This window comes from Puntigrus tetrazona, chromosome 9 (genome assembly GCF_018831695.1).
Source record: "Puntigrus tetrazona isolate hp1 chromosome 9, ASM1883169v1, whole genome shotgun sequence".
Taxonomy (NCBI): Eukaryota; Metazoa; Chordata; class Actinopteri; order Cypriniformes; family Cyprinidae; genus Puntigrus; species Puntigrus tetrazona.
In genome coordinates, this window is record NC_056707.1 from 5,050,876 (window position 1) to 5,118,076 (window position 67,201).

Genomic DNA, 67,201 nt, shown 5'->3' on the forward strand with positions numbered 1-67,201 from the left:
TATTACACAATGCTTCTTCTGCATGACAAACTTTGCTGTGGTGCCTCAGACAGAGACCTGGGACGGAGCTCTGGAATACTGCAGGACACATTATAATGAACTGGCAAGTCTGAGCACAATGGAAAGGATGAACTCAGCTTTAATGGAAATCTCACAGGCTGAAACCGAAAATGTGTGGATTGGTCTGCGATATCTAGTAGGGGACTGGTTCTGGGTCAATGGAGATGATGTTGACTACACAACTTGGTATCAGAACGAACAGCCCCAGTGTCCCGCCAGAGACCTTCGCTGTGGAGCCCTGGGAAAGCAAACAATGATTTGGACAAACAGAAACTGTCAGGAGAAGCTCAGCTTTTTTTGTCAGTAATAGGTATGTCACTTAAACGGCATTTTCAAGATCCCAGATCATAATTATCAATACATATTTTATCATTATAACATTTGAGCCACCGACATCTTTTTATGTTTTTGAATATTTTTGACTTTTATATGTTATTACAACCTTCAACAATAGCACAGCTATATTTCTAATCTTGTGTGTAAACCTTTTTCTCATTCTTTTATTGTTTCTCTTTTACATTTGCCATGCAAGCTGGGTGACCAGCAGAGTGGACTGGTTCACGAAAGCATTTCCTTCTACTCTGCACTCACTGGAAAGAAGCATTGGTCTGGGTTTACTGCATAAAGCAGATTGTCTGACTGCATACAACCTAATACAAAGAAGAAAACTGTGCCAATGTTAGGATAAAGGTACTATAAGTTTTTTTCCCCCCTGTTAGTGGTAGTTGAGTTTATAGGAGCTGGATACTTTATGTCAAATTATGTTAAATAGGTCATTTAAATGCAACCCCCAGATGCATTGATTATTATTATTAAAACAAAGTACAATTTTCGAATAATTTTTATTGCTACTTTTGAATAAAATGTAATTATGCATCTTTTTACCTCACACAGTGATGTTTTTGAGAGTGTTTCTGTCCACTGTACTATTTTGTGTTGCAATTTATAACGTATAATGTATAAATGTAATATGCCAATGGCCTTTTCTGGTGTCATTTTTAAGTAGTGTCTGTTGTGAAAATGTTCTTTACAAGACCTTTGGATATTTAAAGAGCATTCTGATGCTAAATCCTAGTTGTACTGGATCCCCAAAGCATGAATGTTTCGAAGAAGAATCTCACAAATGTTATATTCCTTCACTGTGTATCAAATGGACATTAGAAAACTATATAGCCTAATGTCTAAATTCTATATTGTTGGTTTAAGAACCCAGAGCTACTGGACGCTAAATGTGTTTAAATGTGTTGTTTAAAATGTGTTTGTAACATGTTTGAGCCCTGTTTATTTTTAGCCCACAAAAACCTGGTACATCTGAACAAATCTCAGCTTAATTCATTTCGTTAATATCGTGTAATTGGTCACTGTTTAGCACAATGCACAACCCATGTTATTTAAGGAAATGTATAAAGAAATCACTAAAACGTATGACAACTTTTCTGAACACATTTAACTTTTATTTAACAGGAAAAAATAGTCCTTAAGGTTTTGGGTTGGCTCTTGCTCCGCTGTACCCTAATGTTAAATGAAATCAAAGTTAACGCCGCACAGCGCACACAACAAAACTGAAAACCATTTTATCTCAAGAGTCCGGGGAAGATAAATATGTGTATAAGTGTAACCACATTACATTTGAACCTCCAGCAGGGGACAGAACTGCACCAGGTTAGAATGCCAACTCTGGGAACAATTACATGAGTGAACATGTAGAAATATAGGGTTTATGAATGTGGTCAGTTAACAGCTTAATCCAGTGGTTTTCAAACACGGCCCTGGACTAACCCATATTTTGGATTTCTCTCTCATCTGACAGTGGTGTGTCTAAAATTGAGTGCTGTTTAAGTAGGTACTACATTTGAATTTTTAATTGTGACTGTTAAAAATGCATTTTGGGTACAGTGAATGAAATTTGGACTATATCATGCTATGTCATGTATAATGTCATTACATCAGTTGTGTGATATCACTGCGCAACTTACTGTAATACTAACATCAAGCTGTTAACCTAATTTCCATTTATAGAAAATAGTCCTTTCTTTACAATATACACTAATGCCAAGATCTCTGGAAAGAAGTGTGGTAAAGACTTATTTATGTTCCACTTGGTGACACGACGAGAGCAGGTGGCAATGCGTTTAATTGGGAGAAAGGAAAAAGAAAGGGGAAAGGAGAAAGATTCAGTTTAAACGATATCTACAGTTTTTGTCAATCGATTTGACACATTTCTCCAAACTCAGGTCACAGTGAGTTGAACAGAGTGCATGTTTCCATTCATTTCATGCAAATTACAAATAATGCAAATACTTTTCACAAAACAAGGTGCACAAATGTTCTCACAATTGTTAATACAACCAGTACTTTAAAAATTCAGAAAAAAGGGTTTTACACAAATCAAATTTTGGTTCATCTAACATTAGAGCACATTTGACATGCTAGAGATTTAGCTGGCATCTGCACATGGCACTGTGGATTATATTTATCGACAGTGGTTTCTGGAAGTATTCCTGAACCCATTTAGTAATATCAATGACAGAAACATGTTGATGAGTGACCTCGAATCCAGGTCTTTGCTTTTGTCCCTTACACACAGAGATGTCTTCAATTTCTCTATCTTTTGATGATGCTCTGCACTGTAGATGATGAGATTTGCAAAGCCTTTGCAATTTGACGTTGAAGGAACGTTGTTTTTGACGTATTCACAATCTTTTTTTTCGCACTCTTTCACAGATTGGAGAGCCTCTCTATATGACATCCCTTTTATAGCTAATCATATTATAGACCTGGACCAGTATTCACAAAAAAATTATCTTACCACTAAGAGTTATGTCCTGAATAGCAGTAAAAGATTTTTCCTATCCTCAAGTTCGCTAAGACATACTTTTACTAATGAAGACAGACGTCTTAAGCTAAGAGTGAGGGCGAGGTTGACTTTGTTGCTATGGATGATGTCAGCATGCTTATTAACTATGCACACCGTGGTTGGCTGAGAGGAAAGGAGGATCTTTTAGAGGTTTATATTGCAATGTTAAGTTGCCATATTCATATAAAGGTTTAAAATAAAATGGTTTATTGCTACATTCAATAAAGATCAGGCAGGGTCAAAACCAAGGAATCTAAGACTCGGGAAACACAAGGAAACTCGGGAAACAACAATAGTACAATCGAACAATGCAACCTGCAGGTGAGGGGCCTGCTACAGCATTTATAGTGCCACAAACAGGAAGTAGCAGCAGAGGGAGTGATCACAGATCATCCAGTGGTAAGGGCTCCCCCCTATATGTATATATATATGTATGTATATATATATGTATATATACAATGGGTAATGGAAAGTATTCAGACCCCCTTAAATTTTTCACTCTTTGTTATATTGCATACAATAATAATAATAATAATAATAATAAGCCACACACCTGTCTATATAAGACCTTACAGCTCACAGTGCTTGTCAGATCAAATGAGAATCATGAGATCAAAGGAATCTTAAGGTTCCTAAGAGCACAGTGGCCTCCATAATCCTTAAATGGAAGACGTCTGGGATGACCAGTACCCTTCCTGAGCTTGCCGGCCAGCCCACATGGAGTTTGCTAAATAAACACCTGAAGGACTCCGAGATGGTGAGAAATACAGGCACTGCTCATCACCTGTCCAATACAATCCCAACAGTGAAGCATGGTGGTGGCAGCATCATGCTGTGGGGGTGTTTTTCAGCTGCAGGAACCGGACGACTGGTTGCAATCGAGGGAAAGATGAATGCGACCAAGTACAGGATGTCCTGGACAAAAACTTTCTCCAGAGGGCTCCGGACCTAAGACTGGGCCAAAGGTTCACCTTCGAACAAGATAATGACCCTAAGCACGCAGCTAAAATAACGAAGGAGGGCTTCACAACAACTCCGTGACTGTTTTTGAATGGCCCAGCCAGAGCCCTGACTTAAACCCAATGGATCATCTCTGGAGAGACCTGAAAATGTCTGTCCACCAACGTTGTTAGGACCATGTGATTATTTAGGTTTATTATTCTTTTTTTAATAAATCTGCAAAAAATACGACAATTCTGTTAATATGGGATGCTGTGTGTACATTAATGAGGTCAAATGTTTGTAACATGTTTATTTTCCAAGGCAGACTGCCAGCTACAGTCGTTTTAGAATAGTTGCGAGTTCGTCTTAGTGACTTAGCGAAGTCACTCTTCACTACTCCTAATGTTTCACAGATATAGAAGCTAAACACTTCGTGAAATATTAGAGCAAAAATCTAGGAGTCCCAGATTTAGGACTGACATGCCCACTATTAATTTTTTTTTTTCCTAAATCAGCAAGTTACAGGAGTTACGTTTAGCATTAAAATGTTTTGTGAATATAGACCCTGATGTCAATTAGCTTAATTAGTTGCTAGATGTTTTCCCAGCTGAATCTTATCAATGTTTCTTGCTTTTTCAGCCCTTTGTTGCCCACATGCCATATATATGTTTCAGACATCTATCAATTAGTGATTAAAAATTAGTGATTAAAAAAGAGATATTTACTTTGCCTGAGTTTCCTTTTTTTGAGAGTGATAGTTGAGTGAACTTGGTGGCAACGGTAAATTACTGAAAAAAGTGAAAGACCAACACGGTTTCACAACCAATACGTATGTTTTTGATGAGGTGGCTAATTAATGCTAATTCATACAAATTCGTATGAAAAATCTCACAACTTTGTACAATTTGTCTAAAATTGGCAGGTTTAGGGCAACTGGGCAACTACAAATTTGTATGAATCTGCCATAAAATATGTACTAATTGCCATGAGGTCGGGCTTGAAAGACTGAGTTAAGCTGCTACAGAGAATACAATTTTGTCTGGAATGCAATGTGCATACCCAAAGCTTGACAAGATGACAAGACAAAGGTAAATGATATCCAATATCTAATCAGAGAAACAGGAAGAGAACTGAGCAAGATGCTATGCACCGCCCCGCCGGCTGATAAAGAACTGACGTAGGAATGGCTGTTAACCGCATTCAGAAACCACTGCAACCCGGCACCAAACAATAAATTAGAACGTCGTGGAAAAGTTCATTTGTTTCAGTAATTCAACTTAAATTATGAAACTTGTGTATTAAGTAAATTCAGTGCACACAGACTGAAGTAGTTCTTTCAATTGTGATGATTTTGGCTCACATTTAACCAAGACCTAATTCATTATCTTTAAAGGAGACGCCTAATAGACAATAGCAGACAACCTAAATAACACGTCAGCAGAGCTCATTGGCATTTAAAGGGGCAGTCGTGGCCTAATGGTTAGAGAGTCAGACTTCTCAGGTCCAGCAGGGACTGCAGGTGGGGGGAGTGAATGTCCAGATTTTTAAACAGAAATATGTGCAGAAGTATAAACCTTTTGGAAAGTTATTGCCCCAGTGACAGCTTTTGAACCTTTTATTTCTAAGAGAGCAGTAAAGCCTGATTGATGGCTATATTCTGTAATGCTTTCAGTTTGTATGTGTCATGCTGCTTGCTTCAGTCAATAGATTCCTTTACATGCAGCCAAATACGTTAGTAATCAGATTGATGGCTCTATCGGATGAAAAAGCCTTCATGCAACATTTTAATTGATCTGACTGAGCTCAGTTCAAATTTTCTTAAAACTGGAAAGTGTTGTGAATGTGCAATGACACAGAAATAATTTAATGACACATAAAACGAGCTGTTGTTTTGTAAAATGAAGTGTCATAAATGATTGTCATGCAATTCTAAAATTTGCCTTCCTCTCATCGCCTGTGAATTGGAGCAGAACAATGTCACTTTATACACTCATCCACAGACGGCTTGTTTTGGCTGCGGGAATGGGTGGTTTTACTATTTGATAAATATAAGTAGCACTGCACAAAGCTTCATATGCTCAGGCCTCCTAATTGGGATTCAAGAATGGTATGTGTATGCATTTTACGTGAAATGTTGTTCTAAATGTTAGGTTTGGTGGGAGGTTTGGGGTCCAAAAATCCAAAACGCTTATTGACAAATGCACTGATACGAATATCTTAATTATATAAAAGATTTTAAGTTTTTAAACTAAAAATACGTAGCGATTTGAAAGATTTAAATTTTGAAATACGTCTAAATTGTACGTTTTAGCGTCACCAAAAACGTACAGTTTACCAATATGCAACATACCTAACCAATATATGCTGTTTTGTTTAGTTTTTTCAACAGGGATGTGCACACTGCACACTTATGCAGAGTTTCCTGCTGTTTCAGCCTGATCTCATGTTTATACGTAGCTATGAATACGTATATGCTGTGTTTTTGTTAAACAGACAGATCAAAATACGATATTGAACTTGCACATCGACCCGAGCAGTACTCATGTAAAATACACTGCCACATACTGGTCTGGCATGTATACTACATTGTTTAGTGTGGACAGAGAATGAATATTTCCACAGCAATTTTAATGCTGTTTTGGGCTACATAGAAAGAGCGTTGGTGTTTGGAGTACTGATGAGTATTTTTGTAACTTTGGTTAATATTTGGTTTTTATGTCAGCTGTGATGTATGTATGTTAGGCTCATTATTGCAAATACACATTTACATTCATTCACAGTTCACTTAAAAAAGCAAATATGCACCTAATCTTCTAAAACTAAATAAGGAATACATGCAAAATGCTGGCATGGTAAATAATTGATATGTAGGAGCATTTTCTAAAATATACAATATGAAGTTATTCTTTTTTAAGTTTAAGTATCTTCTTTTTTGCACAGGTTCATAAATCATGCAAAATGCAGCTATGTGTTAATTCCTTTCTATTTTCTGCCTACGAATGCAAAGTGACTTTTACAGTCATTGTCACAATATCTTTTAAATATTATACAGCTTTTGAGTGCAATAGTGTCACTGCTCCATTTTAACTTAAAGGGTTAGTTGACCCCAAAATGAAAATTCAGTCCTTAATTACTCACCCTCGTTTCGTTCCAAACCCGTAAGACCTTCGTTCATCTTCACAACACAATTAAGATATTTTTGATGAAATCAGAAAACCATCTGACCCTCCATAGACAGCAATACAACTGAAATGTTTCCACACCAAGAACCATAGCAAGGACACGGATAAAACAGACATCATTTGTTTAACTTCGGCGTTGTGACTAAACCATTCTTCTCCCCTCATTTTCCACCATTTTAGAGAGTATCACAATGGGTACTGACTTGTAGTTCCACATTCGAAAAATAATAAGAAAAATGTCTTTTGCATTGATGTTCTGGTGGTTTTACAGCTCTAGACAGTGTGTGGAATCTTTTTATTTTGTTCGCCAAAGTTAGCAGACAAACAAATATTTTTTTTGTATCAGATCATAATTAATCCTGGGACCACTGCTTGAAACCAGTTGGGCAGTGCATGCAAAAATCTTTAATACCACATTTACCTGCCCACAGATTCTTACCTATGACGTTTATTTTGACAGGTTAAATGCACCTGATTTGTTTGTCTGTAAAGGTGTGCTGTGATTGGTCACACCAACACATTTAGTTGTCATTGTCTGTACGTCAGTTTTTTATGTTAGTTGCGAGAGAGTCAATGTCATCAAGCACAATTCTGTCCTCAGCTTCAGATGATCTTTGAGAAATCACAGAACGTCTTTAGTGGATAAAGATGAAGATGAAGACGACACTCGCTCTGCTCTTAGTCATGGAGCTCTATGGACTCTCCTCCGGTCTCATTAAACGACATTTCTTCGTGAAAGACAAGATGACATGGGATTCTGCGAGCAAGTACTGCAAAACTTACTTTCAAGACCTCTCCACTTTCACCGATGAGAACGAGGAACAGCAGTTTTTGGAAGATGCAGCTCATCAACCTTCTGACGCCTGGGTTGGACTCTACAGAGAATCAGGAGTTTGGACTTGGTCGGGAGGTGTGAATGCGACGTATATTAACTGGGATACAAGTAATGAACAACCTGAAAATGGTGACTGTGCTTTTCTACACAAAGGCCATAAGAAACTACATGACATAGACTGCGATGATAAATACTCCTTTTTCTGTATGAACATATCAGATTTTGTTCTTGTGCTGCAGAATGAGACCTGGGAAGAAGCTCTGGAATACTGCCGAAAACAATATAATGATCTGGCAAGTCTGAGTTCACTTAACATGATGGATTCTGCTTCAGGGAAAAGCACACTGGCTGAAACCGAATATGTGTGGACTGGTCTGCGTTTTCTAGCAGGAGACTGGTTCTGGGTCAATGGAGATGATCTTGACTACACAGCCTGGTATCAGAACGAACAGCCCCAGTGTCCTGCAGGAGACCTTCGCTGTGGAGCCCTGGACAAGAAAACAAAGCTTTGGACAAACAGAAACTGTGAGGAGAAGCTCAGCTTCTTTTGTTCTACACCGGCTGTAAAAGGTACACCACCGGTTTTCCTTGTCACAAATTATTACAGTGGACTGTGGATGTTTATTTCATTTTTTTTTCTTTTGATATTAAACATTTTACCATATTTCATTGCGAATGCATACTATAATCATGCATATTTCTGCATGTTTGTGTATTTTGTTAGCAGGAATACTTTTAGCAAAGTTATAATTCTGCCTACATATCTTTTAATCTTTTGCAGTTCAACAGCAACAAGCACAAAAACAAGAAGAAGAAAGCATTTGGTAGATGTCCCCCACCACATAATGTGTGTAAATCCAGCGGATCTGTTTCCAAAACACACATTTTAAATACAATTTGAACAGTTTAAAAAGTTTCATTTTGCTTATATATTCAGTTCCTGAAAATGATCAAATTTAATACAATTAGAAAATGTACAAAAATATATTTGTTAAATGTAGTTTTATTTATCGTGTTCCGGCATTTGTTTTATTTTTGAAATGTGTTTTTGTAATAATCTTATATACAATACTATATTTGGTAATTATATTTATATTAAAAACTTCAAATACCATAAAATTATTAAAAACAATACAATATGGAATACAGAATATTAACAAAAGAATGTTTTCAAAAAAGGGAAAAAAATATTGTGTCCTGTATTTTGTTTTAATTACTAGAATATAACAAGTGAGATTTCAATATTTTGACCATTGAACTTTGATATTCCCGATAAAGAATCAAGAATCAAGAATAATCAGTTGAAGTGTAATGTGTCAGAACTCATAAAGTATTATAGTGACAACACTATATCCCTCGTTTTCGTCAACGCAGAAGTAAGCCTATGGGTGAAGCTTCCAGTTCGTTAGACACTATAGCATAATTAAAAGGATGCACTACAAACAGGTGTGTTCATAATGAAAGATAATACATTAAAATAACATGATAAGACACACCAAATTTTAACATCAAGCAGAAAAATCAACTGAAAATATCTGGACGTGGAAGCTATACCCATAGGATTTACAAATGGCGGGGCCATTATTTGCATCATACTCCCTGTACATAATTTTTCTGGCATCTGCAGCAGTTCATGCTACAGATAAACGCATGATCGCTATGAAAGGAACTCCAGCCAAAAGCCTTACAAAAATGCATCAGTTTGCTACAGGAGGACTTTATTCACACCTTAGAGCCATGTGATGCTTTTTTTTTTCTATTCTTACTGAATCTCTTTTGGACTGCTGAAGGAAAACACCTGCCCACTGAAAGAAGAAAGTCTTATATACATAGTATTCCGTGAGGGTGAGTAAATTATTGGTCTGATTTAAATTGGGTGAACTAACTCTTTAAGGAGACCCACTATCAGTGTGAGGCAGCTTGACTCAAGAATGGGCCACCTGCTTAGGGACCCCAATCACTTTAGAAAACTGGGACCATTTGTTGTGAAGGACTTCCAGGGAGTGATGGATTCTTCAGATTCTGCTGATAGTCGGCAAGAAGTGTCCACTTATCTACTGAGGTAGATAAGCTTTACCTCCTCGGGGTCCCCAGAGCAAAGTTGGTCCTGCTCTCCCTAGTGGCAGGTGAAGAAATGATATATCCTTGTGGGAGGTTCTCTTAAAGGTAACTTCTAGCACTTAGAGATACCATAACAGACTCTTGAGTCCTGCCCTTGGGTTGGGCTCCATCGCTCGCACTGCAAGGAAGGAAGGTTGAAAAGGGTGTGAATTTCCTAGCTTTTGGTGTGAGGCTCGTGTAGTAGCCTTAAGGAACTTTGTCGCTGACAGTCTGGCAGTTTGGGGGGTTTCGTACTTAGACATGATGTGTCTCTGTGGCAGTATATTACCCCTAAGCATGGCACAGTGGGTACTTGTTTCCCATTTGAACGGGAACACTGTCCCAATCAAACAGGTTTTGAATTCAATCATGGTCTCCTGAGAAGGGGAACGAGACACTGCCTCTCATTTCCACACTTCAGGCTGCCTGGTCACGTCTCCTTCAGACAAAAAAGCTATGAGGAGAACTAATGCTGACACTCTTATACTTACAGTCACACCAGTAGTGACATCCCCGGCTGCTGTTAGCCACAGAACCTGATTTTGCTGAGTTCGACGTGTTCCTAGGTCAACAGTTTCATTGACGCTGAAGCAACATTGTGATTAACCAATCAGATGTGAAGAACCAGTTTATAGTTTAGGCTTACAATCAGTGTTTGGTGTACATCAATGTCATTCATCTATGAGTAAATCTGGGTCACTCATGGGTAAGGTTAGGTTTAGGTGTAGAGATATGGTCAAGGCTAAATTTTTGGATTAAAATGTTCCAGGATCAACAAAATATTCTGACCTAGGAACACACCAAACTCAGCAAAATCTGGACATGCGTTGGTAGCCAAAGAAATTGTCATGTTTTACGTTGTGTTTCAGACAACTACATGCTTGAGGCATACCCCAAAGTGTCTTCTAGGGAACGCAGGTTATTATCTCTTTATTCAGCCGGGTAATGTGCTATCAGACACAATTATGAGCAAATATACAATTATTATTAAGGAATGTAAAATAGGCCGCTACCTTCACCATTATACTATTTCAGAGTGTATACTCTACACTGCATACTGACAAGATATCCAGATATTTTCAAGCAGAGTAATTGAAATCTGAATTATAAGTTATCTATGATATTCAGACAAGGGGTTTTTTGAATTTTAATTGATCAGATGATCTGGCTGAAGAGAGAAGAGTTTTAGGGCATAATGACCCATATTTTAATGTGCAGTTTCAGAAGCCTTGGCAAACAGAGCATGTGTCATATGGGATACTTTTTCTATATTTGTGATCATTCGTATTCAGTCCATGGCAAGCCAGCCGTAAGGTTTGGGACAACGGCAAGTTAAGTAAATTATGAATTTCTAATTTTTACTAATTATTTGCTTTGTCAACCTTGGCTCAAACGCATCTTTTCTGCACAGTCACGGGTTCATTTGAGTGATTTCACACGTTGCTTCTCTTTCTGTGTCACACACAAATACTGCGTTTGAAAGGCAAATGTACATGAGAACTATTTACATCTCCACAGCTGACCTTCCTTTGGGACTCTCTCTCTCTCTCTCTCTCTCTCTCTCCTGAAAGGCAAAGTCAGCTCATGTGTTTTGATGCAGAGACATGCTCCACCTTGCCTCAGGACAGCTGTTCAGACAGACAGGAAAAAAAAAATAAATAAAAATAAATAGAAAGAACAAATGAAAGAAACCCCAGCAGAGCATGTCATTGTAGGCCAGGGGACATTTTATGTATGACCAAAACCATCAGCTGAAAATGAGAGCAAATTCGTTCATTTCTCTTGGACACATCTAGACAGCCGAATGTAAAAACTCGAGTGTGAATTGAAATTGTTACAAAAATGAAAGCAGTTTTCCAGAGTTAAATGATCTGTAACCCTAACCCTTTGAAACAGTGTTACGACGATTCATTTTGTGTCTTGAAAATTTCAACTCTACAACAGTATGACATCATTCAAGCTCCCATTAATGGCGGTGTAGAAACTGGGTTACTGAGATCCCCAGCCACGAATACAGGGAATGTTTGCGACCATTATGAAACTTTGAGTATGCTTACAGTATGGTGACATAACTAGCACAGACACGTGTCCTTCACGCTTCATTACCGTGGATAAACAGCAGACATGACTCAGAGTCAATGGGAGCTCATCAAACGAGAGCGCAAAGCATCTGAACTCCGTGAAACTGTGTGCCCTCTCTCGCTGACCTGTATGCGTCCGGCATTATTCAAGACAAGAGCCTTCGATGCAAAACTGAGCGCTTTTGAAATAACAGTACTGAATAAATACATGTATTTCTCTAATATCATGAAGTGATGCTCACATTTCTTGAATATCCACTGTTAAAAGACTGAGCTCAGTGCCAGTACAGACTCAGGGGTCCTGCCAAGGGTGACGCCTGCCTCCAGTAAGAACAGCATCCCCCTTAAACACACACAAAATAGAAATGCTGCTAGGAGTTTTGGTCACTTCGACAGTTTGGGAGCAGTTCCTTCCCCCCAGCTCCACTTTAACCTGGCCTATGACCCTCGGTAGCGCTTTACACCAAATTAAGTTCCAACCACTGCAGACTATCACACAGAAAAAATAAAAAAAACAACAACAGCAAAAAAACCATACAAGTAGAAACCTCAATACATTTGCAGTTATGGGTGAATGCAGATAATTGTAATTATAAAATGAATAAATATCGGACTCGTTAACTCATTTGTCATCAGGCCATACATTTATTTTACTTGGAAAAGTGCACAAGAATGCCTTATAACCGCTCGCATTTGCTAAAAACACACAGTGAAAAATTATTCTGGACCGATATTTTGGCAACTGTTCTTACTTCATATGCACAAAATGATATCCAAAAGGTTTATTGAACCTTTTCAAATAGGCCTAGCTTACTAATTATTTGAGGATAAAATATAATATGCGCTAATAGTAAGATTTTACAAGTAATTGTTTGCACAGAAAGCCAACAACAACAAAAAAGTCACGTCTCCACGTTTATTTATTCATTGTCATGTCTGTATAGCGACTGAGAGGTGCTTGGTTCAACATACAAGTACTGTTGACCAGTTCAGTACAATTAAGCACACATCTTTTTCAAAAGAGTATGGTGAATTCATTATTACCATTTCAAAGTGTTTTGCTCATCACGCATTATAGGTTTACAGGTAATAGTCACTTCACCGCTTGACCCAGACTTGACCCCCTTCACTGTATATGTGTGTGTATAAATATGATTGTATTTGTGCATTTATGTGTGTCAGCATAAAGGGCAAAGCTAGCATTTTAAGTGTATGTGACCTCAGGGGGTGTTCATGTATGCAGGGTTCACTGCAGTATATTGCGGGCCAGAGCAGGAGACATTCACGGCTAACGGCACACTGACATTTAAACACACACATATATGTGTGTTTGTGTGTGTGTGTGTGTGTGTGTGTGGGCAGATGATGTAGGTTTTGTTGTCTGCTTGCAGAATTGTTTCACAATTTCTGATCTCTGACCTAGATCTTATAATTAGGTAAACTGTGTACTTAATTTAAACACTAAATAGCATATAATGCATTTTTTCACCCAAAAGAGGCAAAACAAAAGTCACACACACACACACACACACACACACACACACACACACACACACACACACACTCCTAATCACTTTCAGTGTTTATTAACAGTTTAGTAACAGTTCATTGCAGCAGTTCAATTTAAAAAAATGCTTACCCTTAGGAAATACAAGATATAGATGAGTTGGTTTCTTCATTTGCTATTACATCAGTTTTGTGCTGTTTAGACACTCGTTCTGACGGCACCCATTCACTGCAGAGGATCTATTGGTGACCAGGCGAAGCACTGCTACATTTATCCACATCCATTATAACCAACAAGCAAATTCATATCTCAGATGGCCTGAGGTTGATAGAATTTTCTGCTAATTTTAGTTTTCGGGTGGACTATTGCTTTAAAGGATAAACAATATAACTACAGAGGCGGAAAATATATCTGCACAGCGTAAAATAAAAGATTAAACGCACACACACACCGCGTATCATTCTCTCTCCATGTCTATTACTGTCTTCATTTCTCAGTAATTGGGATCATATACAGCAGGCAGCATCATAAAAACAGACTCTCATCTGCAAACAGCACACATATGGCAACACAGGCCAAACAAGCACAAGTATTTCTGACATAATTAGGGCTGTTTGTGGCAGAGGTGGAGTCAGCGGGGATTCGGGAAAAGAGCCATCTACACCAGCAAAACATTCACGTTTACACAAATAAATTCTATATTTTAGGTCAAAACATTAGCCTGCATGCTCTTTGAACACTGTGAGTGATTGGAAACAGAAGAGAAATGTCTCTGTCTCCATCAGTCTGTGTGTGTGTGTGAGAGCACAGGTTTATTTATGAGTGGATGTGCGCAAGGGCTAATATATTCATGGCTGAGTGTGTGTGAGTAAAGAGAGAGGGAATGCGTGTGTGTCGGTTTATTCATGGTTGTGGTCTCTGTCGCACACGCGGGCCTGAGTCACAGCAGTCAGACCCACATCTAACAGCCCACTGAGCAGATAAGTTTAAGCGCAAAGACGCACACTCGCGATGACGCACGCGCAGACAGACGCGGACGCGAATAAGCCGGCGCACGGATTCGTGCGCACACGTGAACTTTTCCCCGTAAATAAAGAAAAACAGGGGAGCGAATGGCGTGGCAGAAATAGAACAGCGAGGCTCTCACTCGCGCATGCCACATCTCGCATGAGTTCCAGGCAGAGCCCTCGGGTTTTAGATAAGGCCCCGAGGTAAAACGCTCGCTCCCACCGCAGTCTGCTGGATAGAGCAGCTCACTGCCTCCTGAATCCACCCTCATGTTCACTCTCTCCCGATGATGCACCTGCGGAACACAGATCAACCCACTCAAGGTCATTCCGTGCCGCTGACGGAATTATCCCTTTATCTCCAAATGAGAATCAGTCCTGCAGTGATTTAGTTCATCTAGGATGCATGGCGCACCTTAGATCGTACGCTGGCGCATGTTCTGTAGAGATCATAATATTTTGGTATTTTTTTGCAACTAAATTACGGTGGAAAGAGGAGAGAGGCGTACATATGCATAACATTTTCCAGGCAAAACATTAATAATAATAATAAATTATATTATATTATATACTGAAGTGGTCTCTGACATTACAGGCCTGTCAGTCAACTGTTTTCATATTTAGTTAACTACTTTTTAGTATTTTTATACATACATGCCTGTATTCTATGATTAAATAACAAATTAGATCAATAAGGTTGTTACAGGGAAGCTTTGTTGCGAGTATTACATTAATTGCTTTCTAAAGGACGTTAGTAGATTTTGATTTATACATATTTATAGTGCACGGTATATATTGATCAGATGTGATTGTTCAAATAGGTATTTAAATCTGATTTAACCCATTAAAATACTTTTAGCTTCCTAAAATAATTTTTACTCTAATACTACGTTTGACTTTAATAATCAGTTAATTTAGGTGTTGCTATTTAAGGTTACCAGTGTATAAAAATCATATTTTTGCAAATGCTTCTGCAGAGCTTCCTCAACATGTTGGCATGTGCTAATAGCTACGCTTTCTCCATTCCCAAAAATGTGCACAGAACTGAAAAGTGTTAAACAAAACTCGTTCTGAACGCCAATTAACACAAAAACAAGTCTGCGGAGAAAACGGTTTATATTCTGTTGAAAGAGGACATATGTTTTGTTACGCTCGGATCGTTGTCTGTATTTATTTATAGCTTTGGAGGAGATGTTATCATAGCAGCAACGTTCACCCAAACCGCGAGCGCGTCGCTACGTCAGTCGGCGCGTCTTCTCTCTCTGCGCGCAACAGTCACCGCTCCGCCTCGCGCTCCGGCGCGCGTGCCAAAGCCAATAGTTTCTCTGACAACTCTGGCACAGACAGTGCTATTCTGCCAGAGGTCACGAGAAGGAGGTACGGCACATTTCTGTGTTGGTGGGGAGTGGGCGCATATGCGTATACATTAAAGGAAAGAGAGTTTTTTTTTCCCCCTTGCCATACTTTCCAGTTCGCGTGTCACCATTTCCTCCAAAAACGAGCCGGATTTTTTAGCGCGAGCTTCCCGGGTGCTCCACAGCAAGCGAGTAATTGGCGCGGTCGTGGGCATCGTCATGATCGTGGCGCTGGTCATCGCAATTCCGCTTCTGATCCAGACCTCCGCGGTTGCAGCGCACTACGAAATGATGGGCACTTGTCGGATGATCTGTGATCCGTACAACCCCAAGCCGAGCGCCACGGCGCTGGAGGTGATGCAGGATCTCAGCGCCATCCCACCGTCTTTCGCTCAAGGGACTAGAGGGGATCCGGGCCGCCCGGGCAAACCGGGACCCAGGGGTCCACCTGGAGAACCGGGTCCACCTGGTCCAAGGGGACCACCTGGAGACTCCGGAAAACCTGGATTTACGGGCATCGCATCAGGAACGGCGAGGACCGAGACCGGAGACGTCGGTCCGGCGTTGGGGAACATCAAGATCGCGTTTTATGTGGGTCTCAAGAACCCCCACGAAGGCTACGAGGTGCTCCGGTTTGACGATGTTGTGACAAATGTGGGAAACCACTACGATCCCACGACTGGCAAGTTTACGTGTCAGGTGTCGGGGATTTACTACTTCACTTACCATGTGCTGATGCGCGGAGGGGACGGAACGAGCATGTGGGCAGACCTCTGTAAAAACGGACAGGTATTTCTACTACGTTCACGGGAGCGAAACGGCAAACACATGATGCGAATTGAGGCTAATTGAGGCTTGAGTCACCCAAAGGGGGTCGAGAGGAAAAAAAAAGTGCAGTCTCAAAGAACACTTTAAATAGTAGGCAATAGCAACAGCGTTCCGCACTAAAGTTAGACAGCGCGCTTTGGGGTTTTGGTAAATAACAGCAAACTATATATCACCTGTAGGCATATTTCATCGTTTTATTCTAGATTTCCACGCCAGGTTTGGCGTTAAGGTGCCGAACGCGCAGTAGGTTGCGCGCGACGTCGTCCAGAACGTTCCAAGCAACAATTAGAAAAAGTCGACGCCCGTTGAAGTCGATTAATTTCCACACGTATTAAACAAAATTCCAAATTAGCTCATTACTTTGACACAATCTAAACGTGCCGACTCCCAAATAATTGCGCATGGTGTAGCATTCAGGCGCATCCAGCGAGATCCACGACTGACGCGTTCGGAGAGCCCTACGGACGCGACCGGATTCAGACGCGTACTGTTATTTTATACAGGCTGTCAAAAGCTGAAAAGTTGTCTAAGCAGGGAAAAAGGTTTTCTTGGTTGAAGGGAGAAAACTCTGAATGTCACTGATTCCCAGGGGATAGACTGCAGAAGGGTACATGATGCTAAATATTTCATCGCGCAGTAAAGCACGATCTGGGTGCTGCAGACGGGGGTGAATGCACGTGCGATGCCTTGAAATAAGTACAGGTCACAGTGGCGATATTAATGAATATGGTAATATTAACCAAAAACTACAGGCGGTTAAAAGTGTGGTCTCTCCTCATTCGCAAATATTAAAACACAAACTTTTTTAAACCAGTTACGATCCCTTAACTTTAAGAGACGTTTTATGAGATATTCTTGGTTCGTTTGCGCAGGTTCGGGCGAGCGCCATCGCGCAGGACGCGGATCAGAACTACGACTACGCCAGCAACAGCGCCGTGCTGCACCTGGACTCCGGCGACGAGATCTACGTCAAACTCGACGGCGGAAAGGCGCACGGAGGAAACAACAACAAATACAGTACATTTTCTGGTTTCATTCTGTATCCGGACTGAGCTGCCCCCCCTGCTTCGCCTCGAGCTGACTGTTAATGAATCTCCTCTCTCCGCGCGGCGCACTCTCTCGGCACTCCATTGTCATTCCTGTCTGTAGCGTCGTTGGGGATATAAGGGTCATCCGATCTCAGCGCCAGTGTGAGAATGTGTTGTCTGAATTTGTCCCTTTCTGTTTAACGATGTCTTGTGTTTGGCTATTATACCCAAATAAACGGAATGCGTCCGTTGCGCGCAGGATGGGGACGAGGACGCAGTACTCAAACGATTATTTATTCTGTAATTGTTCTCTAGGTGATTTTTGCTCAAATGAAATTATCCTCCTACATTTATGAGCCCCTAGCGTGAAACAGTTTCTGGTGTTGGACAGATTGGCTTCGTGTAGATAATTTGGTTTAAATCTGGATGAGAAAAGTTTGGAATAGTTCACCCCCCCAAAAAAGTTTGCCCACTCGTGTTGTTCCAAACATGCACGACTTTCTTCTGTGTGACCCGAAACGACTTACTTTGTGAAATTTCATCCCATCACAATAATAGTAAATGGGGTTTAAAGTTGTTTGCACCCGCAGCAAAATATGTGTTTGTGATCTACAACAGAAAGAAGAAAGTCAAAAGATTTGGAACGACCCGAGGATGAGTCGATGCTAAACGGATGTTTATATATATATATATATATATATATATGGATATATATATATATATATATATATATATATATATATATATATATATATATATATATATATATATATATATATATTTGTTTGAAACATCCCTTTAAACTGCAAATTTAAGCTCAACTGCAAATGTTTGTTTTTTAAGCCTACGGCTGAACATTACGGCGTTACAGTGTGTTTTCAGTTTGTATATAAATAACAAGCCTGTGTGTGTTTTAATGAACTCTGGGACTTGACATTTGACCTCAGTCAGGTCCTCCGGCGACAACACACCTGATACAACGAGCATGCCAAACATCACAACAGAGAGAGAGAGAGAGAGAGAGAGAGAGAGAGAGAGAGAGAGAGAGAGAGAGAGAGAATGATGTCTATAGTGCAATCAACCAAATAAAGCCCAATGGCCGAAATTCCAACAACCGGAAAAACCGGCGTGCTTTTCGATTGGTAATTGGTGCCTGTGCATTCAGATCTTTTACGTTGTGATTCAAACAGATAGAAGGTTAATAAACATCCTCAAACAACAAGAAAGTGTCTGTTAATCCATTCGGTGCGTGGTTTATGCGTAACGAGCCTTCGTAACTTCACTGCGGATCCAACACGAGTAATACGCAACATAAACATGTCTTCCGGTTTATAAATAGTCACAGGTTTGCATATCAGACTAATCTTTCATACATGTTTACCCAACACCCACTTACAGCAATTAAACGCCCTGCTGCTCGTCTTTCCAGGACTCTACTAATCCGGTCTGATTTGTTTGCCTAGTCCGATTTGTGGAAAACACATCTTTGCCTGCCAGCCCCTCTAAACCCGAAAGATTTGCGGGCTTTGACAAAAGAGCCGAATTTTATGATCGTTCACACAACCCATGAATTCAAATGAATCCTGGAGAACACCTGAATTATTCCGGATTATTTATTTGAAGTATTTGACCGACCGCCCATCTGCGTCGCACATGTCACGTGGCACCGGGTGACAGCTCGGAGAGAGAAGCTGCCGAAGAACATGGGCCTTGATAAGCTTTTATTAGTCCACGTGTGTGTGTGTGTGTGTGTGTGTGTGAGTGCGATCTGATCCTCGTGATCGTGTGAGGAGGCACAGCTGGTAGTTACAGAGTGAAAAACTAAGCCAGGGGGCTCACATCACTTTTCTCTCTCCTTCTCACTCTCCTCCTTGCTCATTTCTCTCAGCTCCTCTGTTGCTCTTTAAAATATAACAGAACACACACACACACACACCGGAGCAGCTGGCTAACAGACATGTCACACTGTTTTGCATTGGAAGGCTTTAAGGGAGTCGGGAGCAAACACACACACACACTCCAGTAATTACATGACATCATTCAAAGCATCTCCGTCGCAGCAACTTTATTTCATCATTAGACCACATGGAGAAGCACTCTGCTCACACTATGTGCAGCTACATCTAACTTAGGCACTCAGTCTCCAACACAATCACACATCCCTGATAAACATCGCCGGAAGTCGCTTGGAAGAGCCCGGACGTTTAGCCCTCGTGCTCTTTTGAGATACACGTTACTGCTTTTATTGATGATTCGGAGATGAATAGCGTAATGAAATAATACGAAACCTCCTTGCTTTTCCTACATTTACTTATTTTTATTAAAAGCCAGCAGACATATCGTTGATGCATCATCACTCTGTTGCATTATAAAGAGTATAAACGGTCCTCAGATATGTTATTAGCATCCCGACCCGAACAACAACCAGCTATCAGACATTGCAATAAAAGAAATCCGTAATAACAAGTGGTAAGATTGTATATAAAGTGTGCACGCAATTCAAATCCGTTGCATTTATTTATTGTATTTATTCATAATTTTTCTTGGAGGCTAAGTGAAGCTGAAATTTTCTCAGTGTTAACCTGAGCTATTAAAATGCCTTTGGGGTTTGACATTTTACATTGATAATATATATATATATATATATATATAGTATACAATTTATAACTATTCATAAGGAATCATTATTAGTTCTTGCATAACCATTATGCCAGTCTAATCCCATTTAGAAACTATAAGTACAATTTTCTTTCAAAAATCAATATTCCATCAGTCCTAGACACAATTATATTACAGTATAAATCTATCTTCACCAAAATACTACTTCCAGAGAAATAGTACTTCAAAATATTACTGTAAAAACATAGCACAAAAAAAAAAAAAAAAAAATAAAAAATAATATATATATATATATATATATATATATATATAGACGCTTCCTCTGCTGTATGTCAAGATCCTTGTGGTCCCCTAAGGTGAAGAGATTTGCAATGCAGTGTAACACGCACACACATGCTGTCCATCATTCATTATACCTCTCTCTCTAATGCGCAGCACGCCTCAGCCAATCGGAGGTTAAAGGGCAAGCAGTCGTTCTAACGCATGTTAAAGAGAGACACCAACAGACACACACCTCTTCAGCTCACGACGCGCAGCACAGAATAGAGGGAACTTGATACATTTTACCTGAGCGTACAACTGAAATCTACTGGCTTTCATGCATACGCAGTATATGTGCATTTGTCAACTCGTTCGGTTGATGTTAAAAGAATTCACACATTAGCTGTGGGTGTTGTCATAATGACTTTGGCTGTTCAGCAGCTATAATAAAAAAGAAGAAAAATCACAACTGTGCATATTCCTCCTTTCCGTTAAAACCTCAAGCAATATATGGACGTCCGCATTTGTTTGAAAAAATGCCAAAAATTGATTTGACTTAGAAAGTTGTTTGAGCTTTGTCATATCAATTCAGCTTGTAATGAAACTAATTTGACAGCAGGCACTCAAAAAACCATAAAGCAGACAGGATTTATCTGAAAACCTTATAGCACTGATCAGATCACCAACAAATTTGGATCAAATCTTCAGATAATTCTGAACGATGATATTCATAGTATTTTTCATAACGCTGTTTAACAGCACTTTACATCAGGTCTCTTCAAATGTTATAAACGTAATAATAAAATAACAAATTGTTATGTCCATTTTATCCACTGTACTGTGTTCATGTTAAAAAGCTGCTATTAAAGGAAAATCCGAATGCTGTCATGCTTTATTCACCCTCAAGTACTTCCAAATCTCTATAAATGTCTTTGTTCTGCCGAACACAAAGGCAGAAAATGTGAAGTACTTGAAGGTGAATAAATGAATAAACGCTGGGCTCATGTTAGTAATAAATGTACTAGCTTCTGCATTTTCCATACGTGAAGTGCTCTATGTATGTGTGCGTTAATATGTAAATAAAAGCCTAAATTAAACGTCTTCATCGTCCTCAAAGTGATCACGTTGACCGTGCACATTTTTTGGGATCTTGCAGGTTTTGGCTTATCGAAAAGATATCTTGCAACTAAAGTTTTATGGGTCAAGGATAAAGCTTGTGTGCTGTACGCAAGTATGTTTTATCACTGTTCGGGGCCGTTCAGGCTTTGGACTCATCCATCCATTCTAATGGGACTTTTTAGAGATTTTAAACGAGCTGATGAGGTCTGCGGTGTTGACTAATTATGTGGTGCGTAAAAAGTAAACGGTTCCGAGGCCTTTTATCTGCTAAGAGATGACAGCTGTCAGTCAGCAGGACCAACGTCTCCGGCCTCATCTGCAGAACTGTCAACAAGCACAACGGACACAAAAGCCCAGAGTACGTAAGAGACTTTCTGCCATTTAAGCTTATCTGAAACTCAGCGCGCGATGTGTGTGTCGGAGAGAGTGTTTCTTCACTTCCCGCTGACATTTACCTTCTTAAATGGTCTCATGTAATTTTTATGAGCAGTTGCCGCCCGGTGTTTGAGCTCTCTTCAGCTCTGTGTGTGAATGGCTATGTTTCAGCGTGCGGTTGTTTGTAAGCATCTGATTAAGTGGACGTGAGCGTGTGCCGAACGAGCGGGAATGAGAGCTTCGTGTGAACAAGAGTGTCACGTTTGTAATGTTTGGAACAAAACAGTAGTACGCTACATAGGAAAATAAAGATTTACTATTTACGTACACTGTAAGAAAAACTCTGAAAACGGTTGATGGTAAATCCCTGGAAAATGTAGAGGGAAACACCGTAAATCCAGAATTCCCTGCAATGCATTTCAAACTTTGTTTAAATTAAATTAAATTAGTTTTTTTTTTCTTCTTTGAAACAACTACGTTTCTTCTTGGTTTTTTCTTGTCAGTTATGTTTATTAGGTTTGCTTGTTGATCCTGGAACGGCGTTCCGGTCAACCAATCAGATTTGAAGGATCATTTTTCTAATCATTAGGCTTGTGATCTTTTATACCCTTGTTAATAAGCTATAATTTCCCACTGTTTTGAGGAATACCTTATGGTTTAGGGGTAGGAATTGGGATATGTCTATATTTTTGGACAGTAATGTTTTTTTTTATCCAGGATTATGTCTTAGTTGCCAAATCACGGTCACCTTCAGTCCCCATGATGGTGTTTAGTGTTAGTTTGAATGATACTGAGCACCTTCTATGTATGTTAGTGTCCAAAAGCTGCTTGCGATGGGCTTTGGCTTATTATGGGACTTTCTCATCACCTCCTGCATTTGGTGGTTATCAGCGTATTTCAAAGGTACAAAACATTCTGCATGATTCTGGTGTATGCATCACAAAACCAGCTACATACGGATGAAGTAAACTTGCTGGATAGCTCACCTGGTACATCACTGCACTTGCGGTGTACAGTGATCAGGTATGAGTCACAATAAAAGTGCTCAAAGATTTGCAGAAACAAGGTAAAATGGCACGATTGCTACGGCAAATGCTCTTTTATCTCATATTTCCTTTTTCGGTTTCGTTTGGGAGTTAGTGTAAGTGGTAGGACAGACCATGTAGGTTTGGAAAAATGTGTTTAATTACTTACTTTACCAAAAATATATATATACTTTTAATTTTCGTATATATATTTGTTTGCTTAAATTGCATCGCTATAAAGTGTAGTTGAAACTAATGCTCTACAAAAACCAAATCAACTATTTTAAATGTTAAAATATCTTGAAAATACCACTCAATAATTTTATTTCAGCTCTTTTTCCCCTTGATGTTTATTATATACAGGTGCATACAGGTATGCCTGATATACTGAAAATGCAAACAGTTCTTGTCTCGTGACAATGTATTAACATTTACATGAATAATATAAATGATCCCGTATTTTCAATTCAGTATGGTGACATTCGGGAAAAGTTGTTTGCATCACAGGACATTAGTCTTGGTTGTTTAACATTTTTTTTATTGTAAAAAAAAGGTAATGAAATATGAAATGTTTCGCTACTACCATGTTACCTCATCTACATTTCTTTCGTGATTAAAACTGCCACTTAATTTTGCGTTTGTGATGTGTTTAACATTTAGCAAAAGTCTAAATTAGATAATGTGCTTGCACTTTCTGAAGATTAGGTTTATTAGTCAATGTTTTAGTTTTAGTCAACTTTTAGTGTGTAAGTAATACAGAAAACCCCTATATTGTAACAGTTGGAGGACCACTAATCTGAATGATTGCAAGTTATCTAACTCATTAAATGAATAACGAGGGGACGATCTCTATGGTAATTGCATCCTCTGGACCGAAAAAATCCAGCTTTTTTCCTCCCCTGTCACTCCCCCTGTATTTAATACCACACATCTTGTGCTTTGTTCTGTTATAATCATACATCATGTGATTTGTGTGCGTTTTTTTCTCTCTGCTGTCCAGCGCGCGGCGCTTCAGCCCGAGGCGGCTCATCATGGCGACTGAATTATGGCTGATAATGCTGAAATAAATCTGAGATGCTGAGGCGCCCATCTTCTGTCCTTTTCAGCCTCGATCTTCGCGGCTGCGGTCTGCCTGTCACATCTCTATTCATGAGGCTTTTACATAATGAGCTGTTATGGAGTTCTGGGTGATCTGTCATCAAGAGCAGCGACCCCCAGGGCTCTCACTGGACTCCTAACTTCACACTTCACGCGGTGAGTAAGTGTGTGTGTGTGTGTGTGTGTGTGTGTGTGTGTGTAACCTCAGGAATTTCCCATCATCCTTAAACATCATCACTGAAGCCCAGGCCATCCTCAAGCCAACTCTCATGCTCTCTCTCTTTTCAAATCTTCCTCCCTTGCTAGCTGCTTCTGTCAGAAATGTAGTTTAAATACATTTCCAGACTTTAAAGGCCAACTGCAACTGATGTTTATTACCAAAATCTGTTACAGGAGTCATTTTAGCTCTCGGTTTTTAATCCCGGCCTCGTGTTTCGTGACACGCCGTCTCTTTTTAAAGTACCTCCAAAAATGCTAAATCTAAACTAGACAAGAGAGCGTCTAGCTGGAATATTCCTTATTCATGTTTGACGTGTTAACACGGATACAGAGCTGGATAGAAACAGGGAATTAATTAAATGCATATTAAATGCTAATATTATGAGGAGGAATTGACTTGAGGCCAGATCTGAGGGAAGTTCGAAATGAATGATAACTGAAGTTGAAGTATGCCCTTGTCAAAAATAAGCGTCCTGGTGTACTTCAAATCTTTAAAGTCTATTTTTTGTTAAAAACTGTATTTGCTGATAATATGAATGAAATTAAAGGCAACTTAAGTGCATTTAAGGAGAGACACTTTCATGACCATGGTTCTTAGCTCACTTAAGTGCGTTTTTAAAAAGCGCTGTTCGTAATGATGTCAAATTAAAAGTTTGACTACAATGTACAATGCATTTCGATAACTGACTAAGATACTAAAGCACAAGCACCTGATATCATTCTAACTGTGGTGTGCTTTCTGTATTACATTTAAAGCACATAAATAACAATAACAGAATATAATGAAATTATAATATATTTTAGTTGAGCATGAATGCATGTCAGTACATTCAGCAGTACACTTTAATATTTCAAACACATAATTACATATCAAGATGCATTTAAGTCTACCGAAGTGGGTCGAATAAGTACTCAAAAACATGAAACATGATATATTTTAATTAATTCCAATTAACATGAAATTAAGAGTGCAAAAACATAAAACATTGCAGTTTACAAACAAGCTATTTCTTTTAAAGTTTTTTTTTAATATAAGTACTTGTATTAAAAGTATGCTATAGGGTATGCGAATGTAGTAATGAGATATATTACAAATGAATTCTGAGCACAAAATATGAGTGAGTGTGTGTGTGTGTGTGTGTGTGTGTGTGTGTGTGTGTGTGTGTGTGTGTGTGTGTGTGTGTGTGTGTGTGTGTGTGTGTGTGTGTGTGTGAGTGTGCGTGTGTGTGTGTGTACGAGAAAACAGAGTTAAAAATAAATGTGGCCTGCAGATGCACAGACAGTGACTCTGGTACCAGCTGCATCTCCCTGAGCACAGGCTGTCTGTGACACACACACACACACACACACACACACGTGTACACACTGTCCTCTCACTGTGACTTACAAACTTTAGACACATAAGCGCTCTGTTATGGACTTTCCTAAATATATTTCTTCTTTTTTATAGAACAACACTGTAGAGCCCAGATGCCAGTTTAGATTAGAGATATACTGATCTAATGTGTGTGTGTGTGTGTGTGTGTGATTGTAATATAGTAGAGGACTTTTGTATTTTTGTATTTATTTTTCTTATTTCATGTGTGTTGTCTGCTTTTCTCGAGGGATGCTTGTGACTAAACAATATAAATGATATGTAATTAAACAGAAAATGCGTAAGAAGTCATTTGTTTTTGCTCACGGGCGCTCTGAACACAATTTGAGCCGATCACCTGACCCATAAATGCCATGTGACTAATAACCCCGCAGCCACAGGACAATGACCTCACGATACACTGATTGGCTGAATGCACTAGAACACACAGTCTTCACTGGTGACATCAGTAATGACATCAAAGTACTTTTTTCAAGCTAAAAATATTTTCTTTATGAATTAGCATTTCTTTCTAAAGTGGCTACCATTATATAGGTTTCAACACTTTTTCTCCTAATTTAATACTACCCAAACATTAGCGTTGTTAATATCGATTAAAATGCACACATAAAAAGTATTCTCAGAGTAAAATTATCGTTGACCCACTGTTTTATTGATGTTCTGTGCTACGTTACTGGAAGCAAGATTAATTAAGCACTCTTTTAAAGTACACTTAAGTGGTGTTTCATTTTATTAAAATATGGTTTATTTTATTTTTACAGGCTTTTCTATCACTTTAGTACAGGGATCAATTCTCAGTAACTAGTTGTTTATTAACATGCAAATGCCTGTTTTGTATTTAGACATATATTTATATGCATACTACCTTACTTCCTGTTTATAACCAGCAAATTAGGAGTTTATTGAGTGAAAATTAGTAGCGAAAATACATGCAATATTTAAGTGCATTTCACAAGACACTGCATGATCAGCAGTCGATCCGACAGGGCACTGATGATCTTTCTGTAACACTGAAGGAAGTCCAGCCTCATTGAAGCAGGACCGGCACACTGGATTTATGACTGCAGTGCAGAGATACCATGAATGTCAGGTGCACGTCATTATGCGCAGCCATCAGCCCTGTTGTCCTGCCCCTATTGGCCAATTACACCTGTCATGAACCCGGTCCTGCCCTGGTGATAGGAGGAGGCTGATCCTCTGTCTCAGTTACGGTGTGCAGCATAAAGAATGGTAAGTGTGTGTGTGTGTGTGGGTTAGTGGAATAGGGGTTTGGGGGGCATGCTGTCAATCAAGGTAAAGAAAGAGCTATATGAATTATACATGTACTTAGAGCTGAACCTTACAGACCCCTCTCTCCAAAACACACACACACACACACGTATATTACCCTCCATATGTGTGTGTGTGTGTGTGCAGCTGATCGGTCTGTCCCTTAATGCCTCTGTCGCTCTCATTAGCTAAAGGCCACTTACAGCTGACCTCTCTTAAGCTCAATAAGAGTTTCATTATGGTAATTATACACACAAGACCTGAGAGTGACTGTGTGTGTGTGTGGCAGCAGACATCTTCACACACTTGGCATTAAAAGTAGCTTTAGCAAGTGTGCAGCTGCTCTGCTTTATTGCCTGGCAAATTGTGTTCACAGATTATTGTGTCATGTAAAGATGAGAGGTCACCTGTGAATTAGTGGCTTCCAGTTAGCTGTATTCTGCAGTAAAACTATTAAATCTTATTGCAGAGGAATCCAGTGAATATATAGTCCTTTGAAAGGAGACACTGAGCACAATTCTTATTTTTTCCAAGTACCAGGAGAACGGCACCTGGAAAAGATAAGATAGTATATAGTGCTTTTGATGAATGTGCTGATGGGGAGCAGGTGTGTCTAGTTAGAATTCAAGAGGGAGATCGCTGTGATTGGGTGGTGGCAGAAGCTGGCAGATCCGTGACATTACCCCCTCCTCCAGGGCCCGGTCCTTAGAGCCGAACACTTCAACATTGTGGCGGCCTCCCTCTTCCTCTGGGTGCTGGGTGGTCTGGATGTGTGGAGTGGAACTCTTCCAGAAGATCGAGATCAAGGATGTCATCTTTGAGGTACAGTTAACGGCAAACAAGGAAAACATTCTGGATCACAGTTTTTACCCCACATTAAGAGTTTCTCTGTCTTCCAAAAGAGAATGGGATTATGCCTAATCAACCATGATGTCTGCTGTAGATCCCTCCAGAACCAGAAAACAAATCTCCTTCGAGTGTAATTGTCCCATTTGTAAAAGTAGAGGTCCGACTTGATGTCAAACATTCCTTCTGCTCAATTGTTTTCCTGTTATGGATTGGACTTGGTAGATTGTGTCGATGGTAGAGGCTTGTAACTTGAGCAGGCGGGAGAGGGTTCCAGCAATGAAGTTCCCCGCTGACCCGGAATCGAGGAGGGCTTTGATTGTAACAGATACGTCAGAGGAATTAAGCATTACACGGGTTGTTACCGCAGGACATGGAGGACGATGGGGGCATACATAAATGTAATGCCCTGAAGTGCCACAATAGATACAAAGCCCCCGGATCAGCCTTCTCTGCCGCTCAGCTGAAGTCATCCATCCATGATCAAGATGCGTTCGGGTGGAGGCTCTGGAGGGCTGGTAATCTCTGGCTGACGGAGGGTAGAAGTGCTCGCTAGATCATAGAAAAAAGGACTGCATACGGATGCACATCTGATGGTTTGCTGAATAAACTGTTCCAATCCACAGGTTTCATCATAAGTGGCAATGTGGAGATGAAGTTTAGGTTCCAATCCTTGCCGGTAGGTAATCAACAACAATTGCTCATTCCAGCCGCTGGCTGCTGCAAAGGCACTAAATATCAAGGAATATTCGTGCATAGACATGGTACCTTGAGAGAGGTGACTCAGCTGCTCGCCCGCTGAGACATCTCCATCCATACAGCCAAACACCTCTTTAAAGTGAGCGATAAATGTGTGAATGGATCCGGTAACAAGTCCGCCCTGAGTCCATGATGTTTAAGCTCATCGTAAAGCTGCACCTGATATCATGGAGATTATACATCAGTGGGATAGTGCGCTGGTTGAATCTCAAAGACTAGTGAGCACTGTAAAATGAAACCATTGCACTGATCTGCCGATCCAGAGTTGGGCACCGGACTGGCCATGGGACAGGTGGCAAAGAAGTGCTGGCGGTGACTGGAGCAGTGAGTGGTGCGTGTAGAAGAACTTGCCGAAGGTTTTCAACGAATACCAATACTTCATCGGAGCGAGGGAGTCCACTTTGTGCATACGAGTCCGGACATCGACTGAACTTACGTAGTGCTCTTGATGAAGGAGCTGATGAGGTGCAGGTGTAGTTAGTCAGAACTGTGGTGGCAGAACCTGGCAGATCCGTGACACTAGTAATATGCATGCTAATAAGCAACTAATAGGTGTAACCAAAGAATAAAAAGTTACCAAATATTTTTTTCTATAATGTGTTTTTTCCCTTACATTTTTTATTTTCATTTCATTTTCTCAGCAATGCAACGGAAGAACAATGTTTGGGTTCTTCAAACAAACAAACAAAACGAAAAACTTTTAATACACTGTTCACAACAGAAGCTTTTTCCTCCCCTAGTGTGAAAAATGGCCATACGCTCATGTTTAAAATAAGGTGAATTCAGGTAAGGTAATATTTAGTAGCATTTACCGGAGCTCCTCTGTGATTTTATTACTGTCCAAATTCAGATCCAGACCCAGATGTTTTTCTCCCACCACCTATATAAAAATTCCTTGCTGAATTACCATTTTAGTCATATTTAAAATTTGTATTGGCATCTGAATCCACATCTCTGAGTTTACAAGAGGAGATCAATTGAAAAGTCATTTTGTAAATACCTCTTGAACCCTGCCAAGCAGCATGGTAACTGTTGCACTTTACGGTAATGTGCGTGCAATTTAAAAATAGACTTTTATTTCTGAAATGCTGGAAACTATTTACAAAAATGATTATGTCACTGCATCACTATAGCAAATGGGAGATGTTAAGAACAAAAAAGATCACATAAACATTAGAAACAGGCCTTTATTAGGGCAGCAATAGGTATGCAATCAATGTTTTAAATATGTATTCATGCACAACACATTCTTTATTAGTCGATCAAGCATCCATGTCAAATGGTGACCTTATTGTTATTTGTTACCAAAACCAAAATCCTCTTGAATATGCTGGTTTTTCAATCTATTGCCTTCAGATGGCATTGATTATTTTTTTAAAATTCTTGACTAATTTACAATAAATAAATACATTTTAAATATGCTGTAATATGCTGAACAAGTGTCACAAGGCTGCCTTAACATCTTTTCTTTTCCTGTATAGGTCATTGAATTCAACTTATGTAACTGCGTTGCTTTACAAGCAACATTTACGTAATGTCTACAAATAAATTTGGGTTTAAATGTAGGATGAATGGAATAAAAGACCACTTTTAACACCTCAAATGGCCTGATGCTTGCATTGACTGTATTTCAGATTAATAATAGAAACACAATTTGGGGCACGATGAACAGCCTTGGAACATCTTGTTTTTCTCAAAGAAGAGGTACGAGCACATTCAGCACATCAGCAGTGTTCTCCAGAGATTGAAAAACACCATCTCTTTGTCAGGCTGATAAAATCGGTGTTTCTTTTTATTACAACTTATGGCTTTCTGGCAGTGGGATTCGAATGATCCAGGATTGGCCTCAACGCAGTACCGTATACCATAAGTTTATATTTAAGATCATATACAATATAGATGTCAATCACCCACATTCACTGTATGTGTTGTGGGATCTTGCCATAAGACGGACGCTCACCCATAGGTGGCAGAAGTGAGTGCAGCCTTACGTGGAACCAGCAGAAACCCTTTATTTTACCCCAACCATTGGTACATCTATAGGACGTTTGTATATCAGAATTGGATATCTGGTTTTTAGAGTTTGAAACATAACACAGATGTAGTCTAAACAAACTAAAACTATTATAAAACTCCATTATCAATCATTTTAATTAAAACCACATGAATTAGCCTTCTGGGATTTAATGTCACAGCTGTAACACACTTTTCTGTCAAATACTTATAGACAGCATCAAAAATAATGCTTGTTACGTAGAGCAATCCGTAAATTTGGGTAATTTAAACTCAAAATAAAGGCGCTTCATGAACCTTTTTGTCTAAATGGTTTCATAAAGAACCTTTAACATCTGAAGATCGTTTCTGTTTCACAAATGGTTCTCTGTGGCGAAAGATTGTTCAAATTGTACAAAAGAAAGAAAGGAAGAGATTGTTTGACTGAATAGTTCTTTGCGGAAAAAATAGTTGTTCTTTGGCACCTCTTGTGAAGAACCTTTAAAGCACTTTCATTTTTAATATGCTGTTTCATACATGACATCTTTAACATAAATTAAATACAATTTAAATGTAAAATATATATATATATATATATATATATATATATATATATATATATATATATATATATATATGTATGTATGTACACACACTTATACATATATCCTTCCTAATCATTCACTTTGCATTACACAACGCTTCAAACATCCTTAAAACGTCAGTAAACTATGTAGCTGACTTGAGAAGAAGCAGAAACTAAGAAGAAACTGACTGTCAGCATGCCCAGCTCATTCATTTTAGGGAAATTCATGACGGTAAATGTAACCAAAATGGACCAAATCAGCATTTTACAGAATAACAGAATAAACCTTTGCTAATCTTAACTGTGTGATCCACCACCAGATGTCGTTTTGCATTTCTCTTTCTGTTATTTCTGGAAAACCGTAGTTGTAGTAATGTATTCAATGTTGACAATAAAATATAGAAATGACAGTAAACTTACAGATATGAGTTATAGAAAGTATGTACGTTTACACAATTTAATCTTATAGTAAATAATACTACAAAAAGTTATAATTGACAATAACGCATTAAAATAGAACTTTACTTTCTTTACTTTAACATAGCCTAACATAGTCTGGCATACGGTCTCCAGTCAACAATTCACTATTCAAAAAATGCTTGGGCTAAGTGAGCTGTCACGTTCTGGTTAGGAGGCAGACAAAGAGTAAGTTCAAAAGGAAGGATTTTAATGAAACAACTGAGGAGTTGCCGAACAGCTGTTGAATCAAACGTAGCGTATAAACGTCGCTAAAAGTTGGCAAAACCCAAGAACCTCTGAAGTTGTTTCACTGTGGTAGGAGCTGGCCAGTTGTGAACAGCGTCTACCTTTTTAGGATCCATTCGGACTCCAAATGGGTTAACGATGTATCCTAGGAAGTGAATAGTGGGTTTGTGAAACTCTGGTGATGGCAAAGGCGTTGGAGGACTTGGATTACATATTTGCGGTGTTCAGTTAGATAAATAAATGAGGATGTCGTCGATGTAGATGAGTACACACCGGTTTAGCATGTCACAATCTCGTTCCACTCATCGCCCTTGCGAATACGAATTAAATTATATGCACTCCAAAGATGTAATTTACTGAAGATGCAGGCTTCATGCAATTTTTCCAGGGCGGCTGGGACTAAGGGTAAAAGGTAGGCAAATTTACTGTCTGGTGGTTCAGCATATGATAAACAATACAAGGACGTAGACCTCCGTCTTTTTTGGCAACAAAAAAAAGCTGGTCGTGGCAGTGAAGTGGAGGGAAGACTGAACCCTTGGTGTAATGCCTCCTGAATGTACTCCTCCATGGCCTCTCTCTCCGGGACCGATAGAGGGTATATCCAACCTTTGGGAAGCTTGGCACCAGGTACCAGGTCTATGGCACAATCCCAAGGACGGGGCGGTGGCAGCGGCTTTGCTGAAGATACTCGGGGATCGTTTGGGATCGTGACCATGTGACAGGTCCGGATGTTATTTATAAAATATTTATTTATTTATATTTTTATAAAACATAGTCATGCAGAATAAGGCATTACTATGTGCTTCATAAGTACTATATAACTGCCAGTATGTTAGTAAAATGTGTGCTAATAACAAGCAACTATTTATTAGAGAGAATTGAAATAATTCTTACTTTTCCTGTTTGGGGAAACTGGGACTTCAGAACAGAAAAATGACTTAGGCTTTAAACAGTGCATTAAAAGATATTTGTGAGATTGGGGATTTGTTTGAGGGTAATATATTAATGTCCTTAAAGGTCTAAGAGAAAACTTGGAATGCCAATGACACTTTTTTAAATGCTTAAATTCACCTTTAAATTCATGTTAAGCATTAATTATTCACTATCTAGACCTTTAACCAACAGAACTACAAAAGGTCATGTTTCATGAGGATCTTAGTACAAACCAAATTTCAATATTTCATTGCAAATTTGTTAACAGTTAAAGAATTATCTGAATCCAAGAGAGTTGCTTGGGGTATAGATTTACAATATGACCTTTCAGATTTAGAATGGAGCCAGATATGTGTTAGAGTCTAGATGCAGACATATCACTCCTGAGAAGTGAAATAGGTTTCAATGAAACATCCCAGATGTTTTATATGCCAAGAACAATTTAGGAATTTTCTTTCACTGTAATATTAGGTGAATAGGATATTGTAGCAAAATGTGACGACACTAATTTCCTCAATGATCTCAAAATAATTCCAGTGATCCCTGAAATACATGCTTTACAACCTAAATACCAGAAATATTGGGACATGTTTTTTTTTTTATAATAGAAACTGACTTTGTTGGATGCCTGTGATATTTGAAGGCAGAATAAATGCTGAATACTTACCACAGATCTTTTTACTGATAAATTGAAACAACCAAATAATAAAAACATGGTGACAGCTGTAATATTGTGGTTTTCTGTCATTTTTTATAGACAGCATCAAAATAAATATTTTTGTTATATAAAGCAAATCGTGAGATTATCTTTAGACGCAAAATAAAGGTGCTTCATGATGCCATTGAAAAACCTTTTTTGACTAAATGATTTCATAAAGAACCTTTAACATCTGAAGAACCTTTCCATTTCACAAAAGTTCTGTGGCAAAAGAAAGTTCTTCAAATTTTAAAGGGGGGAAGAAAGAGATGGTTCTTTGAAGAACCTTTGATTGAATGGTTTTTCTTTGGCATCACATATAAAAAAACATTTACTTTAAGTACTCATGTTGTCTATAAGCTGTTTAATACATGACATCTTTAACATGAATGAAATGCAATTTAAAATGTAAAATGAAAAAAAAAATTACATGTTTGTTCTTAATCCTTCACATTCCTTCACAATGCATTATACAAATGTCCTAAAAACATTACAACTCAATAAACTGTGAATCATTTAGCTGATTTCAGAAGAAAAAAAACTGAGAAGAAACTGACTGTCAGCATGCCCAGCTCGTTCATTTTAGAGACATCCAGAATAAAATAATCAAGAATGAGGTGAAATGTGACCAAAATTGACCAAATCAGCATTTCAGCCAAAGTCGACATTCTTCATACAGAATAAACCACCACACTGTAACAAAAAATCTGTAAGATTTCTGAGCAGCTGTGGTTGCCAGAATTCAATATGAAAAATATTGTAACAGAATTTAGAGTTTTACGGTTTTAAGTTAAATTTACAGTTAAATACTGTAATTTCATTAACTTATATAATGTTATTTTACCAACCTATTAAAAAGTACTTTAATCTAAATTAGCCTGCTGCAGTCAAAGTCTTTCACCTATATCAGTCACTCAATCAATAAACTTTTTTATATAGCACTTTTTTACAATAAAGATTCAGTCAAAGCACTGAACAGTATCAAAATAGGGGAATTAAGTGTCAGCTTAGTTTAATTATCTGTGTAATCAAATCGAAGATAATAGCTAGAAATTAAGTGTTCCCAACTAAGCAAGTGCAACTAAGCAAACTAAGTGTGTTTGCCTTCTCAACAGTGTTAGGGAGATTGTTCCAGAGTTTAGGTGCTAAATAGGAAAAGAATCTGCCACCCATGAACCATGAACTATGCTAAGGCACTAATGCCAACAATGTTTTCTAGTCTATTCAAGAGAATTCTGTGGTCAATAATGTTGAATGGAGCTGTAAGATACAATAGCACTAATAGCACTCTTATGAGAGAAGTCCCAGTACTATTATACGGTCTAAATTCTGACTGGAAGTCCTCACAGATACCGATATGAATTTGAGGGTACTACCTTTTTAGTATCTTTGACAGAAAAGGGAGATTCAAGATCGGCCTGTAATTAATTACAATGCCATATAACTATAAATATAATGACATATAAAATATAAATATAACCTAATGACAATGAAGAATTAATAATAGCCAAAAGAGGATCTATGTCTTCTCAAAGCAGCTCTTTTAGTACTTTAGATGGAATAGCGTCTAACATGCATGTTGTTGGATAAGATTTAACAAGATTATAAAATTCTTCCTCTCCTATAATAAAGAATGAGTGGAATTGTTTCTCAGGGGACCCATTGTGCACTGATGCAATAATGTAGCTGACAGCCGCATGGTTACAATTTCCTCTCTGATAGTATCCATCTTGGAAGTAAAGTAGTTCGTAAAGTCATTACTGCTGTGATCTTGGAGGATGTCAGCACCTGTTGATGCTTTATTTTTGTGTTAATTTAATCACTGTATTGAATATCTTGTGTTTATGTTTGTTTTCTTCTAAAAGAGACAAAAAGTCGACATTGAATCGTATCATGATGTACTGTCTGATTTACACCCCTACTCTTTAATATTATTATCAAGTCGAAATATCACTAGTGCCGACTTGAATAACAATCTTACTGAATTTACTTACAGGTTCTAATGCCGGAACTAAACAATGTACATGATTCACACGATAAAATTCTGAAGGTTATGTAGAACCAAATCGAGGATTTAGAAAACAGGAGTCGCCGCAACAACGTGAGGTTAATCAGTCTTAAAAAGGGGCTGGAGGCAGGTGGATTGATAAAGCGCTTGTATAAGTGAGGGACTGAAAATTGATCCGGACAAGGAGTTTGAGATTGAGAGGGCGCATTGCACTCTCACTCCTAGGCGTGATCCTGACTGACCACCAAAAATAGTCCTAATTAAATTTCTGCATTCGTCAGCCAGAGAGAAAGTGCTACAGGCGGCCAGAGAAAAGGGAATGATCGAATGGGATGGATGTAGAATTTTCTTCTTTGCCAACACGTTAAGAGAGCCGGCCGGAAGGTGAAGGGAATTCAACGCATCACAAAGGATGCTGAGAAGTGTCAACGTCAAATGCACTGGCATATTCAGCCTCACTCCGTTTTACATGACAAGAAAAGAACAGAGTGTTTACATCAAGTGCGGACACAGAACAGTTCATTAAAGAACATTGCAGGGCGACAGAATAACATGACCAAATGTTTGCTGCAAGATCGCTGGAGTGGAGTTAATTGCATCGGGGTGGGAGTAAGAGCACCTGTGCTGTCTCTGAACACTTTTGACAGCCAAAGACCGAGATGAATAGCTGAGTCAGCATTTCACAAACCGGTGACAACCAATCTTAGGGTGTTTGAACGTATACGGTTCTCATTGTTTGGTATGACTGTTCATTTTTTGCTTTTATTGTTTTATATTTTGGCATCGTTAATTTGGGGTAGGGGTATACAGTATGACCTTTGTCATTCAGCAGTGGCGGGCAGTCCCCTAACATATTTGATTATGTGCACAACTATGTGTGAGTTATTTGGTTTAAATTGTTAGTCACATCAGGTTTATGACATTGAATATTAATGGTTGTGGAAGTCGAAATAAGAGGAAAAAAATTCCTTTCATATCTCAAACACAAACAAGTAGATGCTGCTTTTGTGCAAGAAAGCCACATAACAGATAATGAAGCACTCCAATTCAAACGAGATTGGGTGGGACATGTATTTCATTCATCTTTTACAAGTAAGCTAAATGGGGTGATGATCCTAAAAAATAAGAGGCTTCTTTTATATTTTAATGGAAGCTGAAGATGATGCTGGAAGGATTATATGTATAGAAGCTCTCATTATTGGAGTTAAAGTGATTTTATGCAATGTATTACCCCCCAATAAGATAGACCCTGGTTTTATTAATGAGATAAACAAGATTCTAGGGGACAAAGAGGGACAAATAATTTTGGCAGGGGATTTCAGCCAGGTTATGGATGGGGTTCTGGATAAAAGTAAATATCAAGGACATTCTATATAAACAGAGGATATTGGATTGACGGATATATGGCGCCTGGTAAAGCCAACGGAAGGAGAGTATAATATTTTTCTCATTGTCATAAATCTCACTCTAGGATAGATTTTTTTCTTGGTTTCAAATTCTCTTATTGATCAAGTTGTAGACTGTAAAATTGGAACAATAGTGTTATCAGACCATGCAGCTCCAGAATTGGATTCAGCTTTAAACACAGAAGCTGATAGAAAGGGAAGGTGGCGTTTGAATACATTGTCATTACAAGAGGAAAGTTTTTCCACATCGTTGGCTGATGATCTGATCTTTCTTTAAATTGAATATTGGAAGCACTGATAGGCTAGCATCTGTTTGGGAGGACTCAAAAGAGGGAAATTCATTGGTCAAGCAGCAAGAAAGAAAAAGGAAGCAAGAGACGTAAGAAATTGGAAGCAACTATTTGTAAAATGGAGAAGGAGTTGGCTAGACATTACACTAATGATTTATATCAGCATATTTGTAAAAACAAATTTCAATACATGAAATAAACAATAAAAAATCAGAGTATGCATTATTTACGAGCTAGATTTTATGAAGGAGGTGTCTTTCCAGACAGTTAAAACAAAAATATGCTGCGAACATTATTCCAGCCATTAAAGAAAGGGAATAATGTGGTATTACTGACAAAAAAATAAATTAGGTTTTTCAGAATTTCTATAAACAGTTATATGCACCTTCAGGTAGCTTATATGAAGGAGAACTGAAACTATTTTTTTGGTAATATAACAATACCTAGATTAGATGTTTTAGAATCAGAATCTTTAGACGTTCCCATGACACAAAAAGGTTCAAGTGGCAATAACCTCTATGAAGCCTGGCAAACCATCAGGGTCTGACGGGCTTCCGTCAGATTACTACAAAAGTATGTCAATATATTGGCTTTAATTCTAACAGAAGTCTACTCATTTGAAGCTGAAGGGTTACCTAGCACTTTTATGGACGTATTGATAACACTGATACCTAAAAGGATAGGGACTTTGTATGGACATTGACGATCGGACAACGTGAACTCAAAACACACAGGACTAAATACACGAGGTAATTGACTAAATTAACAGGGAGCAGGTGAAGACAATTATACAATTAACATGAAGTAAAGGCAGGGCACGCAGAGCATGTGGCACGAGTCCAGAGACGTGACACATAGAAGATTAAAAGTGTTTGTTGACTTTTCCTCATTGAGTGCTCTCTCTCGCAAACCACAACTGTGACAGCCATATTCAAATGTGTCAGGATACAAAATAAACTTGGAGAAATCTGAGGCTATGCCAGTATCTATAACAAGTCAGTTTGACTTCAAATGGATTCCAAAGCGTTTGAAGTACCTTGGGGTTAAACTAACTCAGAATTTGTAAGATATGACGATATTGAATTATGATCCTCTGCTGTCAAGGATAAAAAAATGAATGTGGACAAATGGGAACAGCTGAAACTTTCTCTGTGGGGTAAAGTGAATGTTTGCAAAATGCTTATTGCTCCACAGTTCTATTATATCCGTGATGATCCCTGTCAACATTCCAGGCACCATCTTTAAAATATGATAAAATGATCAGGATTTTTTATTAGGATTTTTTGCTGAAAGGAAAATGACCAAACTGGTATAAGACAGCTAAACATTTGAATAAGACAGACTGACTTGGACTGGATCAAAATAGAATAGGAACTGGCCTCCCCTTTTCATCCCATTCTCTCACAAAGACATAGAACTGAATGAGACTCAAACCCAGTGATAACACACTCAAGACGCAAAATTCATAAACTGTGCAAGACATCATAATTGATAACTCTGTATATAGTTACCATGTGAAACTCAAACTGCTTCTATTTGTTACAAATGAATGCTTAATGTAACTGCAGATACTTGTAATAACTTGAAAATAATAAGCCAAAAGAGTTTGGGGATTATTATTCATGATAATGGCTGGATATCCAGTCTAACATGGCTAAGAACATAAAGGAAGCCATTCTGGTTTAAAATTCTGAGAATACGTGGTTGGGCTTTACCTATGAAACCACAATTATGTTTTCTTGGAGATAAATCCAGTGCACCCATTGGAAATGCCCCAAAACCCCTGATTTGAAAGACTGGATTGATTGAAATTGCATCATAAGAGTGCGTGTTGGAGAGACTGCAAAGGGAAAGAAAAATGTAAAAAAAACATGGGATCATTTTTGGCAGATTATAAAAAGGGTGTGCTGAGAAGGACTTCTTAACAGCTGTTTAATTGAAAATAACAAATTCTTAAAAATAACCAAATATTGACACATTGGTAGACATCCGCTCTACCGTCTCTACAGGTGAATATATATTGTGTTATTGTATTCGAAAATATATGTATTTGAATATATAACATCTTTACTCATGTAATAAAATGTTTTGATGCTTTAGTCTATTTTTTCTGGATATTTTCTTATTATCTTCCATGCTATCAAATTTCAACTTCGGCTGCTGCTTTACAGTTTAAAGTATATTTAATGGTTTTAATGGTATACGCTGAAACGTACGTTTTCCTACTAGTGTCCTGCTGGTTTCTTCGAGAACTATGTTCTGCTGAGTCACACTGAAGACATTCATTAGGATTGTGGGAAGTCCCTCAAGAGCCCTTCAAGTTGCATTCTCTAGGCCAAGTCTGGAAATTGACCCAAGAGAAGTTATCCTGCAGTTTCACTTGAGGACGACTCTGCTTTCACTCCTCAAAGACGAGTGCAATCCTCCATGCACAAATACCTCGCAACCTAAAAGTCTCGCCTCTTATGGTTACAGCGTTTTAAACCATTTCTAAGTCTCCTCCTCTCCGTGTTCCTGTGGGATCTCTCTCTCTGCTCTCTTTCTTCATTATTAATCACGCCTGGTGTGCCATTGTGTTTAAGATGATCAGCAGGAGATCTTGACAGAGGACAAGGTCAGAGTGAGAAAGCGAATCCCAGCTAAGCAGAATGTAAAGACAGAGACGCCGGTCCCACATACACACGCAAAGTCATTCGCAGCAGATTTGTGTAAAGAGTCATCAGATTTGGTCAACAGGAAGCTGCCAAGGTTTTAGAGCAGAAGGAAGTGGACAATATTATGATACGTTCCTTTCTTTATCCAACATTTTGTCTTTTCTCTAGTCCCTCCGTAACCGTTAAATCGCATGCAATGACTGCTCTAGGAACGAGACAGAGTGTGTTAGCGGTGTGTGTGTGTGTGTGTGACAGAGGAAGGTGTGTTTTATAGCTTTGATTGAAGTCTGGCTGCTGTCTGGGAGCGACACTGCATTCCGCTGCTGTCACAGCCAATAAAACAATGTCACATGCTCTCTTTTGCCATGATAACCACTGGTCTGACACCTGAACAGCTTGATCCGAAGAGACAAAACCAAATGGTTTGCTAGACATGCTGTCTCTGCACTTAAAAAGAGAAAAACAAAAGGAGATAGAAAAAAAAGTAGTCTTTTTGCATTTGATTTTCAGAGTTTCAGCCACACTCTCCTCTGATAATGTCTGATTTGTTGTTCTTCGAGGGAAACGGGTCATTCTAATTATCCTGACAAACAGGATTTTTTCTCGCTCTCAGGGTATTTTCCAGTTTCCCAATAACGGTTACATACATGGACCTCACAGGGTTTTCAAACATCTTGAAATTCCATGTTGAAACAGTATTGATATGTGACTCGCACCACCTTCACTAAAAAGATGGTGAAAAGTCATTGTGAGCCTCTAAAAACATAAAAAAACATAAACTACTAACATAAAAACTCTCCAAGTATCAAAGACTCAGGGCTTCAACGAGTGAGAACAAGGCTGTTTCCTTTATATATATATATATATATATATATATATATATATATATATATATATATATATATATATATATATATATATATATATATATATATATTTTTTTTTTTTTTTTTTTTTTTTCTTCTAAAATGAGCAATTTAAAATGTAATTTCAGATGCTACTTCATATTCACACACATATACAAATTATATACAAAAAAATATATATATATATTAATTAAGCCTTCAGCTTAGCCCAAGAGAGTCATTAAAATCAGGCACATTTGCTTTAATATGAGTTTTCATCATTAACACTAACTCTTCCTCTAAAAACATAAAAAAACACTACAGTTAAACTGTATTGAAGTTCAATTTAAATGCAAGACATATCCTAATGTAAGACCAAACATAAGACTTACAGTAACCCCAGAATGTGTCAGCAATTGCAGAAACATACTTGTGTAGGTTTCACCATGCCCAGAAAAAAGCAGAAATACATACGAGTGGTCCTCTAGGGGTCATTCTTGAAAATAACCCATACTGTCAACACTCATTCTCTAAGTTAGCTCCTCTGCTCTCAATGAGGAAGAGAAATTCTGCTGTTTCACCACCTAAGAGAAACAAGTTATGAATCAAACGGAACTTCCTGCATGATTCTGTTATATCAGCAGTGTTTATTTATGCTTGTTTACCCTTTTTAATTGTCCTTCTGTAATCACAGATCTGAATGCGCTCTTCTCGAGGAGGGCTGGTTTCTCAGGACGCTGGGATGTGGAGGACGCTGCTGAAGGACTCTGAAAAAAGCTGAATGTGTGTTTAAACATGATTGAAATTTTAATCTTCTAGGCAATCATTATTTTCTCCAGGTGTGTGATGTTTATTTACCCATTAATTCATATTTACTGATCATTCCTATGAGCGTATAATGAATAAACACAGAAAAAAACCATCTGATTAGTGTCTATTTGGTTATTCTGTTAAGCTTATTTTTTATATTAGTATATATGGTGCTTTAAGAAATCACACAGCACAAAAAATAACACACAGATTCCATGTTGTTATGGATTTCAAGTACCCGTGCAGTACACTACATATTTATTAGTTCATTCATTTATTCTTTCCTTCATTCATTTTTTTTGTAATAATTTTAGTATGTGCATTTATATACTGATATGCTTGTGTCACTGAAACTGCAGGTCTGTTCATTTATTTATTACGCACAGTTGTAACGATATGCAATTTTATAATGTCTAAATATATACATAATAATCGTTCTATTTTATTGCACCCATCAGCTTATTTTTGCAAGACCAAATCTTAAGCATAAAAAATGTATATAACAATAGAATGCATGCAATAAAAAAATATAATATTACAAAAAATATTCACACCTACAACCATCAAATGCATAAATATAAATGCTATAATTGTCAAATGCTCAAATTTCCTCCACATGAAAAATAAGGAAGATGTTTTGACTGAAAGTAAATGATAAACAGTATTTTAGCATTGACACCGACAAGATTATACAGACGTGATGCTGCTTGAAATCCTCAACCCACCGTGCACAAAATGGAAATAAAATCTTATTTTACAGTATTTTACAAAAAAGAGCCACTGTGTAAGGAGGACACGGGATAAGAGGCAGAGTGTGTTATATTCACACACGCTCGTGTCTGATATGTACTGACAGGGTCACTCGAGGTCATCAATCACCCTAAAACACATACATCAGCAACTGAGTGGTGTGGTCATCAAACAAACAAATAAACAAAACACTGTGACACACTGAGTACAGTAAACAAGGTCATTCTGTCAGTGCAGGTTAAGTGTGAGCAGAGAGAGCTGTTCAGGGCTGATCTGAGGTCAGGGACGGCGCTGCGCTTCTGTTTAAAGCTTTGCGTCTAAACAGATGGCCTTATCACCAGCCGGTTTACCCACCGACAGAAACACACACTCACACTCGACAGTTTGTCATACTTAACGAAAGCGCCAATATACATAGTCAAGCTTTTAATACCCAAGCGTGTCACGCGCACACGCAGTCTAATCGTTTGCATGTCCGATATTTATAAGTATTGACTGACTATAGCCGTTACTCTCCCACCGCCAACTTTCTCAACTCAAATTTTATTTGTGGATTGCTTTAAAAAACACCTAGGGGTACCAAATTAGAGTACCAATACACATATCCAAAAATACAACCAAAATCCATACAGTTTAGAACTCAAAAGCTACAGAAGATAAAATAGAGGAGCAACATGTGACCCTAGACCCTTATAAGGGGCCATTTTTTTGGAGAAATCATGCAAAATCTGAATAAATAATCTGAATAAATAAGCTGTGTGGTTTGTTAGGATGAAATATGGTCTGTATGGCAATGTGAGTAATTTATGCTTACTCCTGCTACTGTAGCTCTAACTTCCTTTTTACTTAGGAAGCTCATTGGAACAATTTCCTCTCCATCTCTTTTGTCAGATGACCGATGTTCTGATGAGCCAGCGTATTTTTCCCCCTTCGCTTTAGTTTTGTTTTTTAAACCATCACCCTGGTTGTGTCCAGGTCAGTGTGTGGTGGAGTAACCGATGGAGACCAACGTGGACGAAATTGACGCGAAGGCCTCTGTATTCAGCCAAGCAAACCCTCTTTATGACAACACCATGAAGCTCCACGAGGCCGACCGGTACGACATCCAACACAGTGGTAAGACAAAATGCCATTGTTCACAATAAAATATTTTAAAAAGTATAATCTAAACAAGTCCAATATAGAAATTCTTTTAAAAAAAGATATATATATATATATATATATATGTATTATTTTTCTCAACATAACATCAAATCATCAAATGTCAAAATGACAAAATTAATGCAAAAATACACAAACTAAATACACAGCTTTCTGAATTTTTCGTTCTGTTTTATTCAGCTGTTACATTCTGAGTATGATATTTCCTAATATTGACTGTCATCCATGGCAGTGCGGTATATCAGTCTGCTGATCTGTAATATTAGAACTCTGCTGAATACAGCAACATCAGTGTTTGTACTGTATGTGTGTTACAGAGCTAAATACCAGGAAACCAGCGAAAAAACGTTGCTATATTTCAGTTCTCGTACTGTGTTTGCTGCTGCTGATTGGACTGAATTTTTTGTTGGCATATAAAGGTGAGATGGACCAGAAATAAAATGTAAATTTTAAAAGATATTCATTTCTGTACATACAAATGATTCAACCAAGTGGCGTGTTTTAGATTTCAAATAATAAAAGCATTAACATTAGTATTGTGATCTTTTGAGGACGTCAAACATTATTAGGTCATTTTGATAATTAACTATAATAACTAACCACTGTACATTTCTATTTATAAATCATGTAAGCTAGCTTGATTTCTGTTGTTCCATGATTAAATCTGATTGATGCATGTCATTTTTTTAATGATGATTTTGCATGTAGTCATTACTCTGGAGGCTTGGGTTCACCTTCACTGTGCATCGTCTGATGGCAAGACAGCAGAACTCATGTCTGCTGGAAGAATCAATCTGGGCAGCTCCAGTTCAGATCAGGTACACACACACATATCCGTAGATGCGATACAAATGCACACATATACACAGAGAAAGTCATGTTTTAAGAGAACTGAAGTTTCTGTGTGTGTGTGTGTGTGTTAAACAGTGTCTCTCAGATATGTGTGGGAACAATGGGACTCTAGAGAATCTAAGGACTCAACTAAACCAGCTCAACATTAGTGCACAAAGAGGTACACACACACACGGATTGGGTTTCCATGTTTTATGGGGATATTAAATGTAATGATTTTTATACTGTATGAAGTGTATTTTATTGCCCTTTACGAAAATGCCAAAACTATTATTGCAACTTGTTGTTCAACTGCTATAATAAACATTTCTAAAAATGCCGACCTTGGGAATAATTGTGAAAATAAATGAGAATGTTTTTGTTCATTTCATGACTGCTTTAAAGCATTTAGTCAGGAGTCACTATAGATATGTCCCACTATTTTTCTTTCTCTTTCACAGCCATGGTTTGTCCGCCTGGTCCACCTGGCAAACCTGGTCCACCCGGTCCACCTGGCATTCCTGGATTTCACGGTAACTACTCCCGTTCCTTGAAAACATTGTCAGTCAGTAACCCCAACCTCTCTGTCACTCTCATTTAACGATAGTAACATTAGAATAATGCTAAGAAGCGTTATATTCATGATGAATTTGTCCAGTACTTGTCTGCATGAGGCCTCCGGGTCATGGCACCAATGTAACAGGTCCTACTCCGAATCACTAAGAACCTGTCCCCAGCTCAAGGGGTAAAAATGGCAATAACAGTAACAGCGGAGCACAGTGACCAGAATAGTGTCAATCACTTTCCCCATTCCTTCACAATCTATGTGTTTTTAGCTCTCCCTGCTGGTCAAAAGAAACATAAACCCTGAGATAAAGCTGTAATTTGACCTTTGTTGTCTTAGATCCTTCATTCGACGTGTGTAGATAACATTTTAGACATTTTGATGTCACCAGTCAGTATTTATAATGCAGGTGTGTGTATCAGGTCCTCCTGGAGTGCCAGGGTTGGTGGGACAGAAAGGACAGGCTGGCTCACCAGGTTTGTTTATTTTTTTATATCTGTATGAATTTGAAATAATTGCTAAAGCATAAGATGCTTTTCCGCATACAAGGAAGATGGTGCAAAACAAACCAAGGTTAATAGAAAATATGAATGTTCTCTCTTTCAGGTCAGGTAGGTAAGCCTGGAGCTCCAGGTGATAAAGGACAGAAAGGAGACCAAGGACTAGCAGGTGAAAGGGGCCCGACTGGCATGATGGGTGCACCTGGTAATGGTCTTTTCACATCTTCCCAACAACTCTTACCCCATCTGGAACAGTACGACATGTCTCGCTATGACTTCTCTCTCCAGGCATTCCTGGCTTGAAGGGGGATACAGGACAGAGAGGATTAACAGGTGCTCCTTTATGATGATCAAAGGCCATCTGAATAATTCATACTATAATAAAACACAACATATGTGTTGTGGAAATACTTTGCACTTGTAAGAGTTTTGGTATTGCTTGAATGAAATCCTGTCTGGTATTTTCTCTGTGCACACAAGGTTTACCTGGGACTGATGGTCGTCAAGGTGAAGATGGAAAGCCTGGTATCCATGGAATACCAGGTCTCTATGGGCCACCAGGTATCATCTAAAAGATTTGATAGCATGTCTAGAGGAGACCATTTTATAACTACTAAAAATAATAACACATATAAAACAATAATAAAAATAAAAGACTGTATAGCATTTCTGTATTTTTTTACAATGCAGTATGGATGCTAGGATGTTTACAGTGAGACCATGTCTAGGTTGTTGTTATGATATTCTGGGGGGTTGCAAGGTTAATTATTGCCCGCCTCAATTAAAAATAACCAACCCTAATTTGACACTCTGAAAACAAGACATTTCAATGCAATTTGACACTTTTGACACATTGTAGTTTAATTTACATCCATAAACTTTATCACATATACTCTTAAATCTATCTTCCTCAGGTCCTAAAGGAGACCCAGGTGCCAGAGGTGAGAGAGGAGAACGGGGGCCTTCAGGTCCTAGTGGTAAGAAAAAAACCCAGATCATTGAACTAATTTTTCACCGTCTCAAACAAGTCTAATTCAGAGATCATATTTTCCTCACTAGTATACGTTGTATTATCAGGATACCTTTGTTTTGAGGCAGTGATGTACCCTCACTCCCCAAAATTTGACAATTGACATTTCATTTGTGCCTTACCCTGATCTTTTAGGACCTCCTGGTCTGGAGGGACCTCCTGGTCTCCAAGGACCACCTGGAGTAAAAGGTTCACCTGGACCAAAGGGAGACGCTGGTGTTGCCCTTCCAGGTACTGCAGGAGTGCTAAGGAAAACAACATTTATTTATATTATGTATATTATTGTTTCAAATTGCAGTACAGTGTACAAAAAATACACTAATAAAACAACAACTAGACACATACAAATGCTTATTAATAAAACCAAGATTTAAGTCTAGACATAAAAATTTAGGAAAGAGCAGCTCTCACATAATAAGGGAGACCATTTTAAAGATGATATATATATAAGAGGAATATGACATTCATTTATGGGCACATCATTGTTTTCAGGGCCACCAGGACAACAGGGACAAAAGGGAAGTCAAGGATCTCCAGGTAATTTAAAACAAACACATTAAAATATGATAAACATTGAGATTATGTCATATAGCTGTCATCTGAGTTTGATGTCACATGTAGGTGTTCCTGGCCTTCAAGGTCCGAATGGAGAAAAGGGCAGCAAAGGTGATCAAGGTGAGTTAATATTAGTTAACACTTTATATCAGTAGTCCACTTTAGACATATGGGTTCACAACATACTAACTAATCAGAAACTTTACAAGTATGTCAACTATGTCTACTGACCCTAAACCTACCCCCACAGTCTACTCTCAGAGTTAGCAGAGAATTAGTTAAGATGTAGTTGGCATGTAGTTACAAAGTTATACCTATAGGTAGAGGAATGTCTAAAGTTGACTATCAAAATAAAACCAATGATTATTATTGACAAGAAATCAACATCCAACTGTGCATGTTTCTTATATTCCTTCATCTTATATTGTATTGTATTATATTTGTCTGTTTTCTAGGCCTAATAGGACTTCAAGGTATGTTTTGGTGCACATCTGTAATATCATTGAGTGTACAGTATCTGTGTGTTTATTAACCTGTTTTGTGAGTAAACTGATTTACATTTAAATGCATGATGGTCTTGAACAGGCCTGAAGGGAGAGAAGGGTGATGCAGGATCCTTGAGTAGAGACTCTGGTAATTATTTCATAAATACTTATGCGTACTACTGTGTGTCACTGTTAACAAAATAATTCCTAAAGGAAGATCCTAATATTGTCTTTTGGAGGTTCTGATTAAATAACAGCAAAATAGCAGCCACTTTAGCAAACATCTAAACAAAATGTATATTGGCTTGCACTACAGCCAACCGGTTCTGGCTTTTTTGCTGCTAAGCACAGCGACGTGTACCATTGCAGTATTTCAACAGCGTGTCTCATACATGTGTATTTGTCGTTAGCTGTGGTTCGTTTAGTGGGAGGTTCCAGCCGCGGAAGAGTGGAGGTGCTTCATGAGAACGACTGGGGAACGGTGTGTGATGACAGCTTTGACACTGTGGACGGTACGGTGGTGTGCAAGATGCTGGGTTTCCAGAGGGCCACTCAGGTGTTCACGGAAGGTGCAGGTGATGTATCCATCTACGGTTAAGAGTCTTTGGTTAATGGTTCAGGGGTTTACAGGCTATGGTTTCCAGAAATACTCTCATGATGGACTGCTGTGTATCTGCCGCAGGATCTGGACGTATCTGGCTGGACGAGGTGAGATGTACCGGAAATGAGATGAGCATTTTTGACTGTCCACACGGAGGATTGGGAGTTCATAACTGTAACCACAACGAAAATGTGGGCGTTAGCTGTGTCTGAATAAAAGGAAGAAAACTTCTCACACCAAAGACCTGTGTACAATATGAATGTATAAAGACCACAACAAACTCATCCATGTGTATCCTAAAACTGTTCTAGCTGGTAACACTTGCTGACTAAATAAACAGCTTAATCACGTTTTGATTTCTGTACAGTTAACACTCTGTGGCTCTCTCACAATGCTTCTTTAAATTGCACTCGCATTTTAGATCTGAGAGACACAAATCAACAATTATCATTCAGAGGGCATCTCTGCTCCTGTTCTCCTCTCCAGGGACCTCCTCTCTCCAGTCCTTCACTTCTCGTACTGTGTCTGTCTGGCCCCTCATTAGCTGTGGGACCCTGGGTAAAGGAAGGGTGGGCTTGGGAGTGAGGTCCTCTGAAGGGGTGAGAGGCCACACTAATAAATAAATGATGCAGTCAGTGATGGTAATAATAATGAGAGAGGAACAGATATGTTAGCATTTATAAAGAGCTCCGGTCCACTGGGAGTGAGATGCTTATTAGTTTACCTGGGAGCCTTTTTATTAACTGGAATTGAATCCGTGATGTGATCAACACCAGAGTGTATTACTTACAGACAATGTTGACAGCTATGCAGCGTAATCACAATAGACTTCATTGTGTTGACTTCTCAATTTTCTGATATGACTTTGTAGTCGCATTACTACAAAATAGTTTTCTGTGCAACAAATGGTGTCCTTTAACACAACCGTTCAGGGAAAACTTGAATCTTTAAACTTGAGCAACATAGGAAAGCGTTTCATTTATTTTGAAAAAAATGCTTTTTTAGAGCGTGAATGAGGAAGTACAACTGCTGAGGTTTCCTTAAAAGTTGCTTGTTTATGTGCTGATGTGGATAACCATGTGTTGTAAACAGAGTTGAGGAAAATCTGCTGACCAATACGTTCAGGATTTCCTAATCCTTTAGATCTGAGCATTTATGCCCAGTGTCCTGTAAGTCGGCTATATTCATCTACTTTGTTTTCTTGAGAACAGCTACAGCAACAAACTTGTTACAGAATGTGTCTGTTTTGACAGATTGGTATTACTTTTCTAATTCATCTGTCTTACCATATTTATCTATGAACCTAAATGCCCATTACATCACCAGTACACTAGTACCATGCTTCCCAACCACATTTCACTAGAAACACTGCACTAGTATCAACCAACTAGAAAGTGTCTCTGAGACCTGTCCTGGGATGTTTCTCTCTCATCTAAATGCTTTGTTTAGCCTGCAGGCAATACAGATTTGTTTTACAGATCAGGTTTTTTTCTTGTTTCCTTTTAATTCCAAATAATCAAATCAGGTTTGTGTGTCCTGTGCTGTAGTCACAGTTGGCTTTGGCTCCTTTAAATACTGTATCTGTCACAGTGTGGTGCAGGAAGGATCACGCAAATGATGCACAGCCTTTAACAATCCACACAGAGTTAGTTCAACACAGAAGATCAGGAATCACACGTATACATAGACGAGAACGGACACTGGACAGAATCTAATGAGTTAATGACAGGCTGATCTGAACATAATGACGCCATTAGCACAAGATATGGCACATGAGGTGTGAGTACAGACTAAACAGTCCGGGGGTGGGACAGTCCGCCCCCCTCCCGGAAGGGAGACGAGGAGGATCAGGAGGGCCAAGGCAGAGCAGGATGGCGCCGGAAATCCATGCGGACACAGGGATCCGGGAGGCTGTGGTAGAGCCAGAGTGACAGAGGACAGAGGTACAGCTGTAGGGAAGGAGGAGACTGACAGATCCGAAGAGATGGAGGGACGAGGCTTAGCCGGAAGTGGCGGATGAACGACGATGAGAAGCCAGTGGGACGAGGGAGCCCGGCGGAGCTGGAGGACCAGTGGAGACGAAGGAGGGCTGGACGGGAGAAAGGGGCAGGATCAAATTCCAGTTCGGTTTTCCAGTCAATCAGTTCCTTTTCCATATCTAGCAGCTCCAGAAGTATTATCAGCACACCCTCAGCTTTGGTGCAGCGTGCGGAGCTCCACTTCATGCTGTACGTGTCTTTCTCCAGCGTGGCGAGCTCTGCTGCTGGCTCTGGCACCTGGTCTGACATCAGATCCTCTGGCTCCTCAGCTCGTCGGTTGCATTGGGCACTGGCTCTCCGTCGGCGGTGGGCTGTGGCTAGGGCTCCACACAGTGGGGAGATTTCTAAAAGTGCTGTAATCGTGTGTGTGATCTTTTCTTATAGTAGGGTTGTGACAGACCCAAATTATCACCGCTGCAAAGTTGCACATTTCTACGTGCTACACGTGTTAATGTAGTAATTATTTCAATTTTTGGTGCAATGGCATTTCTGCGCGGCGTCAGAGACGTTAGCGTGATCAGTCATGAACATGATCTCTGCACTATCTAGTGTCTTACTAATTCACCGTCACGCACTGTGTGCAACACATTCTTTCTCCCTCTTCATGTTTTGTCCGTTTTCTTCACTGCTAAAGTCCTTGTTCATACTCAGCAATGCTGGACCTCTTTTAAGAGTTAAGATGCTTTCTGAATTACCTTTTTCTTAATTTTAAGAGGAAACACCCTCACTTCTAAGATTTTTCCTAGAAATTTGTCACCAGGAGAAACTCATGAATAGACCAATTCAGCACCTGGACTCTTCCACTACAAAACCATGCTGTTGTAATATCGGCAATATGTGGATTTGCATTCTCCTGCTGAAATACAGCATTCTCTAAAATAGACGTCATCTGGAGGGGAGCATAAGTTGCTCTAAAACCTTTCAGCATTCATAGTGCCTTCCAAAGAGATGCTGGCTCTTCTTCAGCCTGCATTTCCAACAAGAATGTCAAATTTGGACTTGTCTGACCATTGAACACTTTTCCACTTTGAAACGGTCCATTTTAAATGAGTCTTGGCCCACAGGAGACGTGTTTACATACGGCTTCCTTTTTTGCATGAGAGCTTTAGTTGGCATCTGCAGATGAAACAGTGGTTTCCGGAAGTATCCCTGAGTTTAAACATTTGTTATGTACTCTGTTTCTATTGTAAATAGACTTGAAAGCCTTAGTTCATTGTATTCAAATATAAAAATGGAAAAAACAACATGCCATCATTTCTGAAATTGGGGAACATTTGCACAATGAGTCAAGCAAACATTAAAATGCCTTTACAGATATTTAATTATGATTTCAGCACTAGCAAAAGTACCTCTATCAACCACACCACAAATGTGGCTTTAGGCATGTTCAGCTAATGTATGATGGACATCAGCAAACAACCACCATCAAAAACTCAGAGAGTAATCTCTTTATCTTAGCAGCCACATTCTATTCAGGTCTGTTTTGCCCCGAGCAAGATCTGTAACATAATGCTTCACTGCTTCAGTGCAAAAAAAACGCTGTCTGTTCTGTATGGGTGTGATATACTGTTTTATGAACTAGTGCTTTGTGTGAGCTGTTACTAAGTTGTGTACTGCTATATGTTGTATTAGCCAAAGAAACATCCAACATTAGAACATTTTACTCCATTATCGCCGTATGATTATTTATCAGGGTTTTGGTACAGTGCTTTTCGTTATTTATTAGCCTTGTAGCTAAAACGTTTCCTGCCTTAGGATATGAACCGCTTTTCTAAAATGTCACGTTTTACTCTATAACACGTGATTTTGTAAAATGTCTCATTTGGGCAGTGCTGGCGTTTGACTTTCACCCAGTTCCATCTGTTTTCTTATGAAACATCTATATATATATATATATATATATATATATATATATATATATATATATATATATATATATATATATATATATATATAAATATAAATATATTTAATTGTGCAAGTAATCATTTTCCTCAAATTTTATTTGCTTTATTTCTTTCTAAACCCTGAATTATACTGATTTATTTAATTATTTTTCATTCATGATGCATTCAGAACAGCCATACAAATTGTTTTAGATATAAATGTTAAACAACTTAAGTACATTATTATTAAAAAAATTATATTATTGTTATATTATTTGTTATATTTCAATTTTTATCATTGTTGTTGTTTTAAAAATAAAATATATATATATTATATATATATATATATATATATATATATATATATATATATATATATATATATATATATATATATATATATATATATATATAAAACGTCCAGAGATGAATAGAAGTAGGTCTTTTACTGCCCTCTTTTGTTGTACAGGCGTATTACATATATGCTTCAGTCAGTGAAAAAGGGAGTATTAATTAAGGTGAATAAAATTAAATAGCATCTGAGTTATCATCTGCAGGTCGTGGACGGTGGGGTCAGGGGTCATGTTATTCCCTGATCTTACATTAACGCAGCAGAGGAAACTGTTAGAAAGCAGATGTTAATGATAAAACTTATTCAGGAGAATATCATTTTATGTTAACGCCAATCATTTATGCTCTATATTTTTTTTATATAAGTTCCTATTACAGAGTCATATATAATGTCAGCAAAAATCGCTGGCATTATATGCCTATAGCGAATAGGTGTGTAACATTTAGTGATTGTTCAACATCAAGTGATTCTCTGCCGTCCCTTAAATGTAAAACACAGAATGCAATGGCTTTAATGATCAAAACGCATTAGCACACATGCCCTGGGTCTCCGCTTACTTCCATGCACGTGTAGTATCAGTACTCTAACTGGCCACGAGAGGGCGCGAAATACAGCCCAATAGAAACCAGCACAGAAATCCTAATAGTTTCCATTAAAATACCATTAGGAACAATTAACATGTCCAGTAAAACCATTACATAATATTTTTTTGTAGTGTGTTTTGGGCACTTTCCCAATAGGATTGAACGTCCCACCAATAGAATATATCACACATCATACCATTATACTTTCCATTAAAACTAATAAAATTTCCATTATAAGTTTTCTTATATGCATGCATTTTCTTTAAAATATTATTTCACTGCGCATTTTTCATATGGCACGACAGATATGGAGTTTAGCGTCGTAATTTATGAACTTTAGGCATAAACGTATGGAAACGTAGGTGAGAATCGACTAATACGAACGCCTTTGAACGGTCCACATCTGTTCCGCGAGCGCGAGGCGCGCATTCTTCACGCATGACTAAACGCATGTGCTCCGTCTCTGGACCCCAAAGGGCCTCCCACTGTACACGGTTACAATATCAGTGATCTTTACACGCTGCCTACTTTTACACACCTTCCCTCGGTGCAAACGCCTGAACGGAACGGCGAGGGCTCTGAACGAAGCGTGTTAACCAAGCAAACAAACAAAAAAAAAGATGACATGCCTCATTACTGTCTCATCGCGCTCTGCATGAGGCCCGTACGGGCTTATTCGACATGAAATTTTAATTATAATTATCCGACATTCAGAAAGATTTCATTTTACAGTTTGCGATTAGCTAAAATAAGCTACCGGAAATTAACGCTGAAAATAAGGATTTTTTATTTACAAATTGCAAGTCTCAAAAAATATCTGATATTTTGGGAACGTATGGCTTGGGGTGGAAACTGTAAAATGTAAAAAAAAATAATAATAATAAATGGGGGAAAAAAATTAAGTTGCCGAATTAAGTGAATTAAGCAGGGGTCCGTTTACATTTTGTTTAACGCGGAAAAATACATTCATCATAGTTTCACCAAAGCCCTGCCACGTGAGCGGTAAAATTAATCACGGGACGTTTAGCTGTCAATTAAGCCGTTTACCCGAATAGAGCGTTTGGTGAGCGGAGCCTCGTCGGGACGTTCAGGGCTGCTTTGATTAAACGCTTCCTGCGCGCGTCGTGTCAGGCGCTTTTACCCGCGCGCTGTGATGAACGCCCAGCTGATCGCGGTGAATGCGCGCTAATTAAAACCTATACATTAGGGGTTTATAGGAGTTCTTGAGGCGCGTCTTGCGGAAGAGATAGTGGCCTATTCGGCCATTTACCGCTTAACCGACGCCGCCTCGCAATAGCCCTAATTACAAATTAATTAAGCGCGAACAGATCGTTCTCGCGATAAGTTTTTCGAGCGCCCAAATATTGAGAACGAGGCTATACAACCAAAACCCATGCGGCTCGTCCTGAATGAGATCTAAATTAAATGCTAACCGATTATTTATATTGGTAGCCCATTTATCGCATTAACAACAAACGTGTAGCCTAATTTAAATTGGACGTGAAATTAGTATATTTTAATAGTATAGTATATAGTAATAGTATATTTTAATAGCTTACACTATCAGTAGTAGTGGTATAGTTTTAGTATAGTTTTTTCAACGTAAATTAAATCATTTGGAAACAATTATTCAGAAACAATTATGCAGATTTGGCTTTAAAGTTAAAGTAGGTAGTTGTATATTTTGGCAAAGTCGTCCAGACTAGGCTATTTTTATTTTTATTTATTATTATTATTATTATTATTATTATTATTATTATTATTATTATTATTATTATCGTCTTATTTTTTTAACTGTTTCGTCTCATAAGCTGCAAATAGCTAGTTATTGTTTTAACATGGGTGAATTTGCTCGTTCTCACTCTCAAAGGCAACCCCGCGCCGTTTGATACCCGTGAGCACGGGCGCGGAACGGAATTGGACGCTGACGCACGTGGCAAAGAGCTCCTTTGTCATGGATAGGCTCCCCGCTCATCTATGTGATCTGATGTGTTTCCGGTTAGTGGCCACTAAGAGTGGTTGTGCACGAGCAGAGTTCCAGAAAAAGAGGTGTCAAACCCAGGTCTGGCAACGCGGAGGGCGCAGGAAAGCCGCGCGCCGTCGGTCCCGTCCGAAGCGACAGCACGCGAGCGTCGCCTCCCCACCACACGTCAACAAGTCGACTCGCAAAAATGTTCTCACTTTCGCGGCAAATCAGCGCGTTGTCATGGATACCTAGATAGCGTTTCCCGGTTCTTTTGTCGTGTTTGGAACGGGACGGGTCTTTCATCTCTCGAAGAGGGGAGCCGGTATGGATCAGAGCGAAGATGACAGCGTCTCCCTGTCACCGAGCCTGCCCTCTCCGCCTCTGCTCCCGCTGCAGGCGGCGCACCACAGAAACACCAACTTTTTCATCGACGACATCCTCAGACCGGACTTCGGCTGCAAACGGGAGCGTCGTCCGGCGGTCCCCGGCGCTCCGTGTCCGGACTCCGGCTGCGGTACCGACGGCGTTTCGTCGTCTGCCTCGTCCGCCGGCTCGTCCCCGGCCAGAAGAAGGCGTTCCAAGGCAGACGAGGCGGACAGAGGGGACGCGGGGAGACCCGGGGTCGTGTCGGCGTCTTCTGCTGCTCAGAATAGCCCGGGTGAAGAGTCCTCGCCCGGTAAAGACGGCCAGCAGTTTATGTGGCCCGCCTGGGTTTATTGCACGAGATACTCTGATCGACCTTCATCTGGTAAGGCATCAGCTAACAAATATTAATAAAAAGTAATAGTTTTATATATATATATATATATATATATATATATATATATATATATATATATATATATATATATATATATATATAAACAACATATCTTTTGTTGCATGAACCAAAAGCAGGGAAATTTCATAATATCGAATATCGCGTTTCAATCGTAGAAATATTCCATCTGATATAATCATATAAATAATAATGCCTCGTGTTCATCAAACCAGACCAAATTGAGCAAGATATAAAACATTAAATGAGTTTTTTTGTTCGTTTTCATGCACGATCCACACAGCGCTCCACCGATGGGTTTTAACGTTATAGCCCATGTATTAATAGTTTGGCCGAATCATAAACGTTGCGCGTTTACAAGATAATTGCTTAAGAATTAATATTGTCCAGTAAATATAACTATCTTCACGAAATTCACTACGTAATCGTTTTTAACGAAGCAGAAAAAATGATCTGTTGCGTGTGATTGATCGCGCGTTTTAGCGTCGAGGCTGTGCTTTTGTGCTGCTAAACATTAGGCCTTGTGACCATTATTATTATTATTATTATTATTATTATTTAATAATAATATCTCACAGCCTATTTAGCTTACAGCGCAGGCCTGTTTAATTTAATCTCGTGCATTTAATCCTTCCTTGATTTTCTCGATTTTCTCATATGAAAATAAATCTACATCTACAACGATATTAATAGGACTAACCTATTTAATTCTTTTTAACCTATTTCTTTTCCATCGTACATTTTGTCGCGCGCATTGCATTAAAACACCTTCAGGAGCACTACAGAAGTCAAAACGAAAATACTTTTTTGTTCCCTTTTATTTAGCAACATAACGAGAAACCTCTCCTCTGCGCGTTATCACGACGCTTTATTCATATTTTCCCACAAACGGTTGATTTTCTTACTGGACAGAGTTAACGACGCCGCCTTAAAAGGCAACCCAATTTTCTAAAGATTATAATTGTTCAAAGTTGTTGCCGTTCATCTCGCGGCCTATTGAATACCCCTCTGCTCTGGTCTATCCTCCGCGCGCGCCGTCCAGAACGGCTCCGGCGCTTAACGAGATGCTTGATATTCATGGATTCGTCTCATTGTTGTCTCCACGCAAGGCCCGAGGACCCGGAAATTGAAAAAGAAGAAAAACGAGAGCGAGGACAAGCGACCCAGAACGGCGTTCACGGCCGAGCAGCTCCAGAGACTGAGGGCCGAGTTCCAGGCGAGCCGCTACATCACGGAGCAGCGGCGGCGGGCCCTGGCGCGCGAGCTCCAGCTCAACGAGGCGCAAATCAAAATCTGGTTCCAGAACAAACGGGCTAAAATCAAGAAGGCCGCCGGACTCAAGAACGACCTGGCGATGCAGCTCATGGCGCAGGGACTGTACAACCATTCCACCACCACCGTTCAACAAGACGGCAACTAGCCGCGAAGACAGACTCCGGTCACCGGAGCAGACGGAACGTTATAGTTACTTCATCGACCTGTTTGGTCTTTTTTTTTTTACCACAAAAACGGACCGCGCTGGTTGTTGTTTGCCGCTAGTCAAATCAGACACTTTACATGTAATCATGATTTGTTTTTTATGCTGTTTAAAGCAATATTTCTTCGTGCCAAAGATGTTATTCGATCAAAGTATCCAGTATATATTTTTTTCTTTGATTATGGGGATGCGGGTATAATGGGAGACTTATCCGATATCAGATATTATTCTTTGCGAGATATTTAATATTGTATCCAAATAAACCTCTTTTGTACATGCAAAGCCATTTTCTCATTTCGCCCCCGGTAGACCAAGTCTTTCGACAAATTTCGTCGACAAATCTGACCACATTTCGCCATTACGTTTACGATAAAAAAAAATATTATCAGAATTTTTTACTTGACATTTTCATGCACAGACAGTGCAATAATTTCACCGGTAGTCTAATGCATATCAAAACTATAATTACATTATTGCTTACAGACTAGGATGAAAATTGCGGCAAAATCGCGGTGCAAAATAATTTTGTTAGCTGAAATACAGGCCTACATTTCAACCCGATATCATGAAAATGCGTAGAAATAGTGCGTAGAAATAAAAACGAAAACTCGATACGCAAAAATGGACGCGCATGTGTTACGCGAAAACTGAGACCGGGCTCTAGCCTACATTATTATTATTAATATTGATAGCTCGAAGGTTAAACAAAATCATCTAATCTATTTTAATAGGAAGCACGCGCCTTGTTGTTTCATATACTCTATTTTCGTCGGCCGTCTCTGTTTATAATCGAGTAGTCGAGTGACTGTTGTGGGCATGCCGTGGCTTTTTTCTAACCGATTAATCAAAGCAAAGACGACAGAGAACCGCGAACACCTTATCCCGATGGGAACCGCTGTTTGTTTTCTGAAGCTCTCCGCCCGGGGCCACGTTTCGCAGCGTCGGACCCGCAGCGCGCGCGCGGTCTCGCGGTCTGGGCAGGCTCGGCGGGGGCGCGGGAATTAGCGACTGTCAAGTTCAAAAGCGAGTTACGCTTGATTGAGATCTTGAGAAATCGACGCTTTCCTCAAAGTCTTTTAAAAAAACCCGCAACGGGAACAGTCTTCGGTGCGACTCAGAGATAATAAACTAACGCCTAACTCGTGAGAACGCTCGTCGGTTTAAGGCGCAGAAATCGCCACAAAAGTTCCAGTTCGGCGATACGGAGCGTGGTGTTTCGCCCTCTGCAGCGATCACCTGCTAGGAAATCTGTTTTGCGGGGCGTCTGGAAGCGAATCCGGTGAGTATGAGAGACACCGGAGCACGCTGCTAGCCGTCAATCACCGACAAACCGCGCGCGCTGCCTCTCGCGCCTTCCGCCGTCACGCCACGCTTGAAACGAGATTTGCCTATGAACACATAAAACAAACAAAAAAATACCAAATGAAATTTTGGGGGCTAATAAACTGCGACAAGTAAACGGTGTATTTATTTGAATAGCATATGCGGCTTTCTCAGTTGTTCTTTATGTATAGGCTTCAAAAATAAATACATATATATATATATATATATATATATATATATATATATATATATATATATATATATATATATATATATATATATATTATGATTCTGTTCCATAAATTTTGTACACCAGCACTGCAGTTTAGGCTGCTTTATTTATTGCTTCGTGACTTAAAAAAAAAACAATTTCACTACTATATTTTAACATATTAAATACAAGTTATAAGCAGCCTTCGAAGCCTATTGAAAGCCAAACCATGCACACATACAGGCGTATTATTCAAAGTATGATGGGAACAAGATGAGGGACACCATTTTAAGTGTATATTTTAAGGGCATATTGGGACTAAAAATAATAACTTCGTTTTTAGAATGTGAAGAAAACAAAATAAAAGTACAGTACGCCTAATAAACAATGGGTGGATGCTTGAGGTCTCTAATTGAAATCATTTACCTATTAAAAAAACTATTAACATTTTATACCGTCGTTCTTTTAAAAAAAACGTGCGTTTGGTGCTTTTTCTTGGTTTTTTTTTCATTTACAGAATTGGTTAGACACCAGTTTTTATTTAAAGCAATCCAAAGTGACAGCAACAGATATCGAAAAAAACAAACATTTGCGTTTTATGGACAGAAAAGCTTGCGGCGCATAGAAAACAGTGTAACTAAAATGTAGGCATCGGTTTGCTTTTTTTATTTGAGCTGACTTTAGTCTCGGCTGCGTGTCTGAGGGAATGTGCTCGCTCTGAGTCACACCTTTTCATCATTTTCAAATAAATACCACTGAACTCGTGAAGAGCACATTCAGTCCCCCGCCTTCGCCCCCAACAGGCCCACACACACCCTCACGTGTACAAACCCCGCGAACACACAAACAAGATCAACCGACAGGCCCGAAGCCTCTCCTTCGATGTTTAATGCAGTTTAAAGCCACCATTTGTGAACAAGAAGCGCGTCCGATGTTCAAAATGCCCGCGTATGAATAAGACGCTTCATTTGTTGTTGTTTTTTCCCCCGGTTTGGAGCTATTACAGGGAGCGTGTCGCAAAGTTTGACTTCAGCGGGGGTTTTTTACGGCAGTTCTTCCGTTAGCATGTTTTGTTTGATCAAACCTGTCACATTTTTTTAAAAAATGCGGTTTAGTTCATTTCGTGTCTTCCCTGTTTTACCTATAAAGACAGAGGACGTTAAAAAAACAGCTAGGGTCACCAAACTCGGGAAAACCCCGCGTCTTTTTAATTCTCGCGTTGCGCTTGTATTGTGGCGGCAAATCACTTCGTATTTTTATCCACACACAACAGGTTCACTGGTCAATGTTAGACCATATTTAATATTTTCACTGCCCTAAATATTGGTGGGTGTCTGGGTCTTCAGCGAAAAGCTATGAACTGGATTTTAAGGCACCCGTTCAAGACAACTCGCGTCGGACAGCTGCACTGTAAAATGTTAACTTCCCCCCCGCGCCGATTCTCTAAGAGACCGTAAGAAAGTCAGAAGGGATCGCGGGCTCGTTAACGGGCTTTTTGGTGGCAGGTGAGCACGATGTCACGGCGTGACAGACTTCCACGGAGTTTTAGGAGCCCAGGTGACTGCCGGCGAGCGCGCGCGCGTCCCATCTGCGTCTCGGGGAGCTTGGGTTTCCGCGGACGGTATTTTTGGCACGGAGTTCCTCTCGGACCGTGGATAACGCGTTTAAACGCTGGCACAACGCGGTGTGTGGTCCGCCGCGCGCATCGGCCCGTCGAGAAGCTCGCATTCGTTCGCTGCGTGCGAATAAAACCAAGCGCTTTATCGCTGAATTATGACATATGGGTATGCGGCGATCGGTTTGTGCCCTTTTTTTAACAAACGCGTCTTTGTGTGGAAGTTTTAACTCTGGGAAGAGTTCGCTGGGACACGGACAGCTGAGACACATTATCATTGGCAGCTGGCACTACTGTGATAGCTATATATCTGAAATAAATAGATAAAAGCATATCTGAATAAAGAGTGAATGTTCTACAAAATAGTGATATTTAAGACACAAATATTCAGTATATCATATTGTTATTGTATAGTCTAACTTATGAATGAACTATTTTCTATCTTGTTTCAATTTAATTCTACAAATATTGTTAGGCAGGAGGTAATATTTGTCACACTTTTATGTATTGTTGGCGTTTGCCTCATCTAGAATTTTCACCACTCCTTGGCAACTGCATTAGAATTTTTTTTTTAAAAGTAACCTACGAATTATTTTGAGATCAATGAACCAAAACTACTAAATGCATCTTAAAACATGCTACTGATGAACACAAAAATCCTGAATTAACATCACAGGTCATCTATGAAGGGTCTAGAAATATAACTTGTTTTAATGGATTCTTGTTCACGGTGGTGCATTCTAACAACACGCAGCTTATATAAAGGTTACGAAAAGTTTAAATTCTGAGAAACCAAAAGAAGACGCAACATGCCAGGAGGGAGTGAATTTAAAACACAGGAAATACTTAGACACTGATCACAGGGGGACTTGTCAAAACTGAACGACTAAATGAAAATGGAGTATCGTTTGCTCATTATTGAAGGGTTTCATTACTGGCGGACTCGCAGTCGGATGTGATAGTGGTACAGCACCAGACAGCTTTAGGGGGTAATTATATATCATTCACTGAGCATATCCACACAACACCGGGCGAATGATAACGCCGACCATCAGATGAAGGCGTTTGGCCTGTTATTGTACAGGCATTTTATGTACTACATGTTCACTTATCACTTATCGTTGGCTGTTTCTACGGGTCATTTTATTTAAGATTTATGTGTATTTATTGTGTATAGTGTGGTGGTTGTGTGTTTATTTTATTCCTTATGTCGCTGTCAAAGACAAATTTCCAATTTATGTCAATTTAATAGACATTAACAAAGTCTTAAAGAGCTTAATAGCGTTATTGATAAGCAATCAGTTTATAGTAGCCATTCATCTTTATACATGTAAAAAAAAAAAAAATACTATGCAATTTAATGATTACGTCGACTATTTATTTACTAGCATTCTAATCCATACGTGCTCACAGTATTTTCATATTTGGAATATTTTTCATATACGAACTATTCCTTTTAGCAAGAGGTGTTCTGTTAATGCAGTCTTTGCCAAATAAAGATTTTTTTTTTGCCTAAAAACACTTCTTGTTAAGGTTTGAACTCTGCGTGCCTTACTGTATATGCAACATTACTGTCCTCGAGTGCATAAAAAAGTTAACGTACAACCCTCCATGCACACATACCTATCTTCTGGATCTGATTGTCTTCAAAAAAGAAAGAAAAAAAACCAACTCATGCCACAAAAATCCGCACAGAAAAGAACGAAACAGTACTTTTTAGCGCATGCCAATCAACGGCCTCCTCCCCTCGCCGTAGCACACCTCACATCTGTGCAGACTACGGTAAAATTCCTTCCCTGACATCCACCCCTGATACAGACCAGGCTGGGTTTAAATTGCAGTGTGTGCATGTCTGCAGGATGTCAGTAGCTACCTATTATTATTATTTCTCAGACCGGACAGAGTGAGAGCGGACATATGGCCTCAAATCACACAGACACGCAGAAACACACAGTCAGACGAAGAAGAGCCAGCCAAGTGCAGACAAGACTGTTCTCCGGATAGCGGTAATAAATCTTTAACTGGGATTGGCCGTGACAGTTCAGATGCTATCAGGCAGTCAGTGGTCAACAAGTACGACTAACCGAGCAGCTTGACAGGGATCATCCATAATACAAACGTACACGCTCATTATGATGTTAGCGTACGCATCCACACTGACAGAGGTTATTCCTGAGGAATAAAGGAAAATAGAGAGAGCTGGAGATGCAGTCTGACAGAAAACAGGTCGGTGACAATGAACAGAGCGTATTAGCTTTAGGCTATCGCGCGTTTCTTTAAACGGTGGTTGAGATATACATGCTCAACCTATATACGATTCCCGATTCCAGCGAACTATAATTTCGAGCTCCTGAAAATCACACAAAGTCTTCTCGGCCAGCAAATGGCTCCACTGAGAGCCACGCGCTCCATTTGTCATCGTTTTACTGTCACCGGCTGATTTATGTGTGAGAGAGATCGGGAAAAGGGGAGCACATGCTCTCTGACCTTTTGATTGGTGCTAAAAGGATCGGGAGAGCGGAGAGTAATAGAACATTATGGAATCGCTCGCCTCATTGGCTCCCGGAAAGAGGAGAGCTGCACATGCAGTGCTGTTGCCAAGGAAACGGCCGCTCAACTTCGCTTTAAAGTGAAAGGATGAATACGGATCCTCCTCAGATTGTCTGTTGCTCTGTGGTTCATTATGCCTGCATGCTTTATAAGTTATAGGTCCGATGATGGGTGACGTACACGAATCTGGTAAAAGTTCAGATACACCCTGATAAAAGATGACCCTGCTGAAAAAAAAAAACATGTTTTATGTTTTTTATTGTAGTCTAAGGTATGGACAAATGTGCTCATGTGAGTGAATCAACACTTTTGGAACGCGCCCCGTCGCAGCGAATGTAGTCCATAAATATTATTATCATTTACAATAATCAGTAATACTACGATCTGGAATTAGTCATTTGTCGCGCCATCAATCGCTCCCACAATCAATGTCTTGTTTGGTGAATCGGAGCGATACGGGTGTCCAATACTTCAGTTCACAACAGTAAAGAACGATATGTGATTTGATCAAATGCAGTGGAGTTAAATAGAAAGATATTTTGCTTTAGGATGCACAGAATAAAGTGATATTACTGTTATAATAATAGAAATAATAGTGCTGCTCCAAATATCATCTATCATCATATATACATCAAGTGGTGCATTGATTAAAATAGGAGTTGTGCTTGTTGTGGTATGGTTAGGGTTAATATAGGTGATACAGTTTGTACAGGTTAAAAAACATACTACTTGAACGCCCCAACAAACCATAAAAAATGTGCCTCTATAGTATAAAAACCATTACACCTACGTAGAGTCCTCATAAACCACAAATGACAACATGTGTGTGTCTTGGTCTAAAGGTGTATGGTGATTAAGTATATGGTTGCTAGGGTCTTCTAACTGGTTGTTAGGGAGTGGTTATATACTAGTTGCAATTCTGAGCTGATTTACTCTTCCAGTTGATTCTTGTTCTGTTCCATCTATCTGCGTTAGCATGTCATTAGTTTATTATGAGAATATCTGGTTTCTGGTCTTTGGTCTTTGTGCATGATTAAATGATAATAATCTATCATACTCAGATTACAATGATTAACAGGCCATAGTAAATGATTGAGGTAATGAGGAAATGAATCGATGTTCAGCAGCATTACGGAGGTTAATGGGATAATTATGAGTTCAAATGAATTAATTAACCTCTCACTCCAAATCTGTGTGCTTGATGGAAACACAATGTTACACCAATGTTACACCAGTCTCTCTGCCCTCATTACAACGACAGGGTCAAAAGTCAACATGTCTGAGTCCATCTGCTCCGCGCACACACACACACACACACACACTCACACCAGCATGTCTGCTTTCATATGCTAATGAGATGGCCATAAGTTCTGCCATTTATACTCAACCAAATGAATGAAACACAGATGCGCATCTAAAATTTTGATTGCCTGAAAACCTCAACAAAACAACGCAAATTCCAAGCAAGATACTTGATGTACCAAACTTCAACTTCATTTAAACCATACTATTTTAAAATCTCTCAATTAAATCAGTGCACACGATCGATTGTAAGTTAAAATAAAGAGTGTCTAATTTCCCATGCAGTTGTGGGTTTGATAGGAAGACTGTCAGCTGAAATGTATTAAGGACCATCTGGACTCGTTTATCTGCTTTAGCTCCTGTGCTGTGGGAATCTGATTCCACTAGCCTCAGTAACAGAAGTCCATGTGTCTGCAGTAGCTGTGTTAGCATGTTAATGTGTTAGCAAAGGCTTCTGTGGGTGGCAACCACTGCACAGTTGCTTTGAGCAACATGACCTAAATAGGGTTAAAGGTGAAAAGTTTATAAGGAAATAGTTTAGTATCTGTTTTAAATAGGGTCCTCGCAATCTCTCCCCACCCCCCACCTGCTCAAGACACCTGACCTACCCGATCTCATGTTCATATTAAACCAAATAAAAACCAAAACTCGTGTACTGAAACGCAAAAAAAAATTGACTGGTGTGTATATGTTACGAGGTGGGTAGGATTAGGGTTGTGGGCTAGATGCATATCATATCAACGTGAAAAATTTCGTATCGTATGCACGTCGAACAATAAGCTTGTTTGAGATGCGCCTAGTCTCGCCTCAAGACGAGATCAAACGCAGATATCGCGATAATTCCCGGGTATACTTCACTTTTCGAGCGTCGTTCTATATCGCGCATGCGCTGTTGTACTTGGACAGTCTGCGCGGTCTCGTAAAAATTGGTCTAATAACTCACCGTTCTATGAAAGAACGAACTGCAAAACGTTAATAGATGTAAATGATATTTAAACTGCGGAAAAGCTGCAAGAAAAATTATTTATGTCTCGAAATTCTGACTTTTCCCCTCAGAATTACAAGTTAGCTATATCTCGCAATTGCAAGGGAAAAAGCAACAGCACGGCTATCTTCTGATACATATACGATAGCGAATTTCACTTATTTAACTGCAGGGGGCTCCAAATATGTACAAAACTGCCAACAACACAGCCGCTTTAATACAATAATGCAACTGAGCTAATTTCTGCTATGGCTAAGCAAACCCACGCACACACTTACAGAGACAGAGATGCTAGAGGACTGTGCAGAGAAATTCTCAGGGGACAAAGAGAGGTTCCCCAGTGTTCAGACTGGCCGTCTAGACGTCTCGCTCTGCGTCCCTTTCAATAAGGTTACTCTCTCTTTCTCTCTCTCTCTCTCGCTCCCTCCTGCAGAGGTTAAGAAAGAGAAAAGGGATTTTTCACTTCCTAAACATGCAGAGGTCTTGCCACGCTGTGTCAGATACGCTGTGGGTGAAACTCTGATCGCTCATGCTCGACAAGAACAGCAGGAGAAACCACACACATGCACATTCTCCACATGCACCGCATGCACATTTTCACATTAAACAGAATTCAAAATTCGTCTTTGCACCATCGAAGACCAATACGTTGCGATATTTCTACCTTTTCAAAATACATTGTACGAGCTTTCAAACTATTTTTTTTAAAAATCCAAATGTAAAAAGTCAAGTTGTTGCGTTTCAGTTGCACAAGGTGCGTGTGTGTGTGCGTGTGTGTGTGGGTGGGCCAGAGTTTGACTCGGGCAAAAGAAAGGCGCTAAGCAAGTTAGTCAAAGTTGGGTCGTGTACAATGTATTGTGACAGGCCGCGTGCGACTGTATTTAGGTTGTCTGTCCGCTCCGTTTCCCACAGTCTCTGTGTGGCTGGTCAGCTCCTGCCGGTGGCCTGGCTACCCCTGACCTTTGACCTCTGGACAGGTGGCTGCCACACCGTTTAAAACCAGTTATTTGACCGGACTCACACTGAAGTCCTGACCTTTGCACCTCGACCCAACAGGCACCTGCTCTGGGCCTGCAGTGATGAAGGTTCCTATCTGCTGTACTCAGAAATACAGATATACAGGTTCACAGAACATATACACGTTAAATACTTCACGAGCTGAACTCATATTCATGTTGACACCATCTCGGACACATAACTGCGCGAGAGGCAGTGATTTCGTATTGACCGCGGGCACAGCTACACCTCATCCGGTCCAGTTTACACAGCACCCATAATCCTCTCTGTTGCCATTATATAGCTGTATTAGTTCAAATGAAATAACGAAAACAATCAAAAATACTTCTAAGGCATGTATCAGTGTTCAAGCTTGAGCTGAGTCATTTATATTAACTGACATCAGCAAAGATTAATAAACACTAATATTATTAACTTATATTAATTAAGGGAACATTATTATTAAGTGTTACCAAACACACACACACACACAATATAATTAAAACAACTGCAAAAATCATATATTATAGAATATACTGTATATTTATAGACCGTATAGACTGCATATTTCTTTCATATAGTTAAACAAAGGCATTTTGCACATCTGTAGATATGATTTTCGTCATTTTATACACATATTATACACCTATGAGAAGTCATCCTGGAGGCTGCAAATAGAAAAAAGCAGGTTGGGATGATCATGTGTTCCTCTGTTTGTGTGTGTAGAAGACAGCTAAGGTTTAAATTAAATAAGTTTGTCAGTTCTTGTCGATCGGCGCTCTCTAGTGTTAATGAGGTGTGTGAGTCTGTGGTCATGTCTTATCTATTTCTCTAAATAATCTTTCTTATATCTTCATGATGAGGATGATAACACTAGAGGTACTGACTTTATGCCTGCTTATTAAAAGCTAGTGAGGTGTTATTAAGTTTAGGTACCGGGTCAGATTAAAGGATGATAAGTATGTATGGTGATGCAAAAGTCTTTT

General features: G+C 39.1%; 4 protein-coding genes and 1 long non-coding RNA gene across 6 annotated transcripts in view; all 5 read left to right on the forward strand.

The window, feature by feature from the left end:
* Nucleotides 1-1,037, forward strand: part of LOC122351367 — a 1,463-nt gene extending 426 nt beyond the window's left edge. Inside the window, exons 1-2 of the long non-coding RNA XR_006251744.1 lie at nt 1-370; nt 593-1,037. The exon at nt 1-370 is cut by the window's left edge and continues 426 nt beyond it. This is a non-coding gene — a long non-coding RNA (uncharacterized LOC122351367). The remainder of the gene's footprint in view (nt 371-592) is intronic.
* Nucleotides 1,038-7,687: 6,650 nt separating this feature from the next.
* LOC122351173 (macrophage mannose receptor 1-like) lies at nt 7,688-8,754 on the forward strand. The gene is made up of 2 exons (XM_043248060.1): nt 7,688-8,446; nt 8,658-8,754. Exons 1-2 carry the CDS (start codon nt 7,690-7,692, stop codon nt 8,702-8,704), a joined length of 804 nt encoding a protein of 267 aa, XP_043103995.1. The 5' UTR covers nt 7,688-7,689; the 3' UTR covers nt 8,705-8,754.
* A 7,193-nt stretch (nt 8,755-15,947) lies between these two features.
* On the forward strand, nt 15,948-18,450 carry c1ql2 (complement component 1, q subcomponent-like 2). Its single transcript, XM_043249359.1, has 2 exons — nt 15,948-16,715; nt 17,627-18,450. Exons 1-2 carry the CDS (start codon nt 16,146-16,148, stop codon nt 17,804-17,806), a joined length of 750 nt encoding a protein of 249 aa, XP_043105294.1. The 5' UTR covers nt 15,948-16,145; the 3' UTR covers nt 17,807-18,450.
* Nucleotides 18,451-43,366: 24,916 nt separating this feature from the next.
* marco (macrophage receptor with collagenous structure) lies at nt 43,367-48,501 on the forward strand. The gene is made up of 17 exons (XM_043249690.1): nt 43,367-43,539; nt 43,902-44,003; nt 44,293-44,402; nt 44,512-44,596; nt 44,877-44,948; nt 45,403-45,456; nt 45,587-45,685; nt 45,769-45,813; nt 45,961-46,041; nt 46,395-46,457; nt 46,646-46,741; nt 47,003-47,047; nt 47,132-47,185; nt 47,521-47,538; nt 47,651-47,698; nt 47,961-48,125; nt 48,233-48,501. The coding sequence occupies exons 1-17, from the start codon at nt 43,422-43,424 to the stop codon at nt 48,361-48,363; spliced, it is 1,386 nt and encodes a 461-aa protein (XP_043105625.1). The 5' UTR covers nt 43,367-43,421; the 3' UTR covers nt 48,364-48,501.
* Nucleotides 48,502-54,974: 6,473 nt separating this feature from the next.
* On the forward strand, nt 54,975-57,515 carry en1a (engrailed homeobox 1a). 2 transcript variants are annotated; one of them, XM_043248313.1, is made up of 2 exons: nt 54,975-55,726; nt 56,854-57,515. In XM_043248313.1, exons 1-2 carry the CDS (start codon nt 55,303-55,305, stop codon nt 57,174-57,176), a joined length of 747 nt encoding a protein of 248 aa, XP_043104248.1. In that variant the 5' UTR covers nt 54,975-55,302; the 3' UTR covers nt 57,177-57,515. The 2 variants fall into 2 exon arrangements, with proteins under 2 accessions (XP_043104248.1, XP_043104249.1); XM_043248314.1 differs by having other exon boundaries at nt 54,992-55,726; nt 56,866-57,515.
* The last annotated feature ends 9,686 nt before the right edge of the window (nt 57,516-67,201 follow it).

What these genes read in the sequence shown, in the direction of transcription:
- marco (XM_043249690.1), top strand. Translation starts at nt 43,422, where the DNA reads ATGGAGACCAACGTGGACGAAATTGACGCGAAGGCCTCTGTATTCAGC. An exon ending in GCAGCTCCAGTTCAGATCAG is followed by an intron (nt 44,403 to 44,511) that starts GTACACACACAC and finishes TGTGTTAAACAG; the next exon opens with TGTCTCTCAGATATGTGTGG. An exon ending in GGGAAGTCAAGGATCTCCAG is followed by an intron (nt 47,048 to 47,131) that starts GTAATTTAAAAC and finishes TGTCACATGTAG; the next exon opens with GTGTTCCTGGCCTTCAAGGT.
- LOC122351173 (XM_043248060.1), top strand. Translation starts at nt 7,690, where the DNA reads ATGAAGATGAAGACGACACTCGCTCTGCTCTTAGTCATGGAGCTCTAT. An exon ending in TTCTACACCGGCTGTAAAAG is followed by an intron (nt 8,447 to 8,657) that starts GTACACCACCGG and finishes AATCTTTTGCAG; the next exon opens with TTCAACAGCAACAAGCACAA.
- en1a (XM_043248313.1), top strand. Translation starts at nt 55,303, where the DNA reads ATGGATCAGAGCGAAGATGACAGCGTCTCCCTGTCACCGAGCCTGCCC. An exon ending in CTCTGATCGACCTTCATCTG is followed by an intron (nt 55,727 to 56,853) that starts GTAAGGCATCAG and finishes GTCTCATTGTTG; the next exon opens with TCTCCACGCAAGGCCCGAGG.
- c1ql2 (XM_043249359.1), top strand. Translation starts at nt 16,146, where the DNA reads ATGATCGTGGCGCTGGTCATCGCAATTCCGCTTCTGATCCAGACCTCC. An exon ending in ACCTCTGTAAAAACGGACAG is followed by an intron (nt 16,716 to 17,626) that starts GTATTTCTACTA and finishes TCGTTTGCGCAG; the next exon opens with GTTCGGGCGAGCGCCATCGC.